This window comes from Coregonus lavaretus (assembly GCF_964263955.1).
Source record: "Coregonus lavaretus genome assembly, chromosome: 37".
Lineage (NCBI taxonomy): Eukaryota > Metazoa > Chordata > Actinopteri > Salmoniformes > Salmonidae > Coregonus > Coregonus lavaretus.
The window spans coordinates 6,723,395-6,795,483 of NC_140024.1; the positions used below are offsets into that span (position 1 = coordinate 6,723,395).

Here is a 72,089-nt window from a genome sequence, read left to right on the forward strand (position 1 = left end):
GGTGTGACGCCTCAGAGGCTGGTATTACCATAGCGATGTGTTCCACTCCAGACATCTGTCTCCTGGTGTTTGGACTGGACCTGTCTGTAGTGTATTGTAGTGTGGGTCCCTGTGAGGGTCATGGAACACAGCAGCAGGGTGTGGCTGTGGGAGTGTGGGTGGCGGGAATCTCCACTGCCGTCACTCTCTCAGTCTCTCCACTCAGCGAAGCCAAACCATTAGCTTTACCCATCATCACTCATCGTTGCGTTTTATGATGTGCTTAATTCAATGTTCTGCTTTTATATCGCTCTGTTTAGAACATCGGACGGCCTAAACTTTTCTAACTTTTCTGAAAATCCCTTACTACCGCTCAATCCTCACAATGTTGTTAATGATAGTCCCCTGCCTCCTCTTCTGTAGACTCTGGGCCAGCCATGCATGGTTATCTGCCTTTATAGCTCCAAGCCAAGAAAAGCACAAAGGAAAAAAATTCCCTGGCAAAAGTGAAGAGATTAACCTCTTCCTCATTTCTCCATCCCGTAGGAAAGCGAGTGGCCCCTCCTCCCAGGGCCAGGCATGCAGACTCACACGTCCAGAATAGAGCAGAGCATGAATGAAGTGCCTCGCACCTACTTCCTGTTCACCATGATGCAAAAACCCTCTGACCAATCAATTCCGTCACTCCTCTCATCCTGTGTCCGTCATGTAACACAGACCACTCTAAACATTGAGCCCACCTGTCAATCAAAATGTAATGTTCTGTATCATTTGAGTTCTCAGCGAGCCCATGTACATGAAATCATCACATTCATAACACCGTCCATAAACTGTGATCTCTGTAAACCCCACAGAGGGAAAGATAGCAATAGATAGCAAGCAAGGCAGGCAGGGAAGGAAATAAATGACAAGATAAAAGTGCATTTTGGGATCGAGGAATACATAGAGGACAGTCATTCTCACAGTGTGAGCGAGATTGGAGGAAGTTTTGATAGAGAGAGAAGAGGAAAGGTTTTACTGCTCAGGGACACGTCCTCTTCTGACTTTTTGACGCTGGTCCAAATTTCCTCACTTGGTAAAGCAAGTGGAAATAAATCACAGATAACAAAGGAGAGAGGGGGGTGTGGGGTGTGGGGGGTGGGGGGGGGGGGTGTGATAGTAACCTGAAACGTCCCTTTTTCAGGACCCTGTCTTTCAAAGATAATTAGTACAAATCCAAATAACTTCACAGATCTTTATTGTAAAGGGTTTAAACACTGTTTTCCATGCCTGTTCAATTAACCATAAACAATTAATGAACATGCACCTGTGGAACGGTCGTTAAGACACTAACAGCTTACAGACGGAAGGCAATTAAGGTCACATTTATGAAAACTTAGGACACTAAAGACGCCTTTCTACTGACTCTGAAAAACACCAAAAGAAAGATGCCCAGGGTCCCTGCTCATCTGCGTGAACATGCCTTAGGCATGCTGCAAGGAGGCATGAGGACTGCAGATGTGGCCAGGGCAATAAATTGCAATGTCCGTACTGTGAGACGCCTAAGACAGCGCTACAGGGTGACAGGACGGACAGCTGATCTTCCTTGCAGTGGCAGACCACGTGAAACAACACATGCACAGGATCGGTACATCCGAACATCACACCTGCGGGACAGGTACAGGATGGCAACAACAACTGCCCGAGTTACACCAGGAACGCACAATCCCTCCATCAGTGCTCAGACTGTCCGCAATAGGCTGAGAGAGGCTGGACTGAGGGCTTGTAGGCCTGTTGTAAGGCAGGTCCTCACCAGACATCACCGGCAAACCCACCGTCGCTGGACCAGACAGGACTGGCAAAAAGTGCTCTTCACTGACAAGTCATGGTTTTGTCTCACCAGGGGTGATGGTCGGATTTGCGGTTATTGTCGAAGGAATGAGCGTTACACCGAGGCCTGTACTCTGGAGCGGGATCGATTTGGAGGTGGAGGGTCCGTCATGGTCTGAGGCGGTGTGTCACAGCATCATCGGACTGAGCTTGTTGTCATTGCAGGCAATCTCAACGCTGTGTGTTACAGGGAAGACATCCTCCTCCCTCATGTGACCCTCCAGCATGACAATGCCACCAGCCATACTGCTCGTTCCATGCGTGATTTCCTGCAAGACAGGAATGTCAGTGTTCTGCCATGGCCAGCAAAGAGCCCGGATCTCAATCCCATAGAGCACGTCTGGGACCTGTTGGATCGGAGGGTGAGGGCTAGGGCCATTCCCCCCAGAAATGTCTGGGAACTTGCAGGTGCCTTGGTGGAAGAGTGGGGTAACATCTCACAGCAAGAACTGGCAAATCTGATGCAGTCCACGAGGAGGAGATGCACTGCAGTACTTAATGCAGCTGGTGGTCACACCAGATACTGACTGTTACTTTTGATTTTGACCCCCCCTTTGTTCAGGGACACATTATTCAATTTCTGTTAGTCACATGTCTGTGGAACTTGTTCAGTTTATGTCTCAGTTGTTGAATCTTGTTATGTTCATACAAATATTTACACATGTTAAGTTTGCTGAAAATAAACGCAGTTGACAGTGAGAGGACGTTTCTTTTTTTGCTGAGTTTATAAGAGATGTTCTGTACTGTAAAATCAGACACTAAAATACACAAACCTTACTGTGTAGAAAGTTCCCCTCTCACTTTTCTTTGAAGGTACTTCTATTAATGCAAAGACTGTGGACCTGCTGAAATGAGTACCTGGTCATGAGAGGATCATCCTTTGTAGAAGTTCTGACTTTCATGAAAGGCATGGTGCTGCATTGTTGAGTCCCCTTGAGTCACCCAACCCTTTCTGTAAATAGGTACAGTGAAGGAAAAAAGTATTTGATCCCCTGCTGATTTTGTACGTTTGCCCACTGACACAGAGATGATCAGTCTATAATTTTAATGGTAGGTTTATTTGAACAGTGAGAGACAGAATAACAACAACAAAAATCCAGAAAAACGCATGTCAAAAATGTTATAAATTGATTTTGCATTTTAATGAGGGAAATAAGTATTTGACCCTTCTGCAAAACATGACTTAGTACTTGGTGGCAAAACCCTTGTTGGCAATCACAGAGGTCAGACCTTTCTTGTAGTTGGGTACCAGGTTTGCACACATCTCAGGAGGGATTTTGTCCCACTCCTCTTTGCAGATCTTCTCCAAGTCATTAAGGTTTCGAGGCTGACGTTTGGCAACTCGAACCTTCAGCTCCCTCCACAGATTTTCTATGGGATTAAGGTCTGGAGACTGGCTAGGCCACTCCAGGACCTTAATTTGCCTCTTCTTGAGCCACTCCTTTGTTGCCTTGGCCGTGTGTTTTGGGTCATTGTCATGCTGGAATACCCATTCACGACCCATTTTCAATGCCCTGGCTGAGGGAAGGAGGATCTCACCCAAGATTTGACGGTACATGGCCCCGTCCATCGTCCCTTTGATGCGGTGAAGTTGTCCTGTCCGCTTAGCAGAAAAACACCCCCAAAGCATAATGTTTCCACCTCCATGTTTGACGGTGGGGATGGTGTTCTTGGGGTCATAGGCAGCATTCCTCCTCCTCCAAACACAGCGAGTTGAGTTGATGCCAAAGAGCTCGATTTTGGTCTCATCTGACCACAACACTTTCACCCAGTTCTCCTCTGAATCATTCAGATATTCATTGGCAAACTTCAGACGGGCCTGTATATGTGCTTTTTTGAGCAGGGGGACCTTGCAGGTGCTGCAGGATTTCAGTCCTTCACGGCATAGTGTGTTACCAATTGTTTTCTTGGTGACTATGGTCCCAGCTGCCTTGAGATCATTGACAAGATCCTCCCGTGTAGTTCTGGGCTGATTCTCACCATTCTCATGATCGTTGCAACTCCACGAGGTGAGATCTTGCATGGAGCCCCAGTCCGAGGGAGATTGACAGTTCTTTTGTGTTTCTTTCATTTGCGAATAATCGCACCAACTGTTGCTTGGCGATGGTCTTGTAGCCCATTCCAGCCTTGTGTAGGTCTACAATCTTGTCCCTGACATCCTTGGAGAGCTCTTTGGTCTTGGCCATGGTGGAGAGTTTGGAATCTGATTGATTGATTGCTTCTGTGGACAGGTGTCTTTTATACAGGTAACAAGCTGAGATTAGGAGCACTCCCTTTAAGAGTGTGCTCCTAATCTCAGCTCGTTACCTGTATAAAAGACACCTGGGAGCCAGAAATCTTTCTGATTGAGAGGGGTTAAAATACTTATTTCCCTCATTAAAATGCAAATCAATTCATAACATTTTTGACATGCGTTCTTTTCTGGATTTTTTTGTTGTTATTCTGTCTCTCACTGTTCAAATAAACCTACCATTAAAATTATAGACTGATCATGTCTTTGTCAGTGGGCAAACATACAAAATCAGCAGGGGATCAAATACTTTTTTCCCTCACTGTACATGGTCATAAGGGGATCAGCCTTTGTAAGAGTTCTCACTTTCATGAAAGGCATGGTGCTGCATTGTTAAGTCCCCTTGAGTCCCCCAACCCTTTTTGTACGATAGCCTATTGTCCTCTAAATCTTATTATCCTTTATTACTAGACTAGGTTTCTGTGCCCCTCTCCTCCAATGTCCCTGTCGTCCACATCCCCCTCTTTCTCCCTCTCCCTCTCTCCGTCTCTCCTCTGGCACGTGTTGGACGTCTGAGCGCATCGTGATGAATGCCAATGGGTTCCCACACCGCGGAAGTGGAGTGGAGGAGAGTAGGGGGAGGAGGGGGGAGGGAGGAGGGAGGAGGGGGGAGGGAGGAGGGAGGAGGGAGGAGGGAGGAGGGAGGAGGGTGGGTGGTCCGTGAGACCTACAGGCCCAGGCTCCATTAGGCTGATGGGTTTTTTATTAAATTAGCCTGTAGGGCTCTTTCTCTCTCTCTCTCTCGCTCTCTCTCTCGCTCTCTCTCTGGATGCTCACTCAGTCCCAGGCCGTCTCTCTCTGCTGTGAGAGAGTCCCACTCAATCACATTAGGGCCCTTATCTCATTTGCAGAGGGAGCCAGAGGGAGTTATAATATAAATAATATAATAATAATATAATATGCCATTTAGCAGACGCTTTTATCCAAAGCGACTTACAGTCATGCGTGCATACATTTTTTTTTTTTTTTTTTTTGTGTATGGGTGGTCCCGGGGATCGAACCCACTACCTTGGCGTTACAAGCGCCGTGCTCTACCAGCTGAGCTACAGAGGACCACATTATGATCCTCTATCGGCAGGAAAAGACAAGGCCTTATAAATAGAGAGGCAGCACACAGGACAGGAGATGGGAGTGGAGCAGAGTGGGGGCGGGAGGGGGGCTGAAAGCGGAGGGGGGGCTAGTATTTGTCGCTACGTTAGGGAGTGACAGCGTGTTACACAGTCACCCACCGCCAGCAGGAATTAGTAAATTGGCCATGTCCTTTTACGCTGTACTGTTGTCAGCAGGTGTGTGTTTATATGTTTGAGGAGTAAAGACAGATGAAAAGGAGCAAAGGAGCACTTAGAGGCTCGTCTTCTCTGTGGAGCCAGGCACACACAACACAACAGAGCTGGGAGGGGGGTTCACTATTAGTTCATTTACAGGTACCCAAGACGCGTGCTTAAAAAGGGATATCCAGCCAGGATAATGGAAATAATGATCACTTTGGAAATAAACAAGGGGGTTAGTGACCTTGCGAGCAAGAGAAAGAGAGAGAGAGAGAGAGAGAGAGAGAGAGAGAGACGGGGGGGGGGGGGGGGCAGGAGAGAGACGTAGCAGAGACAAGACAGTTTGTCCCTGGAATGTATCATTATCAGCGCGGTGCGGGTGTATGATTCATAGTGACGCCCTACGTAGCACACTGACTGCACCTCACAGGCTGAGTGGGCGACACTGACCAGTTAGACTCACAGGCTGAGTGGGCGACACTGACCAGTTAGACTCACAGGCTGAGTGGGCGACACTGACCAGTTAGACTCACAGGCTGAGTGGGCGACACTGACCAGTTAGACTCACAGGCTGAGTGGGCGACACTGACCAGTTAGACTCACAGGCTGAGTGGGCGACACTGACCAGTTAGACTCACAGGCTGAGTGGGCGACACTGACCAGTTAGACTCACAGGCTGAGTGGGCGACACTGACCAGTTAGACTCACAGGCTGAGTGGGCGACACTGACCAGTTAGACTCACAGGCTGAGTGGGCGACACTGACCAGTTAGACTCACAGGCTGAGTGGGCGACACTGAGCAGTTAGACTCACAGGCTGAGTGGGCGACACTGACCAGTTAGACTCACAGGCTGAGTGGGCGACACTGACCAGTTAGACTCACAGGCTGAGTGGGCGACACTGAGCAGTTAGACTCACAGGCTGAGTGGGCGACACTGAGCAATTTGACAGAAACAACCGGGGACGACGAGGGACAATGCTAATAATGACAGTCCTGCTTACACACAGACAGACTAATGCTGGTGTGGCGTCACCTTACGCTGGGGGGCACATCTGAGAGGATGCATTCCAGGGTAGGGATAGAGGGTGACACAGTGGAATTTCTTTCCTTTTAGTGGTTCAGGTCATTGAGTCCAAAGGAGTTCTAAATGGGCCAAACACGTGTCGTAATGTCCAAATTACCATTCAATTGAGTTTAGAATCATACATTAGGTTCCATTCAACAAGGATTTAACCTGCAGACTGTAACAAACCTGGAATCCTAACTAGTATGCCTCACTGCTACCTATAGTACTGTCACCAGATACTGTATTGTTCACTCATAAAGTATCTTCTCTCACATGTTGCCCACATGCTCACACACTCCAGCACAGAATCTATCCTCTCTAAATCACGGCACCAGCGAGATTAAATCGGGGCATAAAGTGGTTACGTTCAGTGACATCATTGCTTGCCTCATTCACAGTTTTGTTCATGTGTACTCTTTTTTACCATCAGTCTAATTTATGTGAAAAATACTTTTAAGAGCTTTCCTTCCCTAATCTAATTCCCACATTTTTTTTAAATCTTTCTGTGTTAAAGGAATCCAATCTGTACACAACGGTGGAGCCAGGAGCCTGTCCCCCTCAGGGTCACCCTGTCCCCTGGTGCTGAGTGCACTGGAGCGTAAACACAGCTGGGGACATACAGGGAACCAGGAACCGCACTGTGTAAATAGCAGGGGAGCAGGACAGACAGACGCACGGCTCAGGGGTAATAATCAAACTCCAGGTGGGACTCTCCTCCCTTCTCCTCCCTCCAGGTCCTGCTGTCTTTTTATGGCAGAATTAGTGATAGAGATCTCTGAGTACTGGCTTCACTTTGAAGGCCATATCAGAAACAGCTTTAACATTAAGTATCAAACCCCATTACATTGGCCATGACCTCATATGTCTAACTGTGGAGTGGAGTTGCTCGCTGGGAAACCCTTTACTGCCTAGAGGTCATGGGTGAAATGTGATCACATCAAAAGCAAAGGTTTTCCCACGCATTTCTTTGAGGCTGATTTCGGTAGGATGGTAACAGATTGATTGATCTAAAAATTACAAAAGTGCATGTTGTGTCATAGTTCGAGGGTTATTGCAACATTTATTACTGGTCATTTTGGGCTATCCTGGCCCTTTGATGACAAACATTCTCGGCAAAGTTGGCTCTCTGGATGGACATGGGTGTGGGTCTTTACTGGATATTAGCTCTGTAAGAACATTGAACCACCCTAAGGTGTGAGAAAGAGGAGAAAGAGTGATGTGACTAAGTATATTACAAAAAGCCTTTCACGGCCCACCTCTAGAATATAACCCACCCCTTTCTATGGCGCTGAACCCACTGCACGTACACAGTTTAAACGGAAACAGGAAGTGATATCACCTGAATCTCTTCCTACAGGAAATGTGTATCTCTCAATTGGGACATACCCCCTCCTCTCTCTCTCTCCCTTTTTGATATCCTTCTTCAGAGCATGAAAGAAGTGTCCATTCTTTAACAGACAGGAAGTTCATTGTTCCAGGTGCCCTTGGTGTACAGTAGTTCTGTCTCCCTGCCAACCCCAGGCCTAGACCAACCATCCAGGCAACGCCACTGTTTACTGCAGCCTGCCAGCAGTAGCCTCATGGCGGAGGGGGAAAAGAGAACTCATGTGCCTACACCCTCACTCTTAACTTTTATAGTCTAAAACATATCATTATGATTTTTTATGCATCTGCTATGAAAAGTACACTGAACAAAAATATAAACGCAACATGCAACAAATGTCAAAGATTTTACTGAGTTACAGTGTCACGCCCTGGCTCTGGGGACTCTAGTATGTTGAGCCAGGGTGTGAGTTTTAATTTGTTTGTCATTCTAGTTTAGAATTTCTATGTTGGCCAGTGTGGTTCTCAATCAGAGGCAACGTGTATCAGCTGTTGCTTGTTGTCTCTGATTGAGAACCATACTTAAGCAGCCAGTTTTCCCACAGTGTTTGTGGGATCTTGTTCCTGTTAGGTTTGTGGTTTGCACCTTTGGACGTCACGTATCGTTTTGTTATTTTGTTCGTGTATCACTAAATAAAGCATGTTCGCAAAAAACGCTGCGCATTGGTCCTCTGTTCCTGACGATCGTGACATACAGTCATGTAAGGAAATCAGTCAATTTAAATAAATTCATTAGGCCCTAATCTATAGATTTCACATGACTGAGAATCAGTGGCGGTCGGTAACGTTGAGGGAGGATTATTATTTTTTTTAATGAGCATGGCGTTATTTCTATTACAGCATATTGGACGACTGTCATTCATATTCCATTTGCCCAGCTCAATGTAACATTGATAGGTTTAGGCTAGTACATAATACTAACATTTTCCCTGTACCCATCATGAGGTTGCTACAACCTAGCCTATGAATGAAAGTTTACAACGTAGGTGCACAGGTCGAGAGAATTTTGAGTAATCAAGGTGACAGACAGTGATACATTCAATACTGCCTTGCACACTCTTGCCTGCATCTACCTGATCTATGGTGTAATCATTAGTCCAACAGTCGCAAATGATTCAAATTCTGGTATGTTTATCCCCGTTTCGTTCCGTTTGCTTCCGTTTAAGAAACTTTTTTAAACAGAATCGGTGGAATTAATAAACTCCTGATCACACGCAAACACAGTTCACTTTCATAGCAGCCACATTGTCTATATAATTCCTTCTTGTAACTATCTACGTACTCTCCTCCTCTCACCTTTTCGCTTCGCTTGTGGACTTCAGTACACAACACATCAGCTGTCTGAAGCCAAACCTTTATATCATGACCGCTAACCGCTACACACAGCCTATATCGTTGTCAAATCATAGTTAACATAGCTAGCTACTAGAACTAATGTGTTAGTAAACCCGCTACAATCATGCAGTACAGTGTACAGTCAGAAAGCAGTTTAGCAGTTACATCAGCGGCCCCCAGTGGCAATAAATTAACAAAACAAAAGTTTACCTTGACTTGGAAGAATTCCAGTGTTGGATAGCCATAGCCAGTTAGCTCTGTTTGAGCCGGGTGTTTGAGTAAGCTAAACTTGCTATCTACATTCGCTAGCTAAGTGAAAGATTAAAAGAAATACAACCAAATATAGCTAGCTCTCTCTCTCTCTCTGTTGCTTCGCCATAATTTTGGAAGAAATTCATTTGTTCAAAACTGTTCAACTACTGTCGTTCTCTCTTTGAGTCAACTACTCACCATATTTTATGCACTGCAGTGCTAGTTAGCTGTAGCTTATGCTTTCAATACTAGATGAATTCTCTGATCCTTTGATTGGGTGGACAACATGTCAGTTCATGCTGGAAGAGCTATGATAGGTTGGAGGACGTCCTCCGGAAGTTGTTATAATTACTGTGTAAGTCTATGGAAGGGGGTGAGAACCATGAGCCTCTTAGGTTTTGTATTGAAGTCAATGTACGCAGAGGAGGACAGAAGCTAGCTGACCTTAGGCTACACCATGGTGCTACCCTACAGAGTGCTGCTGAGGCTACTGTAGACCTTCATTGCAAAACATTGTGTAATCAATTATTTGGTGTTGTGAATATATTTAGTATAGTTTTAATCTAAAAAGGATAACTTTTTTTATGTTTCACTATTTTTATTTTTATGAAATTTACTGAGGAGGATGGTCCTCCCCTTCCTCCTCTGAGGAGCCTCCAATGCTGGGAATACAGATTATGCATCTGTTGGTCACAGATACCTTAAAAAAAAGGTAGCGGCATGGATCAGAAAACCAGTCAGTATCTGTTGTGACCACTATTTGCCTCATGCAGCGCGACACATCTCCTTCACATGGAGTTGATCCAGTTGAAGATTGTGGCCTGTGGAATGATGTCCCACTCCTCTTCAATGGCTGTGCGAAGTTGCTGGATATTGGCGGGAATGGAACACTCTGTCGTACACTTCGATCCAGAGCATCCCAAACATGCTCAATGGGTGGTGTCATGTCTGGTGAGTATGCAGGCCATGGAAGAACTGGGACATTTTCAGCTTCCAGGAATTGTGTACACATTGTGACATGGGGCCGTGCATTATCATGCTGAAACATGAGGTGCTGGTGGCGGATGAATGGTACGGCAATGGGCCTCAGGATCTAGTCACGGTATCTATGTGCATTCAAATTGCCTTCAATAAAATGCAATTATATTCGTTGCCCATAGCTTATACCTGCCCATACCATAACCCCACCGCCACCATAGGGCACTCTGGTCACAATGTTGACATCAGCAAACCGCTCGCCCACACAACACCACACTGTCTGCCATCTGCCCGGTACAGTTGAAACCGGGATTCATCCATGAAGCGCACACTTCTCCAGAGTGTCAGTGGCCATCGAAGGTGAGCATTTGCCAACTGAAGTCGGTGACGACGCCGAACTGCAGTTAGGTCAATACCCTGGTGAGGACGACGAGCACACAGATGAGCTTCCCTGAGATGGAACTTCTTCAGTTGTGCAAACCCACAGTTTCATCAGCTGTCTGGGTGGCTGGTCTCAGACGATCCCACAGGTAAAAAATCAGAATGTGGAGGTCCTGGGCTGGCGTGGTTACACGTGGTCTGCTGGTGTGAGGCCGGTTGGACGTACTGCCTAATTCACTAAAACAACGTTGCTTATGGTAGAGAAATTAATATTAAATGATCTGGCAACAGCTCTGGTGGACATTCCTGCAGTCATTTTACATTTACATTTTAGTCATTTAGCAGACGCTCTTAACCAGAGCGACTTACAGTTAGTGAACACATATATATATTTTTTTATACTGGCCCCCCGTGGGAATCGAACCCACAACCCTGGCGTTGCAAACACCATGCTCTATCAACTGAGCTACATCCCTGCCGGCCATTCCCTCCCCTACCCTGGACGACACTGGGCCAATTGTGCGCCGCCCATGAGTCTCCTGGTCGCGGCCGGCTGCGACAGAGCCTGGATTCGAACCAGGATCTCTAGTGGCACAGCCTTAGACCACTGCGCCACTCAGGAGTTCCAATTACATGCTCCCTCAAAACCGGAGACATCTGTGGCATTGTGTTGTGACAAAACTGCACATTTTAGAGTGGCCTTTTATTGTCCCCAGCAAAAGGTGCACCTGTCTAATGATCATGCTTTTCAAACAGCTTTTTGAAATGCCACACCTGTCAGGTGGATGGATTATCTTGTCAGAGGAGAAATGCACACTGACATAGATGTAAACAAATTTGTGCACAACATTTGAGATAGATACTTTTCTTGTGTGTATGGAACATTTCTGGGATCTTTTATTTCAGCTCATGAAACATGGGACCAACACTTTACATGTTGCATTTACATTTTTGTTCAGTATATGTACAGGTGGACAACAGATTTCCAAAGGCCAAGGCTGACCAACCAGCATCAGTGAGGGATTGACTGTGACAATAGAGAGCTTCTCACAGCCAAGCATTTGACCTTGCTCCATCATCTACTGAATCATAATGGATAGGCATGACCTTTGACCCAATGAATTATACACATTGGAATTATACATGGTGATTTGTGTCTTTGTGCATCTATAACGACACAGGATGAGACCCAGATGCAGAAACAGGAGACAGATGGTTAGAGTCTCTGATATTTATTAAAATACAAGGGGCAGGCAAGAGGCAGGTCGAGGACAGGCAGAAGTTCGTAAACCAGGTCTGAGTCCGAAAGGTACAGGGCGGCAGGCGGGCTCAGTGTCAGGGCAGGCTGAATGGTATGGCAGGTGGGCTCAGTGTCAGGGCAGGCTGAATGGTATGGCAGGCGGGCTCAGTGTCAGGGCAGGCAGAAAAGGTTGGAACGAGGAGGACTAGAAAACAGGGACTTGGAAAAACCAGGCGTACGGAACAGCACGCTGGTAGGCTTGACGAGACAAGGCGAACTGGCAACAGGCAGACAGAAAACACCGGTATAAATACACAGGGGATAATGGGAACAAATGGGAGACACCTGGTGTGGGGTGGAGACAAGCACAAGACAGGTGAAACCGATCAGGATGTGACAGCATCAGTGCCAAGTAAATCATTTAGCTGAAATGACTTTGCAGAGAAAATGTATCATAGGGAGAAAACGGCAGGTTTTATAACTTTATAAATGAGAGAATTTGTGGATACGAGCTGAGCATATTGTTTCATTTACGCATTATCTGAACTCATAAGGACTGTGGTATGAACTGTTGATCCCTGAACTGCAATGATGAGTTGCTTGGCATTGGGTGACATATGTATAGGGAGGCAGGTAGCTTAGTGGGTAAGAGCATTGTGCCAGTAACCGAAAGGTCGCTGGTTCTAATCCCCGAGCCGACTAGGTGAAAAATCTGTCGATGTGCCCTTGAGCAAGGCACTTAACCCTAATTGCTCCTGTAAGTCGCTCTGGATAAGAGCATCTGCTAAATGACAAAAAAAAAAAAAAAAATATGAGTTGGAACATCATTAGGGAAAGTCTTTTTGCGTGTATCAAACGTAGGATTTTAGTCACTTCTATATAAAATCATAACTGTCATAAAGACCAACCTGGATTCCAGCAGACCAAATGCACAATGCACACTGAAAGGTCAATGAGAGCTCATACGCTCAGGAGGCACATTTCAGCATATGGCCCTACCAGTCAAACAGCGTGATATAAAAGCCCATAGGAAATTCATCCCCATCATCTCTAATTGGATCATTGAGACTGACTGATGTCATGCTCGTGCCGTGGCACTCAGATGACTTTATTTACAAACAGGCCCCAGGGACTGGAGACGTGTGGTCACACAATGAGACTGTGTCGACCCCCAGCACCCCTCCCTCCATTTGTACTTTCATCAATCACGTCTGGTGCTCTTTGGCCTGGTGCTGTCTGAGAGGGACAAGCATGGTCATTGTGGTGTGGTGATGGAATCCCCCGACCTCCTTATAGAGACAAACTCTGGTGAATTCCACTGATTTGAACCCCACTTTAATCCCTCCCAACCAATCCTCCCACCCAAAAAATGACTAGCTTGCTAAGTCAGCGACCCCCTCATAGCAGACAGACAGGACTCACCACATTCACTCCCCTTTCCACTGAGGTGGATTAAAGCTCCAATCAACACACAAACCGGGCTTAGAGTTGGATTTTGTAGGTGGTGGAACCATCCTTACATTTGATTGCTGTTCCATAATCATGTTATTTTTACCATGCCGACTCCCATTCTCATTTAGATCTATTTAATTATGTTCCCCTGCAAATAACCACCTACACAAGCAAACACACTGTGCCAGTCTGAGGCTACTCTGTTGTTTTCAGTGGTTAAGCTATCAGTGTTGAATTACTATGCCACATACTGTGCAATATGTATTCAGCCTAGTTTGTACAGTCAGATCACATACGAGAGCATTACATCAGTTCAACTGCAGTCCCTCTCCCTATGTCATTGGAGAGGGTCAGTGTGACGCCAGTGAAATCCAGATGCAGTCAGAGCCCCGCTAGTCTAGTGACAGATATATTGTCAAAGGACCCCGTCTACTTATTGATCAGTATCGGGAAATGCCCATTACTTTGAAACATAAGGTCACAAACAATAATGGGGGTTCACTGGGCAATGACTGCCACTACTGCATTGATCAATACCCATCAAAGCACAAGAGGAGCTATCACTATTACATACAGATCTATTAATTACACTAGATGAAGGGAGAATGTTGGCCTCAACTTGACCTTTATATGAACTCTACTGATTCTCTACTGGCAATACAGATAGCAGCTTATATAAATGAATTTTCCTCAGCGTAGGCCCCCTAACAGGCGTAATTGCTGAACTCATTTGTATACTGGAGACAACAACAGATTTTAGCCACTGCAATCAAATGCTGTAACGCTATAATTTACATAATTGGGGATTTGAAAAATGATATGAATGTCTTTTGCTTCTCATCGTCTCCTCCAGATTGTTGGATCTAAGGAAGGGAGGTTGAGAATATTTGCAGGAAGCATAAGCCATGCTGGGTAAGGGGAGATTGGGAGGGGAGGAAGAGAGGTGGCCAAGGAGGAAAGAGAAGACAGCTCACTGATGACAGAGAGGAACATCAGAACTTTTCATTTCAGCCATAGACTGTGTGTTACCCAGAGCTCTTCCGTTCCGGGAAACGTAATGCCCAATCATCAGTGTATTGTGGTCGAATTATGATGAGGTTGAGTTTGATGAGTATGATGGAGTTCAGTTTAGTCAGCATCCTCTCCTCCGTTTCCACTATAACCAGATGTGTGCTGTTGCGTAGTGTGTGTGCCTGTGTTCCAGTGAGCCCTCGCTTCTGACATTACCGGCCTCCCCCCACTCTGCCCCTGGTCTCCGTGGTTCACTGACTCATTTCCTGCTTACAAGGATTAGAGAAATTAAGTGAAATAATTTCCCTTCCTGGGTTTGCCATGATGAACTCTGACGATGCATGGGCACAGCTCTCAAGAAAGGTACAGTTGGCTGGGATATGGTGTAGCTCTATGTGTATGGTGTAGCACCACTGCCATGGGACCTGTTGGTGCCATGGAATGGTGTCATTATTTGCTGTGCTGGTCCTTTGAGGTCATTTCCTGGTGCCTAGTCTTCTAGCACGGTCCTGTTTTGGTCCTGTATTCACCTCAACTTTCCCCATGAGCCCCTTGCCCCTCAATGTGGTGGATGACATCATAGGTTACAGTAATAACCTGCCCAAAACACTTACCACACTGGCTGCGCCGGCGACACCAAACAATGGAGCCGAGAGCCCAGACCGGCTGGGGGAAAAGTCCTGCTGCAATTATGAGATTGGGGGTGACCTAGCTCTTTCAGGTTTTCCCCTTTCACAGCACATAAAAGTGCAGTACAGGTCAATACCTTGCTCTCTTTGGCAGATGTAAATGACCTCATGCGTTATAGACCACTATCGGGATCACTGGCCAGCCAATCATTAGAGACCTTGCCCGGTAGATGTAGGAGACAGAGGCTTAGAGACAGGAAGACTCTTTTATCCACATACTGTAGGCCCACAGTCATGTACCCTTTCAACCACATCTCTATCCCCAAGTTCCCACAGTCATTCAATGTACTCTACCCTCGGATGTTAGCAGGACTGGATAAATAGGGAGAATGGTTCTGTAAAGAAGACGTTTTCCCATGCAGCAAATTTATATTTGATACTGCATTGGTGTATTTATATACAGTAACCGTGCATGTGTTCATATTAACTGAATTAATTTAACAGACCATGTGATATTAGGACTGAGAGAAAACGTTCTGGCCCAGCTCCCACAATGCACTGTGCCAGTCGTGTTGGCTGACTTTCTGGTGGACTCACATTAAGTGGGAGTTTGAACTTGATGGAGCCAGCAGTCAGTGGGACTGAAGCACTCCCCCACCCAGAAAGGAGCCAGCAGCCAGTGCTAAATTATACCAAATTACCCAGGGTTAACAAGGCATCTAATGGAGGGGTTACTGTAGTCTATTCCTCCTCCATATGTCCCTACCGTGTGTGTTTATCAGTATACCTATACGTGTGTACTTGTTTGTGCGTGCCTGTCCTCACTGTCTCCCCAAGGTTTTTGAAAGTATCCTATGCTGGGAGTATCGCATTGTCTGGCTCTGCTGGTTCAGCGCACGCTTGACAGTTTTATATGAGAACACAGTGCAGACAGGGATGCTGGCGGCAGGGTGGGGTGGATGGGGGTGTCTGATTGTCTGGCTTTAACAGGCGGATATGAGGAACGAGTGAGTGTCTGATCATTGCTCTGTGTATCTGTGGAGCTTTAGAGCGATGCTGGCTGGCGGGGGGGTAGTGTGTCTTTATTAAAAGCTCTATGTCTGCTGCCGCAGGTTAAGGTTATGGCAGATGTGGCCAATTCCTTTGGCTCAGAGAGGCAGATCTGCCGGAGGTGAGGGTTTGGGGCTGATTATAGAGGCATGGATGATGTGAGAGTGCTGCATCTACATCTTTGTGAATATAAAGCAGCAGACAGACAGACACGGGGTGACCTGGAGGTCAGGCGGGTTTAGAAGACACACAGACGGACCAGGGGCTCTGGCAGAGTATCAGCCTCACTCCCACCCTATCTTAACTCTGAACCAACGACACAGATAACAGATAATCTAAGAGAGGGGAACAATTGTTAAAGCCAGCAGAGTCGGGTTACATTTTTACATCAAACATGATGGACGGAGGCTATTATGAAGAGCTTTTTGATGTGAGCACCTGTTGACATATCTCTGGGATGAATGACTGACCAGACATTCAGAAAAAAAGGGGGTAAAGGGGTATCTCTGTCTGTCTTGCAACCTGACCCTGGTCTTAAAATGGGTGTGTGGTCATCCTGGGAGAGGCACAGTGACGAAGACCAGGTCTGGTGAGTGTGTGTGTGCGTGTGTGTGTGTGTGTGTGTGTGCGTGTGTGTGTGTGTGTAGGGGGCTCCAGAGCAGTTGGGTGGTCAGGTGACAGTCTGGGACTGTGGGTGGCACCAGATGACTTAAAGACACAGAGGCAGAGTCAACTTCCAGCTGGAGTTATGATTGCATGAGGTCATAGTAACAAGTTACACCTTCAGTGAGTACATTTACATGCACACTAATAATTCAATATTAAACTGATTATAGCAGTTGGCATTATTCATTTAAACACCTTAGTCTGCTTATCTTAACCGGCGTACGGCATACGGTCATAAAGTACGTATACGCCGATTAAAACACCTGGTTTTCTGAGCAATCTTTTGAATTATTAGGATGCCTTAATCAGAGTTATAGCGGTGTATTTGATCTGCGAATGTGCTAGCACGAGCAGCGCAAGCTTCTTTCTTTTGCGCAAGTGAAGTGAGTTCGGAAAAACGTAAAGTATTCATCTTAAAAATAGTTTTCACATACAAATAGGCTTCACAAAAATAACATGGTTGCTGTGGTAGAACGTTTATTTTGATTGCCTATTTTCAGCATGAATCAAAGTCCCATCAGATGCGTCCATGTAAACAGGATTATTAGCAAAATCGTTCTTCTTGCAAAGCATGTTAGCGTTTAAATCAAACTATTATATTAATCTGACTATTCACAATAATCGTATTATTGTGTGCATGTAAATATACTCAGTTTAGCACATCCATGTATCATTGTGTGGGAACTGTAATGTAGAACTGTCAGATGAGACAAACAAGGGAAAAACAAGGCAGGACACATTCAAACACAAACTCTAGTAGGACATACTCTGACCTACTGTATGGGACAGTTGTTTATACATGTTGATTCCCAGATTAAGTGCAACAATTCATTTATATTTGTGGATTACTTTTATTATTTTATTTTACATGTTTACATGCGGTTGAGCATTTACATACTCAGTTTATTCAGAGTCCATTTGTCCCTGTGTATGCCCAGCTTGTATATCAGTCCTTTAAAGGGGCAATCTGTGATCGCTAGAGCCATTTTGGGACTTTTAAATGTATGATAGATACCCATTGATTCTTGAAGAATATAACTTATAAATTCCTCATCAGCTAAGATCAACTTTTTGGAAATGTCTGCTCTACCCAGTATTACAACCAAATAATTGCAGCCTTACCGCAAAAATGGAAGAGGAAAGTGGAAGGGGGAGAAAGTAAGGAACTTGTCTGTCGGCCTTGCATTAAAGAACATAATTGGTTAAGGAAAACTGTGATAAATAAAAAAGTATATCAGTTTAATTTAAGGACCAAAGGATTGACAGCCGTCCCATATAGATTGCAAAATAGTTGGGAAGAGATTTTTGACGTACCGATCCCATGGCATAGTGTTTATGAACTGATACACAAAACGACACCGGATTCAAAAATTAGAATCTTTCAATTTAAATTATTATATACAATTCTTGCTACCAATAGAATGTTATTTATATGGGGGATACAATCTTCCCAGCTCTGCAGATTTTGCTGCGAAGAGACAGAATCATTAGATCATTTGGTGGTCCTCTGTAGCTCAATTGGTAGAGCATGGCGCTTGTAACGCCAGGGTAGTGGGTTCGATCCCCGGGACCACCCATACGTAAAAATGTATGCGCACATGACTGTAAGTCGCTTTGGATAAAAGCGTCTGCTAAATGGCATATTATTATTATTATTTGTTTTGGTACTGTCCATTTGTAGCTTGTTTTTGGACACAGGTCCAGGAATGGCTAAAGGATTGCAATATTTACCTGGAGCTAACCTTGCAGATAGCATTACTGGGTGAACTGAAAAGTCATAGTCAATCGATCAATAATATAATAATACTTTTAGCAAAAATGTTTATTTTTAATTCACAATCTGTAGAAACAATGAGAATAGAAAGGTTCAGGATTTTTGTAAAACATCACAGTACAGTTGAAATATATATGGCAAATAGAAATACTATATGGATGGTGTTAAGAGATAGATGGGAGGTGTTGAATGGAGCTGAAGGATGGGCTAATAACAACTAACAACAAAATAATAACAAGATAACTAATAATGTAGGCACGCTGTGTCCATAATAAGTATATAGGTTGTAGGTTGGGAGCTTTTGGGAAAGAGCACAGTTAGAAAGATATGGCATATAGAAGCAAACCGGATGGACATCATGAAAATGATCGGAGAGGTTGAGAGTAGAAGAAGTTCAGGAGAAAAAAACAAACAAAATATAATTGTTGTAAAATTGACTGTGTCCATAAAATGTAGATAGTAAGTATAAGCTGGAAGTAGAGGCCTAAGCATTGTTGTTCACTAATTTACCCCAAGTAGGGAAAGGATGGCGGGGTTGAAAAGTAATAAAGGGAAGTATATATATAAAAAACATGGGGGATTGGAAGTGATGCAGACAATTACATTGATAGAAGTTACAATCTATCTGCAATATTAAGCTGATCTACCCCCAATAGAAGAAAAAAAAAAAAAAAAAAGATCAACTTTTCTATCCCATCAGAACTCAAAATATAAGCTTATTTTACTACAATATTTGTAAACAATGTAAATGTAAACAAACACTGTATAGCCTGAAACATTGTTAAAACAATCATTTGTATCTCTTTAATGGTCAGTCCTTGCATCCATAGCTCTGTTTATGAATTTGAAAGTGATTACATTTCTCCAGCCCCATTCCTCAGCTGTTTACCAAAAACAGTGGCGGGGAATCTGCTTTGTTTGAACTGCAGATTACCCTTTTAACTCAGAGACAGTCTCCTGACGGGATCTCCTGAGCGTTTCCTAGAACTTGTCTTAGAAAGCCTTTGTAAGGAATCCATGGCTTGTCCCCTGGACTATGACATAGAGCAGAGAGACAGAGGGGTGCCTGGGAGTGCCCATTCCAAAGGCATGATCCATATCCCTGTTCCAGTGTGAGGGAAAGTCCACCAACACACAGATATAAGGGATGTGGGGGGTCTCTGTGTGGTCCAGTCCATGGGGCCAGAGCTCCTAACACCTTTAGGTTGTCAGACGTTAGTACCAGGGCTTCTGCCATATCTGACACTGAACAGAGCACCAGTCATACTGCCAAAGTAGAGCTCCTGTATCTATATGTCTGCCCTCACTGTCATGGGGACAGATAAGTTAGATAGTCCTATTAGGGCAGAAAGAGACTCAGCGTGCCCTCAGAGAGCCCCCCCCAGCAGGGCATGTCCAGTACACACAGCCAGAACATGTTTGTGTGTCCCTGATATTTCAAGGAAACATGCCTGGCCCAAACTAGCCTGTAATTAGCAGAGAATGCAGGCCAAAGAGCCGGTGTGTTGTCTCTGTAAAGTTTTTTACATCTCCTCCTAGCTCAAAAGGTGCATGACAAGAGTTCAGAGTGGATAGAATACCTAGGTCTATAATGAAGGGAGGTAGCTATCTGTCTGCATTCCAGAGTGGCACACAACAACACATACACATACCATGCCAGCCCACAAGGCAGGGGAATCAGACAGGAGAGTGACGGGCAGAGGGGTGCCAAAGATGGCACCATGCTCTCCCAGAGGAATGTCATTTAACTGTCCTCGAGCACGCATTCTCTCTTTCTCTCTCTCTCTCTCTCTCTCTCACTCAAATGGACTCTGAATAAACTGAGTATGTAAATGCTCAACCGCATGTAAACATGTAAAATAAAATAATAAAAGTAATCCACAAATATAAATGAATTGTTGCACTTAATCTGGGAATCAACATGTATAAACAACTGTCCCGTACAGTAGATCAGAGTATGTCCTACTAGAGTTTGTGTTTGAATGTATCCTGCCACACCACCATTCCCTTGAGGTTCTCAGTACCACTGTGCTGAAGTAGATAAAGCAGTTCAATGAACTTAATCAGTCTTCCACTCTTCTCTCCTCCCTTCCAATGTAGGCATATAGGGGAGATATGGGGCAACTCTGTCATTTGTCTGGTTTATCTGGCCTTCAGAAGTCCTTTCATCCGACCTCCCTCTCTCTCCCTCTGATCCCCTCTGTCTCTCTGCTAAGATAGTGCTCTTTGAGGAGTGATGCTGCTAGTGATACTCTGACTCCTCCTTTCTTGTGGGGAACAGACTTGGATACATGTTTATACACAGCCAATCCATCCTGCTAATTGTATATGATGCCAGTCAATAGAGATTATGGCCAGTCAATAACAATTATACACTGCCTTAGTTATTCTACGTTCTGTCCATATCACACTTTCCGTAGATGGAATCCCCGCTCACTCAGACAAAGTAACTGTCCTACCCTCCAAATACAGATATCATGGCACAGTCAGAGCACAATGAAACTATTCAATCAACAAGTGCCCTGGAATGGAATGGGGGCAGGAATGCATGTTGAGGCGAGAACTGGACCAGACTCTCTCACCCTGCAAAGGCTCCTTTATACTGGAACGGCCATGTGAAAAAAAGATGACTTCTCATTAAAACCAAGGAGAGGAAGGGAGGGGAAGAGTGACAATGCAAGCATCTGCATGACATAAAAGAAATGACAGGCTTTTGAGGAAAAGAGGGATAGTCTCTATGTTACTCTTCCTCCTTCTCTCTATCTGTGTTACGTCTCCTTTACAATACATTTGACAGTGTCCCATCTGGATCAGATCTGAGGGGACGGGATTCCTCTGAGGGTGCATGGTGTCTCTCTCAGCTGCAGACCTTTACTGCCTTACTGCTGACTTAAATGGCACCATTTAAAAGAGCCAGCTGGGTGAAGGCAGGGACATGTTTGTCCAATACTGTCCTGGGTCACAGAATGATCAGGTTCCCTTGATGTGTGTGTGTGTGTGTGAATCTGTGCGTGTGTGTGTGTGAGTGTGTTTATGTGTGTGTGCGTGCATGCATGCGTTTGTATTTCAAATGCTGACTGAAAGATTCTAAATCAAAAGAACAATGAACCAACAGATGAATGGAGGCACTCTCCTAGATGGAGCTTCTCTCCCTGCTTTCAGCCTGAATCTGATCTAAGTCATCTGGGGGGCTCTAAAGTAACAGATGAGATGCAATGTTGAGGGAGGTAGTGAAGGAGCATGACAGAAAAACAAACGACGGGGAGAGATAGGGAGGAAAACTGAGGAGGTAAAGAGAGAAGTAGATGCTGACATGAAATGAGAGCGTGGCAGGCATTGAAAAGCCCCTGACAGGGCTGAAACTACAATTGCCTTCATTGCTGTGAGCGTGCAACCATTATAAACAAAGCCCAGGACGCGAGTCTCCATTTGGCATGTGCATCTCTCTCTCTGCTTTATACGAGGCCCTCTGCACCCTACCTCATCTGGGTGGAAAACATGACTCCATCTCCAGAGCACCACCTTCTCAGGGCTCCCCCCTCCTGGGTGACCCACAAACACAGCCTCTCTCTGGGCAGTGTGAGATCCAGATGCTGCCTGGCTGCCCTGGTGGGGGTCTCCGGGGCTGGTGCCCAAGCAGCTGTAGCAGGATCACCAGACATCATGGGCAGGGAATGTCTGACTAATCTCCTCTCCAGGCACTGAACAGAGAGTGTGCTGCTGAGTCTGTTGAATGACTGTATAAACACACAGGTCTAGGACTACACTCACACATGGAGAGAACGAAACACACAGCTATCGAAGTTATCTGCTTACACAAATAGGATGTTGTCTGTTGTTTTCTGCTTCATCTCAGAGCGAGAGAGAGAGAGAGAGAGAGAGAGAGAGAGAGAGAGAGAGAGAAAGAGAGAGAGAGAGAGAGAGAGAGAGCTATAGAGGGATCAGTTGCCTAGATTAACTACAAAACAAATTGATTATTTTTACCACAAATGTCCATTTTACTAAATCCAATGGTATTCTGTTGCTCAGCTATTGTTTTGACGGGTCACCAAGCAATCTTCACAAGACTGAACGCACCATTACTTCCCTGGCCCAGTCACATGCATATCGTGATAGCGTCTTTATGGAGTGGTGGCCATGTGTTTGCCACCAGATGACGTCAGCAGTACGATTCCCTCATGATGCTCTCCTCTTTAACCCAATCACACCATGTTATAGCCTTTCCTCCTCATTACCGTCATGGGTTAAGCATCAGTCAGACCACGGTCTGGTTGTGCTCACTCACTCAGGGGTCTAACCCACACCTGTTCTATATACAGGCTTACTGGGGGGTCACACACATGCGTGCACAATAACTGAACACACACACGCACACAGTGTTACAGGTTCCATTATCAGAGGGTGTATGTTTAATAGATGCTAGGTCTGTTGCCCTCCGTGTTCCAGGCTGATCCCTGGGGCAGGGTTGTGAGGCTTGTGTTTAATGTGACATGGGGTTCTGAGGGGGAAGACTTACCACCTCTCTCCTAAACGTAGACCTCAGATTACACAGGGTTGTACAGGGTTTTACTAGACAGAGGAGAGGGGGCCCGCATCATATAACACACATATCAGGTCTACCACTTATTTCCTCATTTTGAGCCCTTTGTACTTTAAACTGTGTAAACACTACATTACTCTGACAGATTACAAAGTTCGTGCGGCCCTCCAATTAATCTGGTATATTGTGGTAATGTTAGGGAAACACAATTTGTGTAATATGAAACATGCTACAGTCGCTATCTGTGAACTTCCAATACAGTTGTGATGTCCCTGTCTCTCTTGAGTCCTCCATACTCAAATGTCACAACAGCTGGGGGGTTATGGGAACTAGAGTTAGAACTCAGGGTCCACAGGACCCTGTTGCCGTGGCAACAAGGACAGAACTTTCTCTCAGGAAAAAGAGTGACCTGGATGGATCATGTGACCCTAACGGAGCCACTTCCTCTGACCCTGGACTGTATACTAACACGCAAGCGTGGGGAACAATACTACTCTGATGAGGAACACGCTACAACTGTACTGAGGATCACTGGTGACCACCATGACTATAGTCAACATCCATCATCCTCCCTTGAACCCTTCTAGTCTCCTTCTCTCCTGTGCGTGCCGGCCTGCATGCATGCCTGCGTGTGTGGTTGAGCCAGGGGGACTTGAGTAAGCATGGCGCTGAGGTGGGTGTTTTTGCTGCGGGCCATGCCAGCAGAAACAGAGCTGGTGCCCCACTGAGACTCAGACTGTTTACAAGGTAACAATCACCTCTCTGCCCTAAAGCAGGTGGAGTCTAATCATGAGCAACCATGGACCAGATGTTACAGCTTGCAAAGCCACGATGCCTAAAAAGCCAAGAGGGACACACATTTCGGTACAGTACATTAAACAAAGTGAATTTCCATAGATTTACCCATTTCATCACGTAATCTAGACATAAGCAAATAGGACTCCAAAGAAAGTGTATTGAGCTTTCATTTAGGCCCCAAGATGATAGCAACCCATCTAATGTCTGCATATGTGCACTCTGTTTGCTCAACTCTTTCATACACTCCACATGCATGTGTAGTTTATGAGTAATGGGTGGGTCCTGCTATGAATTGAGACATTACTCCCTTCACTTTGTTTTTGCCAAGTGCCCAAACATATTATGCTATACCAGATGTTCTGTACATTACACAATTACCTCACTTTTTAACACTAAAAGGGTCGGTCCCTTCCATGGACATTGAATAGCCCTGCAGGTTGACCCTTTTTAAAGAGGTAATCTGGGATTCAAACAATAAAAAAGCGTTCTCAACGCCACTTTGTTTGGTAAACAGCTGAATAATGGGGCAAAAGAAATGTAACCACTCTCAAATTCATAGACGCAAGGACTCTCACATATGGATGCAAGGACTGACCATTCATGACATTAAAATTATAGTTTTAACCATGTTTTGAAGCTATACAGTGTTTGTCTAAAATTACATTGTTTACAAACAATGGAGTAAAAAGCATATATTTTGGGTTCTGATGGGGTAAGACCGTTGCTCATGGGGCATTTCTAAGTTGTATTCTTAAAGAATCAATGGCTATGTATAAATCATTTAAACGTTTTTTTTTTTAATGGATGTACCAATCCCAGATTGCCCATTTAATGAATTGAATTGAATTAATCAATTAATTAAATCGGATGTCAACCAGATGTCATCAAACAGGCACCAACAAAACTCTCCAATCCATTCATATGGAACAATATCACCACAAACTCTCTCTCTCTCACACACACACATAATAATGACTTACTATCTAATAATTATGACTTAGTATCTCATTATTTTGACTTACATATCTCATAAATATGAATTACTATCTCATAACTCGTAGGAACGGGCTTCCATACGGTTAGACAAAGACATACATGAAGAAATAGAAAGTGTGGTTAAGGGGAGGGACAGGGTAAGGATTTACCATTTGCAACTCTTTTCAGAATATTAGGTATGACTGTACTGTTTGTATATATGGTAGGTACAGTAGTAGAGTAACAGGTGGGTATGTGCAGTATGTAGGCCTAACAGGTGGGTATGTAAGGTTAATAACAGGGTTTGTTCCTAGCTGTGGTTAGGTATTGCTGGTAATAATTAGTCCACTGCTCAGGGGAGCAGCCAGTATAAGTGAGCTAATTTAATGTACTCAATTCTAGGTAGAGGTCGGGAAATGATTAGAGCTCAGCAGGTTCAAAACCCTGACAAGGCCTACGAGGAATGCATTAGTGGAGCCGTCGCAAAACGGTTACATATTTTGGCCTAATGCTATAGACCTCTTGGTACCTCTTGTACCATATATACAAACAGCCTATGGTTTGTTATCTTGCGCTGTCGTGTGTAATTACCTATTTATTCATAAAAACATAATTCCACTTTGACATTATGGGGTATTGTGTGTAGGCTAGTGACAAAATCATCTACATTTGATCCATTTTAAATTCAGGCTATAAGACAACAAAATGTGGAAAAACCCAAGGGGTGTGAATACTTTCTGAAGGCACTATAAATATTTGAATATAGATATCTAAGTGAATAGGATTGTGAATCTGCAGTATATTCTCTGTGTCATGATTTGGATATAGGTTACTACTGTATAGAAGGGCACCTGCTCTGACCAAACTACTGTACTTGCTTCCTCTCATCTCTGTAGTATTTAGGCTGTTGCTGCCAAATCTCTCTCCCAGTCTCCCATGGTCCATGGTTCCTGAGAAAGCAAAAGTGTGGCCCTGCCTGGGCCCTGGCCACGGACTGTGATCTCAGATCAGGGAGAGTTTGGAGAGGGGGTGGGACCATTGTCAGGATATAGTTTGTTTGTTTACTGAAGTCCTCATTTGGGAATCTTACATTATGGTGGACAAAATAAATCATGGTCCCACAGCTTCTGATTTGGTGAAGTGCCAAGCATCAAAACACAAAGTTGCATCATGAATAGGTCATTGGGATCGTTCATAAAATGCAGTATTCCTTTAGACTAGCAGAGACTTCTTTGTTTTAGAGCATTTTATTGTGTACATGTCCAGCATGGATTGTTAACACACTCAACAGGAGGTGAACACACAACACAAATGTATAAAATCTTCACTTTCTACAGAAAAAAAAAATGGAAAAAAAATACGGAATGTTATTAAAAGTAGAAAAAAAATCATACGAACTTCAAAGAAATATTCGGATAAAAACAAAGTAAATTAAACAATGCAAATTATTATTACAAATAATCATGATAATAATACAGAAAAATGTACTCTTTTTTTTTCATCCAATCAATGTTAATAGGCATGGTGAGGTTTTAAAAAACGAACTCACTGAAGCATTACCTGGGTAGTAACTTTCACACAACACTGCTGTAAGGGTTTTTAAACATTTGTGAGATGTAACGCTGCGCTGCCATAGCCTGGTAGGCAGTTGCCTGATTTTCCCAGTATCTGGGAGGAGCAGTCTACTGTAAGTCAGTTGAGAGTTAATGCCATGTGGTTTCAGTTGTTCAGGCTCAGCTGAGTGAGTAAGGTAATATGCACTCTGGGATAGGGATGCACACCCACTGAGTGTGCCTGGAGTTGAGACATCGAGACTCAATCGAAGCGCATCGATCATCTTCCCACCAACCTCTGGATCTGACAAACATCAGCCAGAGGATGGAGACATCAAAAGCAAGGATAAAACTGAACCCCTTTCTCTTGACATGTCTTCCATGTCATCTTTCTAACATATCTCTCTTTCTCTATTCAAAGATCAGTTTGGCATCCTGTGTAGTTGTTGTTTGTAATGAATTACAAAACAATTTTCTCAAGCTAGTGGTTAACCGTGAGACGTGATATGAAGCAACTGTACAGGATGCCTGTGAAATGCTCTGGCCACAAACAACAACTAACGGAATATATAGAATGAGCTGCTGTGTTCCTCTCTGTCTTGGATATAAAACATCAGACCGCCTTGGTTGCTCTGCTCCCCACCTGGCCATGACAGAGCTGCGGGGAGGGACAGAGTGGGATTGTGGGAGGAAGGACGCTTCCGGTTCCTGGCCTAGGGCTCAGCCTGCCTTCCTGCTAGGCCGGAGCAATGACAGCATGGAGGACAATGCTGCACTTTGTGGGAGAGCCCATTGTTACAGTCCCCCTGGGGCCAAGGCTGAGCCTAGACGGGCTGCAGACCAGACCAGAAGAGTAGAGTGGTGTTCAACAGACAGAGAGCGAGAGGAAGTCGTTATACTGTAAGGCTAGATTAAAGCTATTACAGGAGACTACAGAGTAATAGCACTCGAAAAACTCACACATATACATACTCACACAAAACACATACACACAGTGTTGATACCTCAATCATTCTCTGACATAATTTTTCATAACTGTATTTTTCAACACTGTATTTTTCATAACTGTATTTTTCATTGCTGTATTTTTCATTCCTGTAGTGTTCCAAAACAATTCTCATGAAAAACAAAATAAAAAAGGAAAACAAAACAAAGCAGTCTTGGACTCAATCCCAGAGTGCTCTTATAAAGGCTCTAGTTTACTTCAAGCAGGCATTTCCTTTGTGAAATTTCCCACATTTCCGTTGCATCTGCTCGAGCTAGTTCTTAGGCAGGCATCGTTGGGGACGACAGTGGATATTCGGGGAGAAGTCTCAGACACACCGAGAAACATTTGGAAAATAAATCCCCACTAAGAGATAGACATACTAGAAACACAAACAGCCACATAGGCTACAAAGGTCTGGGCCACGCAGTGATAATCTACTCCATACAGACACACAGATACTAGCTACACCAGATAAAGAGAGAGCGAGTAAGGCATGGACTGTGTTTCAGACAATGAGTGAGCATTTTCTGAGTATGTCCAGATGCCTTCTAGGGCTGCTGATGGTGAGTTCTCCATTGATTTGGACAGGATGGGTGGGTGGATTGGGACAGGTGGGGGAGGCAGGGGGGAGGAGAGCGAGGGAAGGCTTTTACCTCTGATTAACTCCCCTCTCAACCTTGCAGCACAATGAGGGGGCAATGGGACGGAGGCGGTCTCCTAGCAACCCCATCGAGCAGGATCCATCACTGACCCACGCAGGACGTCTCATGACTGTGATTCCTCTCCGCTGTCAATAATATTTATAATAGCCCTTTTAACTGGCCTTCCCCCATCTCAATGGTATTATGGAAGCATCTCACGCATCCTCTGTGCACCTACCCCACCCCCGTCAATGCCTCAGACAGACATATTCATCACAACTACTGTTTGACAGATGGTAAACAGTGAAACCTGTCAGGTATCTGTGTATAAAATGACTTATCTCTACTTTACAGCAAATCCTTTCTCAGTATCTTTAGAGAGCTGCTATTGAATCTACCAGACGGATGCATACTGTACATGGGCCTTAGCGGTCAAGAGAACAACATATAAGAATACATACCAATTAGAGTGAGAAGTCTAATACACTGCATGCTACTATTTCCCTTTGGTATCAGAGAATAGACTCCACAGTTCCTTCTCTGGAGCTAGTGAATGTGGGTCATATGACACATTGCCAATACGAGTCCTTACAGGAACAGCACACCAGTGAGCTCCTCTCCCTCACTCCCCCTACTGCCCTACTCAGCTGTAGGAACGGGACCTCTGGTCTCTCACTGAGCCTGCCCTGCATCCCAACCCCCTCCAACAATCACCAACATCTGGGTAACACAATCCAGGAACAGACTGTAAGCCTTCCCAAATACATAACAGATAAGGTTTCTGTCTTTAAACCCTCTATTTTTGAACTCCCCTAGTAGATCTCTAGCCCTCTAGCCTCTCTAACCCGTTCTTGTTCCCCTTCTCCCTCTCTGGTAAAGTCTGTCTCTCTGTTTGGACCTCTCAGAAAATGAAAAAAAAAAGCCTGCTTTGGTACAGAGAAGGCTTAAGACTCGAGGCTGGGGGGTTAACAATATTTTAAAACACCTGCTGTTTTTAAATGAGAGGATTAGTTGACATTTTCTGAGTATGTTCAGAGGAGTAACTCTCCAGAACAAGCTCAGCGAGAGAGAGAGAGGCCCGCCAATCTATTTAAATCTAGGGGAGTAGGGTATTACAGAGAGAGGGCTCATTGTGTGGTGCATTACTTGAATTATATTTATTAATACATTTCAGTGGAGGCTGAAGTATCGTTCGTTCCAAGTATTTCTCAGATGAAAAGTGTTAGTCAATCTCTTACTCAATGGGCACAGATGTTATTTCAACCTCTAGTTTTGAGTTTTACATTTTGGTTGAGTTAGTCATCTAACTTCAATTCAACATGAAATCAACAAAACATTTCAGCATGTCATTCCCAGCTAGCACATAATGTTCTGAGAACCATATGTTTCTTAGAGCTTGGTGAGAGCTTGGTTGTCCTATGGTTATTTTGCATACAACCTTCCCACAATGTTCTGGGAATGGTGCAGGATACCCAGCTAGCACATAACGTTCTGAGAACCATATGTTTCTTAGGTTGGAATTTCAGAACTTCAGCATAACGCTTCCTATAGGTTTCTTCCCAGCATAACGTTTCCTATAGGTTTCATCATGGTTCTATTTAAAGTAATGTTCTCAGAACGTTCAGAGAACGTTAAGAAACAACATTCTTCTGTGGGAATTTCTGTACTTCAGCATAACGTTTTCTGCAGGTTTCCTCATGGTTCTATTTAAAGTCATGTTTGTTCTATTTAAAGTCATGTCTGTTTGAATAGACAAAAATTAACATCTTTGTATGAACAAAAAAAAACATGGCATGCTAGCTCTATCCTGGTGGCGCAGTGGACTAATTCCATGGATAGAGAACAGAAGATCATAAGTTCCTAAGTAGATTCATTTCCATGTGTCCAATCTGTGCTTGGAGTTCAAAACAGTTAACCTAAGCTAGCAGTGTTATTAAAAGTCTTATTGAAACATGTTCTCAGAACGTTATTTAATTACCTTCAAATAACCTTTTATTTCCATTCTCAGAACATTAATAAAACCTCCCAGGAAAACTTTCAGGGAACCATCGTAAAACGTTCTCACAACCTCCCTGCAACCTAAAAATGAAAGTTCGCAGAACAGGCGAAATGTTAATGTTTTCAGAACGTTTAAAAAACGTTCAGTTTTACCGGTCAGGAAACGTATGGCTTCGTTCCCAGAACCAATGGATAACCTAAAATGTATGTTCCCACAACTTCTAAGGAACCAAATGTGCTAGCTGGGTTGTATTTAGGTTAAAGGTTTGGTTGAAAAATGAGATTCCCTTACGTTGATGACTTTTTGCAAATCCAATCAGTTTTCCACGTTGATTCAACATCATCACATTGAAATGACATGGAAACAATGTTGATTCAATCCGTTTTTGCCCAGTGGATATTCTTTCAATACCCCCTGTCTCTCTCCTACCTCAACTTCAACTACTCCCCCAAGTCCCACACAGAGTCATTTCACAGTGAATTGCCTTTGTCTTAAAAAAATAGGAAAGAAGCACCTTTCTTTTCCAACCCTTCCCTATCATAACAACTCAAACTCTCATCGCCATGGTTTAACAGGACCGACACAAGGTTAGAAATGAAAAAGCCACCATGGGACCATGTTTGGTTGAATAAGCCAAACATTTGTGAAAGTTGTCTATAAAGTATGGACAACATTTCCAATATCATCCATGGTGCCCTTGAACTAAAAACAGATGAGAAAACCAAAAGCTCAGTTATTGGCTGTTCAACATGGAAGGTGTAGTAATAAAAGGCATTGGGTGAGTTACAGTTCAGAAGTGACACTGTTTACGCTGTTCTCTCTCCTGTTGATACCTGACCTGCAGTAGGCCTGCTTCAGCTGAAGGAGTCCTGAGTGAGGGAGGTGGGAGGGAGGGAGAAGGAGTGGGAAAGGGAGGGGGGGCTCTCTGCTTTTCACAGAATCAAACCTCCTTCACTCTCTTCATTCTGTGCTGCAGTCTCTCTCTATCGCTCTGTTTTGTCTCTGTTTTTGTTCTCCAAAGGTTAATCCAAGAACCAGATGGAAGTTATCTCAGAGAAACCCTCTGTAACGGGGCGGAGAGAGAGAAAATAATGCAGACACTTCCTGGTTTAGAAAACAAACACAGAATATGAACCAAACAAAAACAAAAAACTATGTGCAAACTTTCTGAAATAAACAGACTACAGTCAACTCATTGGGTAGAGCACCATGGGAGGGGGAGGAGTTAGGAGTATGTGTTTATGTTTGCTGTGTGTGTGTGTGTGTGCGTGTGTGTGTATATTTGAATCCGTGTATGTATGTATTTGCACGTATGTCTATACTATCATGTTTTGGATGAGAATATATAAGAACGAGGGTAGGGTTCAGGTTGGGGGGGGGGTTATTAAGTGGGTCAGAGGTCACACCCAGTCCTGCATGGAGCGTTTGCAGTGGACCAGCAGTTTGGGAGCTCCTTTCCTCTTCAGTGTGTTGATGATGGCGTAGGTCAGTCCCAGGATGCACAGCACCAGGATCAGGGGTACTGTCACCATGATGATGTTCATAGCGCGCGTCTCACTCTCGTCGATCTTCAGCACCACGTCCACCTCGTTGGTCTCCTCGTCTCTCTCGTCCTTATAGTCTACATCGTTGGTGTGGTCCCGCTCCTTGTCCTTCTCCTTGTCCTTGTCTTTGTCCCGGCCGGCGTCAGGGTTGAAGGGCGGGCGATCCACGTCGGGGACCTTTCGGCCTGCGTCGGTGTCCCTGTCTCTATCTGGGTCCAGGTCCACACTGCAGCCCATGAAGTCCCTCAGGATGGATTTAGGGTAGCCCGGCTCACTCTTCATCCGGTGGTTGTCAAACTTCCAGTATTTGGATCCCTTGTAGAAGTATGTATAAGCTGGGAGGGGAAGACAGAGGGAGGATGTTTGGTACAAAATACACTGTTATGATAATCAAATACTTATCCATGGCATTGAGTGAGACAGTAAATACAGTACAGTTTTGGGGGGGAAAAGACAGCAAAAAAAGCTTGTTGTCTTTTTCTTTCGTCCTTTCAAGATGATGTCACTTCTTTCCCTACTCAGCTCATATTCCCTACACTAAGCTCCCCCTCTCTCTCCTTCCCTCTCTCCCCCTCTCCCTCTCTCTCTGATTGACCAGACCCACCCTTCTCCTTTGTTCAGTGTTTATTACTGCCATTTTCCTGGCCACCCTCTCGCCTCTCTCACCTCCATCATCGCTGAGGAAAGCCCCCTTGGGAGAGGACGGGACCGCAGAGCCCCACACACTGATTGGCTTGGGGTAGTCCTTGTCGACTGCACGGGACTGTTCGTTAAAGCGCCAGTACCTAGAGATGAGAGGAGGGAGAGAATAACAGTATGTTAAACCACTATACAGCACTTACGTTAAATCAGGCATTCATGTAGAACTCAGGGTGTATGTGCCTTCTAAGCCAAAGCAGTCAGCACAAAAGAGTTGATGCCACATCCTTACACGCCAAGAGATTATGTCATCGTAATCGTGTAAAAACATATTCCATAGCCAAAACAATAGAAGACAATTCACAGTAGTGAAGACATGATCGAAACTCCATCTATCAACATGAAAAAGGGCAACAGTCATGAAATGCACAGATATCAGGGAGAGTCCCTTCCTTACCAGTCTCCTTTGAAAAAGTATGTGAAACCTGATGGTTCCCACCAGATGGCTGTGTCTATCCTGTCATAGGGGATGTCCCTGCCATAGTCCGTCAGCTCCTGGGGGTAACCAGGCTCCAGGTTGGCCTCCCTGAACAACCAGTACTTATTCCCTACAGGTGGAGGAGAGGAGGGTTGAGGAGAGGAGAGGAGGAGGAGGACAGTGATGTAGGAGGGGTGGGGGAACATATACATCGAGGAGATGAGAGAAAGGGGAGGACAGATATTGGGTGGGACATAATAATTCAGGAGGGACGGAGGGAGAGAAGGAGGGAGGGAGAAAGGGATTCATGGTTAATGGTCCTTTGTGGAGCAATGCATATGGACTTTCCCTTTCCAACAACTACCACTCATAAACCTGGATATCGCTATGGAAACTGTTAACCCGCCATTACATTACAGTCTTGTTTATTTGCTGGCTAGCATGCACCAATAATGGACATTATAGAGAGAGCAATAGAGTTTATGCACAGCTTTGGTTAGATATAATGCATTTGAAGTGGTTAGAGTGGAAATGTCGAGGACATGGTGAGTCGTTTTGTATTGTTTTACAGTATGTTAGACACAAAGGCACCACCAACATGCTTTCTATTCTCCTGGCCCAGTTCTCATTGAAAAGAAAACCTTTGCAGTCAGCATCTGGAGACAAACGGCTGATGCAACTCTCTCACTCACATCTGCCAGATGTTGCAGGCCAACTTTTTGGTCCCTTAGTTTCTTTCCTATGGCTGTCATCCAAATTTCAGAAGGTCTTGCCAAATGACATCATTTGCCCTGAAGACTTTCTCTAGGGAGAGCCAGCTGTTTTAAAGAGCGACAGCTCAAATGTATCCCCAAAAAGCGGTTTCACTATCTCCATCTGTCTTTCACTGTTTCTGGTTACAAAATTCATAGAGCAAAGAGATGCCAGCGGGATCTACAATAACCTCTACAGACAAATCATATTGTGTAGGCTCTCCTAAGGATATTATTACATTTGTGGTTTAACAATTGAGGAGGAGGTGGGGGGAAATCAATAGAAAGCCGCAATGAGGTCTGGGAGAAAACCTTACAGCAGCAAAATAACTTTTTATGTCAACCTAATGAGGGAAAATGATCGAAATGAAAGTTAAAACCTAAAGTGTTTGGGGGTATGGGACGGTTTCTGTGGCAACGGTGCAGGGAGGAAAGAGGTAGTTGTGACCGAATGAGGAGTCTGCAGAGGATTACAGCTCGAGCCAACGAGCATTCACTGCCACCAAGGAGATCTCATGTCTAGCCCAATCCGATTGCATTTCAGCACAAAACTCTAGGGATCTCCAGTCCTCCCATTTTAACTTGACGATGTCATTATCTTTTCCATTTAGACAGAAACATAATCTCTTCTATCAATTCAAAGACCGTTTGTCCGTAATATACTATCCGGGGTTACAATACATTTGGGGCTCCATGCTAAAGTGAATGTGGAGATCAAGGAACACTTAATGTCTGCAAAAATAAGTGTTAATGTGAAATTAGCAATGTTTACTCACTGTAATGAAATTGTAATGTGGAAAATACTAACAGCTTTATGTTTAGTCTCCAAGGCACACTAGCATAAAAAGAAAATACACACAGAGGACAGAAACAATGTCTGTGAATCCATTTTGGTATCAGCAACAATGCTTCATTATAGTGTAACCAAAGCGTTCAGTTGTTTTGTGATTGCTGCTACTTCAGCACATTAACAAACACTGTTCCAGTCCTCTGAGTTGGACTATTTCTCTTCTGTTTAACCCTCATTTAAAAAACAACAATGACTGACTGTGTGTGTGTGCGCGTGTGTGTGCGTGTGTTCGTGTGTATGCCTGCGCGCCTGCTTGTAGTCTTACGTGCACATATGGTAAAATTATTAGGAGAGTACAAATACCTTTAAAGAAGACGAATTTCCCATCGTGTCTCTCGTAGGCTGCATCGATGTCTCCAGGTAGTCCCCTCCAGAAGTGACCAATGGGCATAGGGTAGTTGTCCAGGACCCTGTTCCTCCGCACCCGCCAGAACCACCGACCCTGTCAGAAAAGAGCAGGGAGAGCTGTTAGAGGGCACATCCACTGGAGCTCTAATGCTCAGCATGACCTCCAACCTCTGACCCTGCCTGTGACATGGCTCTCTGGAGCTCCAGACATAGCTGGGGGTTGCTGCCTGCACACCAGATATGGACGCAAGACTGTGTATCAGCAGTTAAGTACCATCATGCAATCCATAAATTGCAGAGTCATATGGGAGAGAGGAACAGAGTGTCAAACATGATGGGCCATGTGCCTGATAGTTCTTAAACATCCCCTCTCTATCAGTCTGTTTAGCATATTGCCTGGAGGAGGAAGTCTTCACAGCCACGTTCAACAGTTTGGATCAATCAATGGGAGAAATACTTCAATAACATACGCATACTCTCTCTCTCTCTGTCTCTGTCTCTCTCTCTCTCTCTCTCTCGCACTCTCTCTCTCTTTCTCTCAGTGTGTCCTCAGTAAGTCCCTAGTCTCATGGTGCGGTGCGTGTCCGAGCTTGACCTTCACATTCCCTCCATCTCGTTGGCTCAGGCCCAGACCTTGAGATTACTTCAGACCTGTCTAATATATAAACCAGACCCAGGAACGCAGCCAAGGGCCTCTAAATTGAAACCGTCTGTTCTAACACCCAGCCCCCCTCCTCTACATCCACTAACCCCCCTACCCTTCTCCACGCCACACACTCCCCCCTTTCATTTCACCGCCATGGCACACTCTGCAGTGCCTAAAAAAGAGGGTAGGGTCCCGTCTATAGAAACAGAGAAAATAGGGCACATTAAGTTCCATTTAAAAGGTGAGGGAAACAGCTGTTAGTCCGTAATCTCTCTGTCACCTGACTATAACACAGGCTCTGTTCCAGCAGTGTTTGGGGTTCAGGAGAAGCCTGCTGCTGGGTGGTCGGGCTCCCAAGCGCATCCGAATGCCTGCACTACATGACAAGCCTACCAGAACAGACAATGAAATAACTAAGGCAATGCTAGAAGGCTATTAATACCCACAACCACAGCGCTGAGCATATCGCATGTCCAATTACTGTAGGAACTGGTTTGGGCATGCTGCATGTTGCATGAGGAGCGTTTTACGAGTTGGACTTATATAAAGTAGTTAAACTGTTATGTTTGTTTTAAGTCAGCACAAAACATGTCTGAAACGGTACAAGAAGGAAATCGCCCTCTCAGTGTAGGCCTAAGAGTGCTTTCCAAAAACTACCTCACGGATCTGCAAGCTCATTCATTAGTGGTAAGTTAATAGCATTGGCTGTCAGCATTAATGGTAAAAGCTAAGAGTTGCATCTTCCTGGCAGCAGCGCTTGTCTTTGTCCTTCAAGCGAGGAGCGCAGCCTGTTAGTGAACAGAACATAATTTAAAGCAGACCTGCCCTGCATCCAATCTACTCCAATCTTCTGTGAACATGGAGAGGCAGGAAGAGAAGAGGATAACAGAAGTGTAATTACGATTCTGAAAACCCCCACTCCCACTAGTCAAATCTACTGACTGTGGAACCTCACTGGCACACAAGAGAAAAGAGAACTGACCAGATATTCCTTAATATGAACACTACTCAACGTCAGGGACAGTCTGGGCTTGATGGTACCTTTCCTAAGGGCATTAGCAGGAGACGGCTTTGTGAAGCTACAGTCTATCGTAAGCTAATGTATGTGTACTTCAAATAAAGCCTGATGACATATAAATACCCCCTGCTCTCATATCTTCACTCCCCTCCAACTCTATGCTGCCTGTAGTGTACACCTCCTCTGCCCTCTACCACAGAGACAGTTGGACAGAGAGACAGATAACTGAAGTCAAGGCAAATGGCAGTTCTTGGAAAAAAGAGACATCCAACTTATTTAGATACAGCCAAAAGAATGAGAAGTGATAGTGCCGTAGAGGGAACATGGCTCTTTTCAGTGCTTGACTTGGACTGAAATAGGTGCCGGCACTCATTTTAGGTGCCGGTACTGTTTATATTTATATTTAGGTGCAGGATACTTTTGAGCTAATATTCTATAAGAAGTGCAGGAGCTCAAGCAGTAAAACATTTTAGGTACTCAGCTCCGGCGAGCTCCTGCCCAAGTCAAGCACTGGCTCTTTTCATACATAAGAGAGGAGTTGACCACATCAACTGAAGCATAAACAGTGAAATTCTCTCCAGCTGTCAGCAAATGGCTTGACAAATGGTTCAAATGAGAGCCATCTCCGCAGCCCTGTACTGGTTGGTCCAGTAGTTGTTAAGGCACACCTGAGACCTAGAGAGTGCTGCTCCTCTCCTCTTTACTGGGCTCCATGTCATAAAAGAGAGCGGCTCTGGGGTTTTACAGCCTGCTTAGGGCCCAATTGGACTCAGGCCCTGATCCACCTGCCCATAAAGCTCTCCAGATGCTCCTAACCTGGGCATAGCAGCTTTTACTGCACTACTGAGAGACATAGACAGACAGCAGCATGGTTATCACGCCCACTGGCTGCAATATGACCAGCCTTTGATCAAATTACCTACTAGATCAAATCAAATCAAATTTTATTGGTCACATATTTAGCAGATGCTATTGTGGGTGTAGCGAAATATTTGTGTTCCTAGCTCCAACAGTGCAGTAATATTCAACAATACACAACAATACACACAAATCTAAAAAGTAAAATAATGGAATTAAGAACTATAGAAATATTAGGACGAGCAATGTCGGAGTCTGGAGTATAAATATATATATGTGACGGGATGTATAGACAATATGGACAGTATATGGATAGAATATGTAGTATATCTGAAGAATAGTATATGTACAGCAATAGTTGAATATGGGCCTTGACTAGAATACAGTATATACATATGAAGTGGGTAAAACAGTATGTAACCATTATTAAAGTGACCAGTATTCCATGACTATGTACATAGGGCAGCGCCCTCAAGGTGCATGGTAGAGTAACCGGGTGGTAGCCAGTGACAGTATGTAGGTCATGCAGTCATCCAAGAGCATCTGTTCCTAGCAGAAGCCCTGAGACTGAATCAACTCATCTCATATGTGTGGGGGCAGTCTGAGGTCCTCACCTTGAACACAAACATCTCTCCCCTGAGCATGGTGACCGTGTCGAAGTTCCCTTCACAGATGTTGGGGCCGTAGTGGTCCGGGCGGTCAGTCGTGCGGGGCTTATCTGGCCTCCGGGGTGGGGCGTTGGGGGGAGAGTTAGGGGGAGATCTGGGGGGAGTGTTGGGAGGAGAGTTGGGGGGTGAGTTGGGGGGAGAATTGGGTGGAGAGTTGGGGGGTTTGGGTTCTGGCTGGGCTGGCCGGCGAGGAGTGACAGTGGGAAGAGCCTGGGTGGGTGTACCACCTGGCTGACCTGCAGAAATAAAGTGATAAACGCATCAAATAACAGCAGTTATAGGCTACTCTCCACTCAAAAATCCTAAAAGGAAATCAAGGGCTCAGAGATTTGTCCTCCAACTGATCTCATAATTGGGAGCTGTGTCCTGGTTTTGCCCGAGCTAGATAAGTGGATATGTGAATCAGCAGGCTGATTTTCCACTTAGAGCATGCTGTGGGCAGGAGGCATGTAGAGTGGAAACACAGACCAATCAGAGTTGTAATCAAAGCGGTGCCCACTACTCTTATAAATTTATAAAAACCAAAGCTCTTACAGCCAACCTTTTCAGGTCAGTAGTTTTGTTACAGACGGCCAACTCACCATAGATCTGTTGTATTCCTCTGAGGTCATCCTCGGGCAGTTGAAAGTCATCCGTTTCCATCCACTGGTAGAAAGGAGCCATAATGGCCATTGGGTTGTTGGAGTGTTCCAGGCCCAGGGCATGGCCCAGCTCATGTACAGCAACAAGGAACAGATCATTACCTGGAGAGAGAGAGAGAGAGAGAGAGAGAGAGAGAGAGAGAGAGAGAGAGAGAGAGAGAGAGAGAGAGAGAGAGAGAGAGAGAGAGAGAGAGAGAGAGAGAGAGAGAGAGAGAGAGAGAGAGAGAGAGAGAGAGAGAGAGAAGGAGGATAGTCATTATCATACTCAAGGCACTTAAGAAGTATACACCATGTCACGACTAAACCTAAAATAGACAGTGAGTGAGTAAAGTGAGAAAACTGGCCCCGTTTAGCTTAGTTGGTAGAGCATGGCGCTTGCAACGCCAGGGTTGTCTGGTTCGTTTCCCACGGGGGGCCAGTATGTAAATGTATGCACTCACTAACTGTAAGTCGCTCTGGATAAGAGTGTCTGCTAAATGACAAAAATGTAAGTCCCCTTGTGTAACACCACTGAGACCTGAGCAGAGACCTGAGCTGTGGCCACAAGCAGGAAGTGTTAACAGAGTTACTGGGGTCACCCAGGAGGGAATGGCAGACAACGAGCGGAACAGGCCATTCAGGCAGCATCTCACACAACGTATTTATTCATCCTTTCTCTCCACACGCTAACTAACCGTGTGTTGATTAAGGAGCCAGAAAACATCATTAATTCCATGCTACAAAAGGCACTGAAAACATGACAAGCTAGTAGTGAAGCCTTAGGAAACTGAATGAAAGACAGAAATGTACTGTACATAGCTTCCAAAAGAATGGTTGTAAAATGGTTGGCGTGAAATGAAGGACAGCTATATTTGGCAAGTTTAGCTAATAGAGTTGACTTGGAGAGCTCAGGGCTTGGGTTGGGGCTGGAGCTTTGGTTGGAGCTGGGGCTGGGGTTGGAGCTGGGGCTAGGGTGGGACCTGGGGTTGGAGCTGGGGATGGGGTTGGAGCTGGGGCTAGGGAGGGACCTGGGGCTGGAGCTGGGGATGGGGTTGGAGCTAGGGCTAGGGTGGGACCTGGGGTTGGAGCTGGGGATGGGGTTGGAGCTGGGGCTAGGGTGGGACCTGGGGCTGGAGCTGGGGTTGGAGCTGGGGGTGGACCTGGGGTTGAGGTTGGAGATGGGGATGGGTTGGAGCTGTGGATTGGGTTGGAGGTGGGGGTTGGGGGGAAGTCAAGGGGTTTTCCCATTTTGACCCTGGTTATTGATCCCCAGAGCTGGCCAAGTGAGGAATATAGTTACGTCATTCTAACTGAGACTACATGGTGGTGGGGCAGTGGTCTATGTTGTGGTCCTCTGTAGCTCAGCTGGTAGAGCACGGCGCTTGTAACGCCAAGGTAGTGGGTTCGATCCCCGGGACCACCCATACACAAAAAAATGTATGCACGCATGACTGTAAGTCGCTTTGGATAAAAGCGTCTGCTAAATGGCATATTATTATTATTATATTATTATGTTCAGACAGTAAGCTCCTCCCATTGAGGTTATGAAGTCAATGCACAAAAATGTGCTTGTTCAGGGTTTTTAATGGTGTTAATGGTGCTCTCAGTAGATAAAGTGGTCGGTCTAATGTCTTCTGATAAGCATCAAGACACACACTCCTCATACCCCAATCAAAGCCTGCCGTTGTCCCAGACAGACTGACAGTGATGCATTGTCACAGCAACAGAGAACACATCTATGACACAGTGACTGCCACTTCAACCACCCTCCACAAAGAACATCCTGTGGACACTCACAAAAAAAGTATATGGAAATTGCCTTGAATTTAATTGACCTATCCTATAGGTTCGCCTTTGAAGTTGGTTCCAAGTTATGGCCTGGTACTTTCCCAGTGAATGACAAATTATTCCATTCCAGTTTTAATTGAACTTTGACCTGATCTGTGGGCCATCTTGTCTGAAATGAATGCTGAGGGTGGTTGGTGAGATGTCTGTAGGGATCGCTCTATTATACTGACAGACAGCATCGTGTGGAACTACATTATGTCATGGCTTCTGTCATCTGAGGAAGTTGAGATGTTCAGGATTCCTCTTTTTGTCAGCTGCATGCTCCCATCCCCTCCCATCCCCTTCCAACTTCTCCTCCAACCACAATCTGTGACTTAGCAGGCTATCAGCACATCCATGTGACTCTAAAAATATACCACAGGATACAGAGAAAGAAAGGGAGAGAGAGAGAGAGAGGAGAGAGAGAGAGAGAGAGAGAGAGAGAGAGAGAGAGAGAGAGAGAGAGAGAGAGAGAGAGAGAGAGAGAGAGAGAGAGAGAGAGAGAGAGAGAGAGAGATGGGAAGAAAGAAGGCTCTGTAAGGTAACCCTGACAACAATGTGGCTCACAGACTTCAAACGTCTCGGGAGAAGAGCCAACTTATCTCTCTTCCTCCTCACTAAAATGAACACAGCAGCACATATCCCCATCTAAGAGCCTAATGAATAGACATGCAGCTTTGTTAGATATCAGTGTGTAATAACCACAACACTTGACAAGCATGTTTAAGCTTAGCCAACAATGTCCTTAATGTGCCACGAGCACTTAGTTGACCTTTACTTTTAGAATTTTCGTGGTTTAAAAGACCGTTAAAAGTAATGTGTCAGAGAGTTTTAAAGACCCAGGCTACATGAGGATACAACAGTGTTAAAGAAAGGGTCAACTCAAAAACCGATCTCCCACTGTGGAATTACCTCAAAACCCTCACTGTGGCATTTAGACTTCTCTGTGATCTGTCCAGTAACACCTCCTACTCTCTCGACCTCACCAAGCATAGCCAATCATCTCTCTCTGCTCTGACTGGCTCAGGAAATGACAACGTTCACCTCCACAAGGCAGGGAAAACTCTCAGTCACTCACCAAGACCCTCTGGGCAACACCAGTTTGGTTAATGATTGAAAGGATGAAAAGAATACCACCATTCCTTAAAACACGGCTTTGAGAGCCGGTGGGAGTTGTAAGAGCTGTATGATGTCATCCATCTAACTTTGAAGTTTAATGGAGGTAATGGAGGAGTAAAACTCAACAAATGTTCAACAAATGAGTGATGATGTGGTTTGTCATGCCAACTATGGTAAACAAGGGGAAGGTAGGGAAAGGCCAGCTAAAGTAGGTGAGGAGAGCGGAAAGCAGGGACGTTGCATTTAATGAATAAGAATGTATAAGATGTAATGGTTCTGGTGTAGAGCTAAAGAGACTGGTATCCATCCACATCCATCACCTACCTTGCAAGTTCCCATTGCCGATGGTCCATGGCTCATCAGAATCAAAGTGAGTATCACCGCCCATACCAGGACCAGGGAAGTAGGCGTGGGCAAGGAACCCGCCCTCGCCATCAAAGGGTGAGCTGTCTCCATGGAAACCCGAGGCAAAGAAGATCATGATGTCAGGCTCCTTCCTCCGGCCATATTTGATCTCCTGGTAGGGGATCTCATCGAAGGTCAGCGGGGTCACCTTCTGCCACACCTTGAAGGCCCTCCGGATGGCCTCATACGAGTTGTACTCCCCAATCTTTGGTGTGTAGTTCTGTATACTGCAAGGGAAGAGGAGGAATCCAAATGAAAACTCATTTGGAATTTGGTTATAGATGAAGATTGACCAAGATTAAGTAAATTATGTTATTTACCTGTAGGTGAGGTGGCTCTTGTTCCATTTGTGGCCAGTGAGTGCATAACGTTTCCGCCGAACGTTGGTCTTAATCTGACCCCCAAACTTGTCTGGGACTCCGCAGCGCGGCCTCCGCATGGCTCTAGGAGAGGATACCAGGGTTACACTCCCCACTCCTCTACACAGTGTCACACTGGGGTTTTATGAGATACACTGCCCATGATACCAGCCCAGGTGCTGTACCATAGAAAAGTGAATGCGTTTTATGTGCAGTAACTGATCTGTGGGTTCAAGATAGGCCACCCCTAAAGATAGGAAGACATTGCTCCCTGTTGGGGATTTGATATCTACATCCCAGACCAGACCAGGCCACCTCACACTCCTATGAACTTATCACTCCAAGGCTCAAATCCTTCCGTCTCCCTCATACTGTACAAATCCATTACAAACTAGGAAATGAATCCATTGACATGATTGGACACATAGGCATCAGAGAGAGAGAGGTCTGGTTCAGGAGAATAGCATTAGGATGGCAGTAATGGGAGCAATGACAGAGCACAATAGGGAAGGAAGTGTGACATACGTCACCGTGCCTTGGTCCATCGCGCCGGTGACCTCCAGGCCGTAGAAACGCTGCATGTCGCTGACTGCATTTGAAAGGATGTGAGCTGACCGCATGGTGGACATCTGTCTGCTGGCCTGAGGTAGGTAGCCATACATCCGCAGCCATGACTGAGAGAGAGAGAGAGAGAGAGAGAGAGAGAGAGAGAGAGAGAGAGAGAGAGAGAGAGAGAGAGAGAGAGAGAGAGAGAGAGGGACAGAGAGAGAAGGACAGAGAGAGAGAGAGAAGGACAGATAGAGAGAGAGAGAGAAAGAGAGAGGAGAGAGGAGAGAGGGACAGAGAGAGAGAAACTTAACACCATACAGAGTGTACACTTCTAAGGCTGCGTTTACACATGCAGCCCAATTCTCAATTTTTCCACTAATTGGTCTTTTGACCAACGACATCAGATCTTTTCACGTCAGATCTTTTTCAGAGCTGATCTGAGTAGTCAAAAGACCAATTAGTGAAAAGAAGATCAGAATTGGGCTGCCTGTGTAAACACAGCTTAAAAGGCATACAGAACAGCGTAACTGCCGTGTGGGGGAGGAAGACATGAAGGGAGAAACCAGATACAATCACAGACTTCAGATTGACCGTTCCACCTGTTAAAGGGATATTTAATACCACCAGAGGCTGTGCCAGAGCGTCACGGCGGATAGAGCTACAGATGGAGACACTCAACAGGGTGGCCACGCAACTCTATCAGCTAAACCATTGTGAAAGAGAGAGATCAGGAACTAACCAGTCACACCAAAATGACCACACCTCAACCCTCAGCTGATGGGATATGCCTGGGAGGCGGAGGAGAAGGTGAGGCAGGGGTTCGCTTTTCTCTGAAGCCCACGCTACTGTATAGGAAGCTACTGATCTTTAATTATGTAATTAGCGCTAATTACATAAGAAGTCCCCCACACACATACTGTAATAAACACAATTAACCCTATACTGTGGTTGCTGAATTACCGGCCTGCCTGCTGTAACCAATGTGGAGGCAATAACAGGGCTAGTGATTGAGAGCAGGGTTAACACAGTGGGTTAACTTTATGCATCTCTGAGTTTGATTACACACAGCTGTGCAGAGACACCATTTTGTTGACAGCAGTTTGTGTCCGAGAGATGATCAATCCCAGCGTATGAACCAGTAAGGCAAAAGCAATAAGTCAATATTTTCACTGAAGAAAAAAGACACGGAAAACACGTGGCATACATTTCCTGATCTTCTGAAGAGCCATTTAACATCCAGTGAGATGTTTTATCTCTCTGCCTTGAATCATTCTGCTCCACTTCCATCTGTTGGACAATCTTTAGAAGCCACATGGAGGGAGATGTGAATGGCCACACTTTAAATGTCACTCCTCTGATATTTGTAAGACTGCCTTGTGTGACTGAGTGTGTGAAGCGGCCACATGATTTACACAAGAATAGTAAGACGCTCTAACCCTGTTACACAAGCAACCATGGACCTCTTGAGAAACTCTTAAAGACACACCTCCTCCCAGAGCAGTAAATGAGTGATTTACCAGGGGGGGGATTAGAAGTGGACCTATCCCTACCATACAGGCACCGGACTAAGCAGAGAGGTGGGGGAGGAGTGCTATAATGCCCACTTCTCTTCTATCTAAGGACCAGGCCTGGGTTGCTGTTCCTGGTTGCATGGGGCTCCCTCTGGTTTCTGGCCGGCATGATCTCCGCCTTCCAACCCCCATGCTCACAGAAGACACAGGCCTTTGTGGTCCCCTCCCTCTGCTGTGGAGCAGGACTGAATAGCCGGCCCTGTTTCTGGGCACAGGCTGAATGTAAACCCCTCTTTCTCCAGGGCACCAACTGGAGCCCCCAGATCCCATGCTGCTGCTACTTCTGGAAACACGGCTGACAAGAGAGCGCCTTCCAGACAGCTGAAACACTGCTCTGTCTCTCTCTCTGCTCTTTCTCTCCAGCCTCTCATACTCTCTTCCTCTTCCCTCTCTCTCTCTGATATCAACTTCCTCTCTCTTTCCTGTCACATTCTCAACCCCCTACTGGCTGGCTCCCTCTTTTTGCTTCCCTCATTCTATATTTGTGGTCTCTCTCTTTCATACAAATTCAGGCAGATCCTTTCCCTATATTTTCATTGGATATGGGTGGAAGCAGAGAATGGCTGGTTTACAGCTGGTTTAGGTGGGACCCACCTTATCTTCCAGATAAGGGCCCGTTCAAACAATCTGAGTCCGGGATTCTGGAGAGTGTAGGAGGTGAAGGGGTGTGTTCATACAAGACGGAAAATATATTATCCCAGCTTGTAAAAGACACAACAACCAGGTTTCTTTTCTCTCTGGCATCGTTTGGGATGGTATTTATTGAAGGGCGTTGGAACAAGAGAAATAGGCTACACCACGTTATAGATATATGAAAGCACCCTTTTAAAAAGTAAAGTGCTTCAATCTGTACCCTACCCTTTAAGAATCATCTGTAATGAATACAAAGCAAGGCTATGGTTCCAGGGGGGAGTGAAGCACAGGACTTCTTTTAGTCCAATCAGCTACCCTGTCAGCAGCTCCTTCAATAAGACCTTGAGCCTACCTGCCAAAACGAAGGCCTCCTGGATCCAGCAATTCACGAGGAATTGTAAAACGAGCATCACTCAGTGTATGTGGTTGTGTGTGTGTGCGCGTGTGAGTGTCTGCGTCCCGCACAATGTCAGCCAAGACACTAACAAATGGAGAATGCTTTTATTCCCTGCACTTGGTAGTCTGCCATCTTTTGGTCCTAACCTCCAGCAGAGAGAGAATAAAAATGAAGGAGAGAGAGACAGGAGGAGGAAATAAAAAACACACACAGGCACTGTCCTACTCTGTAAGCGAGTGTCTTGTGAGAGAGAGAAACAGAGATAGAGATGGAAACAGAGAGAGAGCGAGAGAGAGAGAGAGAGAGAGAGAGAGAGAGAGAGAGAGAGAGAGAGAGAGAAACAGAGATCGAGAGAGAGAGATCCGGAGGGAAGAGAGTCACCATTAGAGGTTCATGGCATTTCCCGTTCTCATCGCTACTCATTACCTCTCGCCATGGCGATGAAAGCTCGCTGTGCCCATGGCGACGGGTAACCTCAGGGGAACACAAAGGAACTGGTTGGAATACAGAGAGAAGGCATGCTGCACGGACAAGCAGAAATAGAGTGAGGCCGGCTCTGCCAACGTTAAGGGTTAAACTGGGGATAAAGATAGGGTTTCAGGAAGCAATACAGTCGGCCTCCTGTGTTCTGTAGACTTAATAAACCCTAGCCCCTCCCACTTCTCCACCTCTTCTTTATGCTGGTCTCTCTTTCTCCCTCTCTCTCCCTCTTTTCACTCTGAAACAGTCCTCTCCAGACAAGAGCTCTCATTGTTGCTCCTCAGCTGCCTGGGAGTCCTGCAGGCCTAAATGTCTCTCCTCTGTTTGTGTCCCATTTGGAAAACAGCTGTCACACTTAACCATCACATGCAGCACAGCTGAGCAAGCCGCCTAGTTCACTCTCTTTCTCTCCCTCTCTCTATCATTTATCACTCTCCCTCACTCCCACTTCATCTCTGTTCATCAGACAGTGTAGGAGTCCAGTCTCCTTTGATAGGTCAAGCTGTAGGTGCAGGGAGGAAGGGAGCTGATGACCATAACATCAGTGAGAATGTTCAGTAAATGCAAAAGGGAGAATCCATTCAAGATCTCAGCTGAGCTCATATGCATACTATTCATGCATGCTGATTGATCACTTTATATTGAATTGAATGGAGAGAGAATATCAGATACAGGTTAAGTGGAACAGTTTAGTGAAAACACACAAAAAGCGTGACATTTTCAGGTGAACACCAACCCACACCTTGAGGACAGACGTTGGCAGATAGGCGTTAACTAACAGGCTGTCTGTTCTCGTCAGTCTCCACCCCACCCCAGATGTTTAAAACAATCCCTCAGTCAACAGATCTCCTTGACTACACTTAAAGACCCCATTACCACCTAAACACTACAATGCTAATACTCTGCCAGGATGTGGCATGTTGGGACAAGAAAGGCCCCAAGGTCTTTTTGTCTCGTAAACAATGGCTGCCAGGTCAGCAGTAACTACCTGTGTATGAGCCTCATTCCTCATCATAATCCTTCAGTCTAGTCAGTCACAAATCTGCCTTACTCAGAGTGCACTCAACCAAAACACAAACATAAACACAACTTAGATAAGAATGCAGAGGCACGCAGTGGCCGACCCATCACTGATGTGATCAGTATTGACTAACTGACTGATGACAATATTGATTTTCCTCAGCACAGTGTTTCAATCTAAGAGTCTGTACTACATTCATTAGTGGATGATTTATTATGTGACAAGAATGTTTTATACACCTTTATGGGATTTTCTTACATTTACAATGTCTCTCCTAAATATGCCATATTATAGTATTATAAATATATTATTACGTTATAATATTGGTACTATAACATGTTATAACAGTGTATCTCCTTTTCTCACATCAGTTGTATGTTCTACTGATAGCCAGACCAACAATGAGAGGCTGTGGACCACTGTGGTCTCACCACACACAGCCTAACACCCCAGAGACTAACCCAGTCCCACGCTGCACCATCACAACACGGCCACACTGCTCTGGTGGCAGCCAAATCATTTCCTGTGAGAACACCATCGGCATGGTTACTAGGGCTTTGAGAGTCTAGTGCCACATAAAATCACATACAAATATATATATATATTTGGCAGTGGTAAGACCAGGGTGAAAGTTGGGACAATAAAAAGACCTCATCTGGCCTGTATGAAAAAAAAGAACAACTGTGTTTCCCATCCATGATAATGCAGGAGAATAACTCCTGATCTCTCACAGCACAGGAACCTTCCAGCTAGCATAAAGGTGCTACGGTATATCTGTTAAATCTGCCACAAGCCCCACAGGTGTGAGAAATGTGTATACACATGTGTTGGCAAAGGATCCAGGCTGATTGTGCGTAGTTCAGACTGCCTCACATGGCTACGTTTTAATACTATGATTTCAAAGTGGCTTAACATTTTTTGATAGTCACAACACAACAACCAACCTCAACTGCAGTGGCCTGTGAGAGAAAAAGAAACAGTGTGTGCATAACTGACCCCTTCATTAAGCCTTGACCTGACAGGAGAGGCTAAGCACTAAAGTCAACACAGCTTGGTTAAGTGGGTGCAGCTGGGACAAAGTCCACAAAAACACAGACCTATACAATAACAAAGGAGAAAAGGTATTACAAACTTTCGATTCTGCTCTGCTGGATTGAAACTGGCCCTCCACATTCAGTTGGTGTGTTGTAAAGGAAAACTAGAGGGGCGTATTCTTCTCTACACATTTGTAGGGACATTGTATTCCCTATGGGACACATGTTTAATGCTAAGCTCATTAGCCTACATCTCAGCTCACTCTCACCTATCTGGAGCAGGTTGGGAATCAGCACTGCCTGCTGCAGAAGACAGGAAGAGTGATGGTCTGGAAACGAACTGCGAAAGCATTTGCCTATTCCCCCCACATTTAATCATTCCGTTGATGAATATGTCCAAAGCAGGGGGCAACTAGTGAGATGAGCACGGCTCAGTCAGTGATGCAGATATCTTTTCAGGTGCTGTTGTAGTATTTCAAGAAAGCAAAACAACCCTACCTGTAGGAAGGTAAAGTGGTGAACCAATAATATGGATATGTGCTTACAGAATGTGGTAATGAAAGTGGGATTACTTAATCTGACCCAGAGATCCTTTAAGAACAGCAGCTTTCCACATATGGTGCTGACTGCAAGAGTGTGTCAGTGTGTCAGTGAATGAGTAAGATTTGTGTAGTTTGGCTAGCGGCATGGCCTTTTTGGGGAGAAGTTCCAGCCCAGGAGGACCCTGTTGGCGGCGCACAAGGGATAGTCCTGTTATTGTGGAACAGCTAGTTATGAGCAGGATATGCAGCTTGGGGTGCTGGATCGAGTTCCTCAGACCGAATGAGCTGGGTCATTAAGTTCAAAATGTGTGTGTAAAAGTGCCCAATTTGCACTCATGAATGCCTTACGAATAAGATACATTTATAGTAGTGATCTGACTTTTTGTTTCAGGACTGGAACAGACTTGACCTAACAAATATTTTGGTGTTCTTGCAGGGTATCCAAAATTATTAAGAATACCTGTCCCCAGCACACAGAATTGTTATTTTGTGCCATCAGATGAGCGCAAGGTTGTCAAGGTTATGCGCAACCATATCTATTGAAAGATGGGCAGTCAAATTGCAATATCAGCTAAAGTTAACAGGGATTTGGTGAGAGGTTTTTTATAACTTGTGTGTTTTGCAGAATATTATGATACATTAAAACTAGTTTTTGTATAAACACTACAGCATTGTTGTAACACAGGGAACTTTCTGAACATTGACATTTTCAGTGAAGATGTTCCAATTACCTCTGCATTAAAAGCTTCATCCTCTCCTCCGTGTGTCCCGAGACAGGTGACCCAAAGCACGAGGAGAGAGGGAACTAAAGTCCGTCTCCAGAGTAACCAAATCCAGTTTTTCCATGAGGATGCCATAGCCTACTCGTGGCTTGCCAAAACCCCGGACAAGGAAATGGATACCTTGTCCAAGTGTCCACTGGGTACAAAGACGCGCTTCAAGTTGTTAAGAATAATTTATGTTGGTCACCTTCCAAGGAGTCTCTCAAAAATACTGTAAATTTTAAGAGGAAAAAATATTACATTTGCTATGGCGAGGACATCAATAAGGACAGTGACATTCATCAACTCCGTCAGTATCGCTTCCAGAAAACAAGGTTCATTCGAGTATCCAGAGGTGTTGCAGCTGTTTAAAAGGTTGTCCTTTTGATTGCCACACTACATGTCCTCTCCACAGCTCTGTTTGAATAGACCACAATCCCAGGAGGGGGATCAGAGAAGTCTTGCACTGTTGCCAGGATTTCTAAAACGCTTAGGTAGCCTATTATTGCTTGCGGGCGTGTCCCAATTTTACTCACAATTCCATATCAGGATGTGCCGATAAAAAGTAATTTCCTAACAACCAGCTTTATGGTAATTGGCGTGTTGGTGTCACTGCACCAGAAGCCAGCTCACAAAGCACGCATAGTGACTTTAATCTTAATATGTCAAGTAATTTACTGAACTGCTGTGTGTAACATGCTTAATGTTGACAGAACAAACACATTGCAAATGAGCCCAATAGCAACGGAAGACGGTTGAAGGTTAAATAACGGGTCCAAGTTTGTTGACAATTATTTACAGACCACGACAAAGAAGTTGAAGTCGGCTGCAGCTGTCCAACACTCGTGCAAATCTAGCGCGGTGTCTCCGTAAGCCTGTTTTGAATCACGGCGCCTTCTGTAAAGATTTCATATGATCGTTCTCCGCCCGTTAAAATCTAGATTTTTCTTCCAGTTTTCCTGGACTCTGTCCACCCTGTTCCGTTACTCTCCCGGGTCGATTTAAGTGTGTTTTATGGAGCGGGGCAGCTCGAAGCTGGACTGGCTGCTTCACCAGTGACTATGTACCTTGTGCGTCGCGATCAAAGTCGCTCCTCCAGCTATCAAATCAGTAAGGAGAGCGGATGTAGCCCCCCACCACATTAGCGGATGTAGCCCTCCACCCCCTTCGAAACTATTGAGCGTGTATAGGCTACAAATTAGTATTTTGATGGCATTTACGTTTTCAGAGGTTTCACACAGCGTTCTATTAATATTGTTATTGGCTGAATTCATTCAGCTTCATAGTTGGAAATAACAAAATGCCTAGCCCTCAGGGGCGGTGTGTTCAATAGGGCGATATGGGCGACGCACTGCCAAACGGGAAAAGGAAGGGATTTTTTTTCTAATCAATTATATCAAGGCAACAGTAGTTATCAGTGTTGTAATCTAGACGTCTGATCTGCCACAGTGCCACTAAATGTCCAATCAGGCTAAAGTCGTGCTTCAAATGGCCCCCCCCCCTTTTGGGGCGATTTCAGTCAGGTTGAAAATCGCCCAGAAGTCTGTCATAGACTCCCATGTAAAATCTATTTTTTTCAAATATCAGAGCTTTCAATACAATCTCTATGGGTTTCTGAGGGCTTGCACTTACGCGCTTTCGTCATACGTAACATAACCATGAACGTAACTAAGAAAAGAGCGGGTAGCCTCGTCAATCAATTCACTACTACTATCAAAATGGCTAGGCTTCAGTGCAACTCGATTGTGTCTTTGAAAGAAGTTCCTTTTTGTCGGCGAACAAATGAAGATAAATTGTCAACGAAACAATTAGGACCTCCCAGACCAAATTTAATAATTCAACAGGTTTCTACTAAAGGGGGGAAGTCCTACACCCGAGGATTTTCCAAAAATTGGTACGAACGAAAAACCTGGCTAGCAGGCTGCGATGTAGCTAATGCAGTCTTCTGCTACCCCCTGCTTCCTCTTTCACCCTGAAGGCGGCACGGCAGACAGCACCGCTTGGACAGCGACTGGTGTGTAACGGACATGCACCATCTTTCAGGAAAGATTAAGAAACATGAGCTGTCAAAGACCCACATGGATAGCTGTTTGAGATTGTCTGCTTTGGGGAGAGTGAACATTCCCACTCAACTGGATGAGGGATACAGGCTAGCTGTCCGCCGCCACAACGATGAGGTTAGTGTTGATAATCACAAGTTTACTGGAGAACTGAAACTGACAAGGCTGACAAGATAGGACCCTTTTGTCCATTGTTATTGGATAGGAACAGAACTTATAACCAGCTCCTGACCTAAATAGATCTTAGCACAACATTTTACTCAACATATCATATTCCATATTCACTATAACAAATATATTTACTACGACATTAGCAAGAACCGCCACATCCTCAGCCGGCTAATCCAGTGTGTGAAGTTTTGCGGAGTGTTTGAGTTAGCTTTGCGAGGCAAAGATGAAACTGAGGGCTCCACCAACCCTGGTAAGCCAACACTTTTGAGATCAGTCAATAAATGCTTCTGGTATTGACTTATATGCTGCCCCTGTCTTCATGTTGTTGCTGGACATATCTTTTTTAAAATGTGTGTAGGTCACCTAAATCATCAGAAAAATTGCCCCCCCGGAGAATTTTTTCAGGAGCCGCCACTGCTAGCCCTGAAAATGATTATACTGTAGGCCTACTGCCTGGTAGCCCTAAAACTTCAATTAACCACCCTAGGCTAATTGCCCATGGGCAGATTAGTCATGGTGAACGAGATAACGTCTTAGTAGGCCTATTTTATGATGTTGTGTCCCTTTATCATTAAATATCTTATTCATTGATCGTCTATCTGTCACACCCTGGCTCTGGGACTCATTATGTTGAGCCAGGGTGTGTGCATTCTATGTGTTCATGTTCTATGTTGGGTGTCTAGGTTGTCGATGTCTATGTTTGTATTGAGTGACTCCCAATCGGAGGTAACGAGTGTCAGCTGTCGGCTCGTTATCTCTGATTGGGAGCCATATTTAAACTGTGTGTCTTCACCTTGTGTTTGTGGGTTTTTGTTCCGTGACGGTATGTTTAACCGTGGACTTCATGAATCGTGTTTTGTTTTGGTTTTCGTGCTTTAATTAAATAAAGTCATGTTTATTTCACACGCTGTGCCTTGGTCTACTACTCCTTACCCAGACGATCGTGACAGAAAAACCCACCAACACAGGACCAAGCAGCGTGTCCAGGAACAGGCAACCTGGACGTGGGAGCAGCGTCGGAGGGTCGAGTGGCAACCCCAAGAAATTTTTAGGGGGGGGCACACGGCATGGACGACGGGGCTGACGGAGGCAAAGATGGGGCGAATCCAGGAGGCCACCAGGCCAGGGGTACACCGCCCTGTACGTCCTGTGCGGATGCCTCACACAGAGTGTGTGAGGGTAGGCATTCAGCCAGGACGGGTGGTGGCCGCTGTTCACTCCAGGCCTCCTATCCGTCTCCACAGCCCGGTTCGGCCTGTTCCTGCCACCCGCACCAAACCTACGGTGCGCGTCGCCAGCCCGGTCCGGCCTGTTCCTGCCACCCGCACCAAGTCTACGGTGCGCGTCGCCAGCCCGGTCCGGCCTGTTCCTGCCACCCGCACCAAGTCTACGGTGCGCGTCGCCAGCCCGACCCGGCCTGTTCCTGCCACCCGCACCAAGTCTACGGTGCGCGTCGCCAGCCCGGTCTGGCCTGTTCCTGCCACCCGCACCAAGTCTACGGTGCGCGTCGCCAGCCCGACCCGGCCTGTTCCTGCCACTCGCACCAAACCTACGGTGCGCGTCGCCAGCCCGGTCCGGCCTGTTCCTGCCACTCGCACCAAACCTACGGTGCGCGTCGCCAGCCCGGTCCGGCCTGTTCCTGCCACCCGCACCAAGTCTACGGTGCGCGTCGCCAGCCCGGTCCGGCCTGTTCCTGCCACCCGCACCAAGTCTACGGTGCGCGTCGCCAGCCCGGTCCGGCCTGTTCCTGCCACTCGCACAAAGCCAGGGGTGCGAGAAGTCAGCCTGGTAAGGCCCGTTCCTCCTCCACGCACAAAGCCAGGGGTGCGAGTCGTCAGCCTGGTAAGGCCCGTTCCTCCTCCACGCACAAAGCCCGGGGTGCGAGTCGTCAGCCTGGTAAGGCCCGTTCCTCCTCCACGCACCAAGCCTACGGGGTGCGTCGTCAGCCCTGTCCGGCTCGTTCCTGCTCTCCGCACCAAGTCTGTGGTGCGCGTCGCCAGCCCATTCCGGTCCATTCCTGTTCCACGCACCAAGCCAGGGGCGCGTGTCGTCAGTCCGGCTCCGGCCAGCGGGGCTAGACAGGACCAGGGGTACTATGGGGGGTGTATCGGAGGGTGGTGGTCAAGGCCGGAGCCAGAACCGCCACCGAGGAGGTATGCCCGCCCAGCCCTCCCCTGTTTGGGGTTTTTGAGGCGCGGTCGCAGTCCGGGGTACTGTCACACCCTGGCTCTGGGACTCATTATGTTGAGCCAGGGTGTGTGCATTCTATGTGTTCATGTTCTATGTTGGGTGTCTAGGTTGTCGATGTCTATGTTTGTATTGAGTGACTCCCAATCGGAGGTAACGAGTGTCAGCTGTCGGCTCGTTATCTCTGATTGGGAGCCATATTTAAACTGTGTGTCTTCACCTTGTGTTTGTGGGTTTTTGTTCCGTGACGGTATGTTTAACCGTGGACTTCATGAATCGTGTTTTGTTTTGGTTTTCGTGCTTTAATTAAATAAAGTCATGTTTATTTCACACGCTGCGCCTTGGTCTACTACTCCTTACCCAGACGATCGTGACACTATCCCTCAATAGAATGCCCCAGGAGGGGACTAGCAGCAGCCAGGCAGAGCATTCATGGTTGTCAACAACGAGCCAGTTGCAGAGGAAATGTGTGCGAACAGCTGGACAGAGACAGGTGAGTGTATAGCAGCCCTCTCATTAGTTCTGTCACATTCAGCCAACTCCTTTGACTAACCTATGTCCTGTCCTGACTCCTGCCTAATGGCAGCTGGGGACAGACATGTCTGTAGAGTCAATGGAGCAGTCCTCTCCAAAGGAAGGGGATCCACACCTCAGTAAGCAGCCCGATACCTCCTCTCCATGAGTAAGGTTGCTTTACAACAAAGGAGGCACATTCTAATCAGGTGAACAGCTTTTGCATTTCGTTATCAAGTGTGATAAAAGGGGGGAATTTTGCCTCCCCGTACTATCAATCACTTGTCACCTTCTTATCTGTCTATCATCTATTTTACGTGACTGCCTCTGGCTGGTTATATCCTCACCTGCCTAATAACAGGAAGTTCACCTTTATTGGATATTGCCTCAGCCTCACCACATAGTACACAGGCAAAGTGTCATCTGATGCACAGGATGTAGCTCATTAGCTGTAAAACAGCAACATTTTCTCTCAGCCTCATTGCAAAATGTGTAGAATATCATGAGGTTAACTATAAAACAGCATATTTTTCTCTCTATCCCATGGCAATATGTGTAGAATTGCTGAAAATTAGCTTAAAAAATTCGACATTCTCTCAACATTGCAAAATGTGTAAAATAGCATGAGAGTAGCTATGAAACTGAACATTTTTCAATTTACCCCATGGCAAAATGTGTAGAATTGTAGGAAGTTAGCTGTTTTCCCCCCCAAAAAACTCCTACCTTGCAGGGGCCCCGCGAAACTGCGGTATGCCACTGATGTAGCTACATATGTTATTGCTTTAAAAAAAGATTAACTAGAAAAAAGGCATGCAAATGTTATTTGGGGAGAGATCTCAAGTAGGCTAGTCATTTTAAACATGAGCAGAGCATGGACCTCTGCATGTGCACCACCACCTGAGAATGTTTGGCCTCCCGTCCCATGGGTCCATCCAGCCACTAAACATGCTGATTGATAAAGCAGAGTGGACTAAGTGACAAAACAAAGATGTGGCTGGAATGTATTTAGAATGAATGGGCACAGCTTTGCCCTGGGTATGTACAGTGGGGGAAAAAAGTATTTAGTCAGCCACCAATTGTGCAAGTTCTCCCACTTAAAAAGATGAGAGAGGCCTGTAATTTTCATCATAGGTACACGTCAACTATGACAGACAAAATGAGGAAAAAAATTTCAGAAAATCACATTGTAGGATTTTTAATGAATTTATTTGCAAATTATGGTGGAAAATAAGTATTTGGTCAATAACAAAAGTTTCTCAATACTTTGTTAAATACCCTTTGTTGGCAATGACACAGGTCAAACGTTTTCTGTAAGTCTTCACAAGGTTTTCACACACTGTTGCTGGTATTTTGGCCCATTCCTCCATGCAGATCTCCTCTAGAGCAGTGATGTTTTGGGGCTGTCGCTGGGCAACACAGACTTTCAACTCCTTCCAAAGATTTTCTATGGGGTTGAGATCTGGAGACTGGCTCGGCCACTCCAGGACCTTGAAATGCTTCTTAAGAAGCCACTCCTTCGTTGCCCGGGCGGTGTGTTTGGGATCATTGTCATGCTGAAAGACCCAGCCACGTTTCATATTCAATGCCCTTGCTGATGGAAGGAGGTTTTCACTCAAAATCTCACGATACATGGCCCCATTCATTCTTTCCTTTACACGGATCAGTCGTCCTGGTCCCTTTGCAGAAAAACAGCCCCAAAGCATGATGTTTCCACCCCCATGCTTCACAGTAGGTATGGTGTTCTTTGGATGCAACTCAGCATTCTTTGTCCTCCAAACACGACGAGTTGAGTTTTTACCAAAAAGTTATATTTTGGTTTCACCTGACCATATGACATTCTCCCAATCCTCTTCTGGATCATCCAAATGCACTCTAGCAAACTTCAGACGGGCCTGGACATGTACTGGCTTAAGCAGGGGGACACGTCTGGCACTGCAGGATTTGAGTCCCTGGCGGCGTAGTGTGTTACTGATGGTAGGCTTTGTTACTTTGGTCCCAGCTCTCTGCAGGTCATTCACTAGGTTCCTTCCGTGTGGTTCTGGGATTTTTGCTCACCGTTCTTGTGATCATTTTGACCCCACGGGGTGAGATCTTGCGTGGAGCCCCAAATCGAGGGAGATTATCAGTGGTCTTGTATGTCTTCCATTTCCTAATAATTGCTCCCACAGTTGATTTCTTCAAACCAAGCTGCTTACCTATTGCAGATTCAGTCTTCCCAGCCTGTTGCAGGTCTACAATTGTGTTTCTGGTGTCCTTTGACAGCTATTTGGTCTTGGCCATAGTGGAGTTTGGAGTGTGACTGTTTGAGGTTGTGGACAGTTGTCTTTTATACTGATAACAAGTTCAAACAGGTGCCATTAATACAGGTAACGAGTGGAGGACAGAGAGCCTCTTAAAGAAGAAGTTACAGGTCTGTGAGAGCCAGAAATCTTGCTTGTTTGTAGGTGACCAAATACTTATTTTCCACCATAATTTGCAAATAAATTCATTAAAAATCCTACAATGTGATTTTCTGGATTTCTTTTTCTCAATTTGTCTGTCATAGTTGACGTGTACCTATGATGAAAATTACAGGCCTCTCTCATCTTTTTAAGTGGGAGAACTTGCACAATTGGTGGCTGACTAAATACTTTTTTTCCCCCACTGTATGGCTACTGGGTAGGACTAGGACCTGTGTTTCTGTCACTAATAGGGCCCGTATTTATCAAGCCTCTCAGGAGTGCTGATACCGTGCTCTCACCACTGGTGTCCCCCAGGGCTCAGTTCTAGGCCCTCTCCTATTCTCGCTATACACCAAGTCACTTGGCTCTGTCATATCCTCACATGGCCTCTCCTATCATTGCTACGCAGACGACACAGAACTAATCTTCTCCTTTCCCCCTTCTGATAACCAGGTGGCGAATCGCATCTCTGCATGTCTGGCAGACATATCAGTGTGGATGACGGATCACCACCTCAAGCTGAACCCCGGCAAGACGGAGCTGCTCTTCCTCCCGGGGAAGGACTGCCCGTTCCATGATCTCGCCATCACGGTTGACAACTCTGTTGTGTCCTCCTCCCAGAGTGCAAAAAGCCTTGGCGTGACCCTGGACAACACCCTGTCGTTCTCCGCTAACATCAAGGCGGTGACCCGATCCTGTAGGTTCATGCTCTACAACACTCGGAGAGTACGACCCTGCCTTACACAGGAAGCGGCACAGGTCCTAATCTGACTCCACACCACATCTACATCAGCCCATGACAGAATAACACACCTTGATGGAGTCAGCAGGAGCAGCGGCGGCACCCAAGTCGCTGGAGGAACGGATCAGCGATCAGGACACCATGATCCGGAAACTTGGGGCCGCCATGACCGAGGTGTCTAACACTCTGCGCCGTTTGGTCACCGGAGAGGTGCCCACACCTCCGCACACCTTACCATCACCATCGGCCAGTCCTCCTCTCCCAGCACCGGAACCCAGTGGTATTCGGCCCTCGCTCCCGAGGGCATATGATGGTACCGCAGCCGGGTGTCAGGGGTTCCTCCTGCAGGTGGAACTCTACCTTGCCACCATACACCCGGCGCCCTCGGGATACGAGGGCGTCTCCGCCCTCATCTCCTGTCTCTCCGGCAAGGCGTTGGAGTGGGCCAACGCCGAATGGAGGGGAATAGACGCCGCCACCATCACCTACTCGGAGTTCTCCCGCCGCTTCAGGGCAGTGTTCGACCATCCACCTGAGGGGAAGGCGGCGGGGGAGCGTCTGTTCCACCTCCGACAGGGGAAGAGGAGTGCACAGGATTTCGCCCTGGAGTTCCGGACTCTAGCGGCAGATGCGGGGTGGAATGAGAGGGCCCTCATCGACCACTATCGATGCAGCCTACGTGAGGACGTTCGTCGTGAGCTGGCCTGCAGGGACACCAACCTATCTTTCGACCAGTTGGTGGACATGTCCATCCATCTCGACACCCTGAATGGGGGTCGTCCATTCCATCCTCCAGCGCCTCCGAGCCGATTCCTATGGAGCTCGGGGGTGCTGGCGCTAGAGAGAGGAGGAGAGAGAACCCGAGGGGGGCCGTCCCCTGCACCAACTGTGGCCGTGGAGGCTAGGTGCTGGGGAGGGTCTCCTGGGAGAAGGGACAACAGGTCACGCACTGGGGAGTCATTTCAGGTGAGTAGGCGCCCCACTTACCCAGAGCTCTCTGTTGTTCACCTATGTATACCTGTGAGATTTCCACAGGTGGCACCTCATTCCCAGCATAAGGCGCTAGTAGATTCAGGCGCAGCTGGGAATTTTGTGGATCGTAAATTTTGTTCTAGGTTAGGAATTCCCCTCCGGCCGGTGGAAGTCCCCTTCCCTGTCCATGCCCTAGACAGCCGGCCGCTGGGGTCGGGGTTGATTAGAGAAGTCACAGCACCACTTAAGATGACTACGCAGGGGGGTCATGAGGAGACCATTCAGTTATATCTGATCGACTCTCCTGCGTATCCCGTGGTGCTGGGGCTTCCCTGGTTAATCGCCCATGATCCTACGATATCGTGGCCACAGAGAGCTCTTATGGAGTGGTCTGCCCAGTGTGTAGGGAGATGTCTAGGTGTTTCCGTAGGGGCGACCTCGGTGGAGAGTCCAAACATGCCCGCAATGCACATTCCCCCTGAGTATGAGGATTTGGCATTCGTGTTCTGTAAATCAAGGGCGACGCAGTTGCCCCCTCATAGACAGGGGGACTGTGCGATAAACCTCCAGGCAGGAGCAGCGCTTCCGCGGAGCCATGTGTATCCTCTGTCTCAAGAGGAGAAAAGGGCTATGGAGACTTACATAGCCGAATCTCTGAGACAAGGTTACATACGGCCCTCCACTTCCCCTGCGTCCTCGAGCTTCTTTTTTGTGAAGAAAAAGGATGGAGGGTTGCGCCCGTGCATTGATTACCGTAGTCTCAATCAGATCACTGTGAAATACAGTTATCCACTCCCTCTGATTGCGACTATGACGGAATCATTGCACGGAGCGCGTTTCATCACAAAACTGGACCTCAGGAGCGCGTACAACTTGGTGCGCATTAGGGAGGGCGATGAATGGAAGACAGCATTTAGTACCACCTCGGGTCATTACGAGTATCTCGTCATGCCATACGGGTTGATGAATGCTCCTTCAGTCTTCCAATCCTTCGTGGATGAGATCTTCCGGGACATGCAGGGACAGGGTGTGGTCGTGTACATTGATGACATTCTTGTGTACTCTTCTACCCGAGCCGAGCATGTAGCTCTGGTGCGCCGAGTGTTGAGGAGGCTGTTGGAGCACGACCTGTATGTCAAGGCAGAGAAATGTCTGTTTTTCCAGGAGTCGGTCTCCTTTTTGGGTTATCAGTTGTCCGCGTCAGGGGTAAAGATGGAGGTTGACCGTGTGTCAGCCGTGCGTAATTGGCAAACCCCAACCACGGTTAAAGAGGTGCAGCAGTTTTTGGGTTTTGCCAATTACTACCGGAGGTTTATCCGGGGTTTTGGACAGGTGGCAGCTCCCATAGCGTCTCTTTTGAAGGAGGGTCCGGTGCGGTTGCAGTGGTCAGCTGAGGCGGACCGGGCTTTTGGGAGACTGAAGGACCTGTTTACTTCGGCTCCGGTCCTGGCGCATCCGGATCCCGCTTTACCGTTTCAGGTAGAGGTGGACGCGTCAGAGGCCGGTATTGGGGCCATACTATCACAACGGTCCGGCACGCCACCTAAACTCCGCCCCTGTGCTTTTTACTCTAAGAAGCTCAGCCCGGCGGAGCGAAATTATGACGTAGGGGACAGGGAGCTGTTAGCCGTGGTACTGTAAGCAAGAAGACAGTGTTAGGTCTGCATGACAAGGTCAACTTCTCCATGGCTCTACTTGTAAAAAATTGTAGACCTCCACAAGTCTGGTTCATCCTTGGGAGCAATTTCCAAACGCCTGAATGGACCACGTTCATCTGTACAAACAATAGTACGCAAGTAAAAACACCATGGGACCACGCAGCCGTCATACCGCTCAGGAAGGAGACGCGTTCTGTCTCCTAGAGATGAACATACTTTGGTGCAAAAAGTGCAAATCAATCCCAGAACAACAACAAAGGACCTTGTGAAGATGCTGGAGGAAACTGGTACAAAAGTATCTATATCCACAGTAAAACAAGTCCTATATCGACATAACCTGAAAGGCTGCTCAGCAAGGAAGAAGCCACTGCTCTAAAACCGCCATAAAAAAGCCAGACTACGGTTTGCAACTGCACATGGGTACAATAATGACCATAGTTATGTTTGGAGGAAAAAGGGGGATCTTGCAAGCCGAAGAACACCATCCCGACCGTGAAGTATGGGGGTGGCAGCATCATGCTGTGGGGGTGCTTTGCTGCAGGAGGGACTGGTGCACTTCACAAAATAGATGGCATCATGAGGAAGTAAAATTATGTGGATATATTGAAGCAACATCTCAAGACATTAGTCAGGAAGTTTAAGCTTGGTCGCAAATGGGTCTTCCAAATGGACAATGACCGCAAGCATACATCCAAAGTTGTGGTAAAATGGCTTAAGGACAACAAAGTCAAGGTATTGGAGTGACCATCACAAGCCCTGACCTCAAATTTGTGGGCAGAACTGAAAAAGCGTGTGCGAGTAAGGAGGCCTACAAACTGACTCAGTTACACCAGCTCTGTCAGGAGGAATGGGCCAAAATTCACCCAACTTATTGTGGGAAGCTTGTGGAAGGCTGAAATATGAGGACCGCCCATAGAGGTTAAGAGGTCTCTCTCTCTCTCTCTCTCTCTCTCTCTCTCTCTCTCTCTCTCTCTCTCTCTCTCTCACTCACTCACTCACTCACTCACTCACTCACTCACTCACTCACTCACTCACTCACTCTCTCACTCTCTCTCTCCCCTAACTAGGTGTTACCTCTCTAATGATGTGATGAAGCTGGTGACCACGGTGGGTCTGTTTGGCCTGGTGTTTGTGTTTAACCTCGGCATGCTGGCTGTGACTGTGAGGCGCCTCCTGTCTCTGCACACTGAGCAGATGTCAGGGGAGAAGGGTCGGGCCAGGAGGGACACCTGCACCGTGCTCGGTATCACCTGTCTGTTGGGCATCACCTGGGGCATCACCTTCTTCTCCTTCGGCCAGCTTACCACGCCTGGCCTCTACCTTTTCTGTGTCCTCAACTCTCTACAAGGTAAGAGTCATTATCATGACTCTTATTTATAGACGCAGGTCAAACTGACTGTGTTTATTATTCAGTAGTAACCTAATGATACTTCATTTTGATACAAAAAGTTACTTTACTGCCATTGTGTGTATGCAATCAGTGTGCTATGTAGGTGAAGTGCTAAACAGTATGTTGTTTCCAATCCTTGCCTTAGGAACATTAACGTCATAACAACTGTGCAGTAATGCAAGAATGACCAATACGTCAACATGCAGGATAATCTCCTCTATCTTCACATTGACTTTCTCTATGCACTTTTGCTTTCAGTGGAGACTTTATTTTTATTTATTTATTGGACTGAAACAATATACATAAATTTACATTTCTGTAAATGTGCCAAATTTTGCTGGCTAGTTTTCATCTGTAGTCTGGGCAGATAGATAACATAATTTAGCGTCACAACATTCCACATATTTCTTATTTATTTCAAATCCCTAGATGGATCTTAAAGAGCATGTGGCATTGATATGAGCCAGAAACAGTTATTCTAGTGTCAAAATTGACTATAAAGTGTAAATAGAATAATTTTGGTAATGAAGTCAGTCTCGTCTAAAACGGAGTTTGGAACATCTGTGTTTCCCAACGGGTAAATGAAGGGTGGGTTTTGATTTGAAGATGTCCATTTGCCCACTAACATTGGGTGAACAGCTGCAGTGATTGCTCTCTATCCAGTAGCATAGACAGTGAGACAGACTTGTCCAGCAGCTCTGACATGTTTTTACTTCAGAAATACTTCACCAAACACCTTAGTTACAGTTGAAGTTGGAAGTTTACTTACACTTAAGTTGGAACATTAAAACTCGTTTTTCAACCACTCCACAAATGTCTTGTTAACAAACTATAGTTTTGTCAAGTCGGTTAGGACATCTACTTTGTGCATGACAGAAGTAATTTTTCCAACAATTGTTTACAGACAGATTATTTCACTTATAATTCACTGTATCACAACTCCAGTGGGTCAGAATTTTACATACACTAAGTTGACTGCTTGGAAAATTCCAGAAAATGATGTCATGGCTTTAGAAGCTTCTGATAGGCTAATTGACATCATTTGAGTCAATTGGAGGTTTACCTGTGGATGTATTTCAAGGCCTACCTTCAAACTCAGTGCCTGTTTGCTTGACATCATGGGAAAATCCAAAGAAATCAGCCAAGACCTCAGAAATAAAATGGTAGACCTCCACCAGTCTGGTTCATCCTTGGGAGCAATTTCCAAATGCCTGAAGATACCACGTTCATCTGTACAAACAATAGTACGCAAGTATAAACACCATGGGACCACGCAGCCATCATACCGTTCAGGAAGGAGACGCGTTCTGTCTCCTAGAGATGAACGTACTTTGGTGCGAAAAGTGCAAATCAATCCCAGAACAACAGCAAAGGACCTTGTGAAGATGCTGGAGGAAACAGGTACACAAGTATCTATATCCACAGTAAAACGAGTCCTATATCGACATAACCTGAAAGGCCGCTCAGCAAGGAAGAAGCCACTGCTCCAAAACCGCCATAGAAAGCCAAACGACGGTTTGCAACTGCACATGGGGACAAAGATCGTTCTTTTTGGAGAAATGTCCTCTGGTCTGATGAAACAGAAATATAACTGTTTGGCCATAATGTCCATCGTTATGTTTGGAGGAAAAAGGGGGTGCTTGCAAGCCGAAGAACACCATCCCAAACGTCAAGCACGGGGGTGGCAGCATCGTGCTGTGTGGGTGGTTTGCTGCAGCAGGGACTGGTGCACTTCACAACATAGATGGCATCATGAGGAAGGAAAATTATGTGGATATATTGAAGGAACATCTCAAGACATCAGTCAGGAAGTTAAAGCTTGGTCACAAATGGGTCTTCCAAATGGACAATGACCCCAAGCATACTTCCAAAGTTGTGGCAAAATGGCTTAAGGACAACAAAGTCAAGGTATTGGAGTGGCCATCACAAAGCCCTGACCTCAATCCTATAGAAAAGCGTGTGCGAGCAAGGAGGCCTACAAACCTGACTCAGTTACACCAGCTCTGTCAGGAGGTATAGGCCAAAATTCACCCAACTTATTGTGGGAAGCTTGTGGAAGGCTACCTGAAACGTTTGACCCAAGTTAAACAATTTAAAGGCAATGCTACCAAATACTAATTGAGTGTATGTAAACTTCTGACCCACTGGGAATGTGATGAAATAAATAAAAGCTGAAATAAATCATTCTCTCTAATATTATTCTGACATTTCACATTCTTAAAATAAAGTGGTGATCCTAACTGACCTAAGACAGGGAATTTTTACTAGGATTAAATGTCAGGAATTGTGAAAAACTGAGTTTAAATTTATTTGGCTAAGGTGTATGTAAACCTCCGACTTCAACTGTAGATGTAAAATTGTCAACTACAACATCCTCGGCAAAAGCGTCAAAATTAATGACAGATTTCTTGAGTTATCTTAGATTCATTCTGGGGATTTTGAGGAAGTGAAATAGGCTTCTGCGTCTATAGTGTCTCATGGGGGACAAACATCATAACCAAATGTGGAATCGGTCAGGAAACACCTCCAAGGCTAAAATCTAGTTTTTTAAATGAGCAACAGAGAAACACATGTGCCAATCGCCGTGTTCAGTGGCTTTTTAAAATAATAGAAGCAAGAAGTGAAAAATAATAGTAAGAAAAAAGTAGAATAGGCCTAATTGTGAAACATTTAATATAATAAATACAAGCACATTGTACAAACAACCAAATAGTACAAACAGCAACAGAAAAGGTTCATACCCTGCTGTTCCTTGAACCACTTTTTTACTTTTTGTGTGAACTCACCAACACTAGCAACACATTTGAAGCCTTCTGGAAGTTGGATAAGTATTGATATTTGGAATATATTGTGTGGGTTATAAGAGGTCGACGGAATACTATAATGAAGTTCTGTCTCGAAGAGTAATATGTGTCATCTTCTTTTGTAGGTTTTTTCATCTTCCTCTGGTTTTGTGTGTTCAAATGGAAGGCTGAAGACAGCCAACCTGGCAGTGACGATCACTGTACCAAGACCTGATCTGCCTTCGGACACAAGTCTGTTGTCAACCAATCCAGAACTGTTGTTATCAATGTTCATTTCAAACTTTATTGAGATGTTTTATTTTGAGAATACTATCCCTAAAATTGCATAATCTTAACACAACTGTAGACCTTCGAAAATGTCTACAAACCACCCACGTGTGTTGTACCAATAAAATAGCATGTCATATTGTTCTTTATTCTTTTTGTGATTGTTTAGTTATGGAATGAAGGAAGGTGTTTTCAGAACTGTTTTCATGTGTGGTTTGTTCAATTATAAATCATGTGAGCCAACAGGATCTGATGTAATGCTACAGTGAGGGAAAAAAAGTATTTGATCCCCTGCTGATTTTGTACGTTTTCCCACTGACAAAGACATGATCAGTCTATACTTTTAATGGTAGGTTTATTTGAACAGTGAGAGACAGAATAACAACAACAAAATCCAGAAAAACGCATGTCACAAATGTTATAAATTGATTTGCATTTTAATGAGGGAAATAAGTATTTGACCCCTCTGCAAAACATGACTTAGTACTTGGTGGCAAAACCCTTGTTGGCAATCACAGAGGTTAGACGTTTCTTGTAGTTGGCCACCAGGTTTGCACACATCTCAGGAGGGATTTTGTTCCACTCCTCTTTGCAGATCTTCTCCAAGTCATTAAGGTTTCGAGGCTGACGTTTGGCAACTCGAACCTTCAGCTCCCTCCACAGATTATCTATGGGATTAAGGTCTGGAGACTGGCTAGGCCACTCCAGGACCTTAATGTGCTTCTTCTTGAGCCACTCCTTTGTTGCCTTGGCCATGTGTTTTGGGTCATTATCATGCTGGAATACCCATCCACGACCCATTTTCAATGCCCTGGCTGAGGGAAGGAGTTCTCACCCAAAATTTGACGGTACATGGCCCCGTCCATCGTCCCTTTGATGCGGTGAAGTTGTCCTGTCCCCTTAGCAGAAAAACACCCCCAAAGCATAATGTTTCCACCTCCATGTTTGACGGTGGGGATGGTGTTCTTGGGGTCTTAGGCAGCATTCCTCCTCCAAACACGCGAGTTGAGTTGATGCCAAAGAGCTCGATTTTGGTCTCATCTGACCACAACACTTTCACCTAGTTCTCCTCTGAATCATTCAGATGTTCATTGGCAAACTTCAGACGGTCCTGTATATGTGCTTTCTTGAGCAGGGTGACCTTGCGGGCGCTGCAGGATTTCAGTCCTTCACGGCGTAGTGTGTTACCAATTGTTTTCTTGGTGACTATGGTCCCAGCTGCCTTGAGATCATTGACAAGAACCTCCCGTGTAGTTCTGGGCTGATTCCTCACCGTTCTCATGATCATTGCAACTCCACGAGGTGAAATCTTGCATGGAGCCCCAGGCCGAGGGAGATTGACAGTTATTTTGTGTTTCTTCCATTTGCGAATAATCGCACCAACTGTTGTCACCTTCTCACCAAGCTGCTTGGCGATGGTCTTGTAGCCCATTCCAGCCTTGTGTAGGTCTACAATCTTGTCCCTGACATCCTTGGAGAGCTCTTTGGTCTTGGCCATGGTGGAGAGTTTGGAATCTGATTGATTGATTGCTTCTGTGGACAGGTGTCTTTTATACAGGTAACAAGCTGAGATTAGAAGCACTCCCTTCAAGAGTGTGCTCCTAATCTCAGCTCGATACCTGTATAAAAGACACCTGGGAGCCAGAAATCTTTCTGATTGAGAGGGGATCAAATACTTATTTCCCTCATTAAAATTCAAATCAATTTATAACATTTTTGACATGCGTTTTTCTGGATTGTTTTGTTGTTATTCTGTCTCTCACTGTTCAAATAAACCTACCATTAAAATTATAGACTGATCATTTTTTTGCCAGTGGGCAAACGTACAAAATCAGCAGGGGATCAAATACTTTTTTCCCTCACTGTATGAGATCCTATCCCTCACTAGTTGATAAACCTGCAACAGAAAATGAATATGTTGACGTACGTTGAACTGGAGCCTATTCATTGATGCTCCTCTGGAGCATGCTGAAGTTCAAACTAGATTTGCATAAAACAAATGCAATGCCACCAGGTTCCTCTAAAGGTAAGATAAAGATATTAACATTTTGCGGCCATAAAATGATATAGGGAGAACACATTTGACTATGAACAAACATGAAAAAAGCAGCTCCAAACATTAGACGATAAGTTTGTTAAAGCCACAGTTGGATATGTAAATGTTGTGGGAGTTTACTGTGTTCAATGATGTAATTCTCAAAGCACACAAAGGTTTGATGGACTGTTTGCTCACCCCACAAGGACATCACATGTGAGTGAAATCAACTTCTAGCATGTAAGTAACTCTATGTTTGTGTTCATGTGTGAGGAATATGATTCAATCCTATTTGTCATTGTAAAGTTCAGATATTGAGTTGATGATGTTGTGTCATTATCTTACCTGAGTGATTGCAGAATGATATGTCTGGGAATAAGCAGACATCACTGTGTTGATAATCAGAAGGCATGGCTAGGTTTTGTTAGTGCTGACGCATTGTTGAAAACAAACAGAATGTGTTAGGTATACGTTGTACTATTAAGTAGTGTTACCCTAGGTGTCAAGCTGAAATTAAATTGTCAGGCTGCATAGTGTACTGAGTGTAATGTTGAATGAGTGGTAAGGGCTATGACAGTATGTTGAAAACAAGGATTACTTTGTAAAGTATGTTTTTGTCATTCATATTTTGTACTGCGCTACCCTTAAAACAGCCACAATGTTTCTTCTTCATCTACTTCTACTGATATCTGGAACACTGGCTGTGAATTGCTCAAATGCAGGTACTAACACACTAATTATTTCAAACTGTGTTACATTTTAATGCACTGTGGGACCAAATCAGTGGAGGCTGCTGAGGGGAGGACGGCTCATAATAATGTGTGGAACAGAGCTAATGGAATGGCATCAAACACATGGAAACCATGTGTTTGATGTATTTGCTACCATTCCACCTATTCCGATCCAGCCATTACCACGAGCCCGTCCTCCCTGATTAAGGTGCCACCAGCCTCCTGTGGACCAAATATTGTATAAAGTATTGATAGGGAGGACTTAAGTACACTTGTGTTGATATAGGTACAATTGGCATATTATTTTATACTGTTGTAATAATTAGAGTAAAAGCTGTAAATAACCCCATTCATGGTTGTTGCAACTCATAAATTGAATTGCAGGGTATCAACCAAATAATAATAATTTTATAAATGTTAGAGATCTATTGCTATTTCATTTCCACAGATGCTACCTTTTGTTTAAACACCACAACTGGGGAGATTTCGACGACAATAAAGATTCTACAAGAGACTATCACAATCAAAGATAAAGCTAATGATAATTTGAAATGCTATTGGACGTCCAGTGAAAGCTATGTTGAGTGCACCTCAATGAATGTGACCTCAAATAACCTAACTGAGTGTCAGACGGTGCAGATTACTGAAGTGAAGAACTCAACCAACAAGTTAATCTTCAAGATATGTGAGCAAAGCAACGTATTTTTTTATATTCATAATGTAGAAATTCTGGATGAAATGTGAAACTTTAGCTGTGATTCCTCTGTCATTTCATAGGTTTTGTATATTCATTGCAAAATGACAGTAATAATCCCTCCTAAACTGTAATGTTAGTACAAATGCTATTTTTTGTCTCTCAGCTTCATCCACGTGTGAGGTCACCAATTGTACTGTGGAAGCAATCACTGCCCTGATGAGAGGCATACAAGACCATCCCAATGAAGGTCTAAAGGACCTTAGAAGTGTCCTGAACATGCGAAATATGTGTACATACCTGTTTAAAGACAATCCGACCATGGCGATGATGTTTATTAGGTAAGTAACCAGCCAACCGATTTCCATTGACTTCTGACAGAGATGTAACTTTGATAACCTGCCCTGTATCTGTGCTGTATTTGCAGCGCTGAACGGGGCCTCATACACAACATCATGAACATCTCATTCACTGGAAATGATGTGTCCTACAACTTCAGTGATCTGGCTCTGACTGTGTTCAACCTGACCAACCTAACCAGTGCTAATGACAAAATGGTCCAAATAAAAGCCCCAGAGGTAGCGCTGCTGTTATCTGTGTTTGTGTTTGGGCATCTTGTCTCAAATTGAGGTCAGAGAGGTACCCAACCTATAGAACGTGTAAATGCCAAATGTATATGTCCTGAGTAAATATGTGGTCTGTGTATATTTTATGTACATATTGTAATACTCTGACTGCAGAAGGGAACCAGCTAATGAGAATGAGTATAGTGTGTCAGCTAGGTACTTATTTTCTCGCTAATCCATGGCTAAAAATCATTTAGCTCCTCCCTGAGAACAAACCTTACATTCCGGAAATATGGATCCCTATTGATGCACTCCAGAACATCCCAGAGGAAGAGCGTAAAGTGGGCGTGGTCACCTATAAATCACCCAATCAGTTCTTGGTAGGACTTCTCATATTATGCATCTATTCTATTATTCAATTCAATCATTCTTCCAATTCAATGAATTTAAATAAATGAAGAATTGTGTGGTTTGATGGACTAGGCTTTCATGAAATCGTGACCCTCATAATCTTCCATGTCAATATCACCCTCTTCTATCCAGTTTAAAGAGGAACTCATGAGAACCATGGTCATGCGGATAGAGATGGAGGGCGACAGACGACTTGAGAACTTGATCACTCCACTGAAGATGAAGTTCAAGTTGCTTGACCCTAAAATACCAGTAAATTGTCATCATAAGATGTAGGATGTTCCTGTAATTGAGCTCCAAATGTATTTGGACAGTGACACATTTTTGGTTGTTTTGGCTCTGTACTCCAGGACTATGAGTACAGAGCCAATGACTATGAGGTTAAAGTGCAGACTGTCAGCTTTAATTTTAGGGTATTTTCATCCATATCGGGTAAACTGTTTAGAAATTACAGCCCTTTTTGTACATAGTCTCTCCATTTTAGGGGACCAAAGGTATTGGGACTAATTAATTTATGTGTATTAAAGTAGTCAAAAGTTTAGTATTTGGTCCCATTTTCCTAGCACGCAATGATTACATCAAGCTTGTGAATCTACAAACTTGTTGGATGCATTTGTTGTTTGTTTTGGTTGTGTTTCAGATTACTTTGTGCCCAATATAAATTAATGGTAAATAATGTATTGTGTCATTTTGGAGTCACGTTTATTGTAAATAACAATAGAATATGTTTCTAAACACTTTAACACATTAATGTGGATGCTACCATGATTACGGAGAGTCCTGATTGAATCGTGAATAATGATGAGTGAGAAAGTTACAGATGCACAAATATCATTCCCCCAGTAAATGCTAACCTCCCCTGTTATTGTAATGGTGTGAGTTTATCATGTCTTGGGGGTATGATATTTGTACATCTGTAACTTTCTCACTCATCATTATTATTATTATTATAAACGGTTCACCCGATATGGATGAAAATACCCTCAAATTAAAGCGGACAGTCTGCACTTCAACCTCATAGTCATTAAATCCAAAGTGCTGGAGTACAGAGCCAAAACAACAAAACATGTATCACTGTCCCAATACTTTTGGAGCTCACTGTAGTTCATAGTTTATTCTATTATTGCATTTGTGTATCTTACAGTTGCAGTTGTTTTTTTCTACAGGTGAATTACAGCCTGTCATGTAAATATTTCAATGAATATGGTGTGTATATTTCTGTTACAGTATGTAGACCTACAGTAACTATGTTTGCATAAAACTACAGTCCTTCACATACCACAGTCCTTTGCATAACATTTTGTTGTTGTCTCATATGGTAATATAAGCTGTACACATACTGACTGCATTTGTGAATGACTAAAAATGGTACTCTCTTCCAAAAAGGGAACATAGGCCTCCCAGACACTGTCTTTTGGAAAACAGATGGATGTGTTACTAAGATCAACAACAGTGTGGTGGAGTGTATCTGTAACCATGCTACTCCATTTGCCGTGCTACTGGTGATCAATTTATATCAATCTATTTACCTATCCACATCATTCTATCGTAAATGTAATCTGGTGATAGTCGTCATGCTTTATCCATTCTTACCCCCTCCAGGTCGCTGACCTATCTATTGACAGTGTGCACTGGCAGGTCTTGTCTTACATCAGCTATATTGGCTGTGGCTTGTCTGCCTTCTTCACTGCCATATCCCTCCTCACCTACGTCATTACCGCGTATGTGACCCCACCTCACCCAAATGTTGTGTGCCCTCTTTTCCCTTCTTTCTCAATATTCAATTGTATCTCTTCAGTTGTATGTTTTATCCCATGTCTATTTAAGCATTATCCCTGCGTCTGTATATGACTGCACCCATATTAGTCATTTATCCACCCTGTTATATCAGTTGTCTGATATTATTGTACCCTTACTTTAGGAAGTCCAGGGTGGACAAAGCCAACAGCATCCACGTGTCACTGAGCGGGGCTTTGTTCCTGCTCAACACCTCCTTCCTGCTCAACGAGTGGGGGGCCAGTCTGGGCATCGGAGGCGTGTGTATCTTCATTGCGGCGGCCATTCACTACAGCCTCCTCAGCTGTTTCACCTGGATGGCCATTGAAGCTGTCCACCTGTATCTCCTCCTGGTCAAGGTGTTCAACACTTACTACCGACACTACATGGCCAAGCTGTCTGTCATTGGCTGGGGTAAATGAATCAGTTATAAACATGCTCATTCAGGTGCGAGAGACAGTGAAACAAGATATTGCGTACATGCAACCGTGGTCAGAAATTTGAATACACTCATCCTGTGTGTGCACTGTTCAGGAGTCCCTGGTATCATTGTGGGAGTTTCATTGGCAGTCAAGGACATCACACCATTATATGGACCTACAAAAATGACTATGGCAGACACTAACCAAACAAATTCAATGTGAGTAAATGTTATCTTTCTCTTTTTGAATGTTCACTTTATATCAATACAATTTCAGCGGTGGCCTAATGTACAGTTGTATATTTATGTTCCTAATCAATGATCTATTTGGAGATCAATAGGTGAATATTAAGGACAAGGTGATTATGTGTTTGGTAAAGACCAGATGCAGTTTGTCCAATATAATCACTGTTTAATCACTATGTCACTGCATTTTAACCAACACTCTGTCCTCGCCCCAGCTGCTGGATCATGGACATCCCCTTCTTCTACACTATGAACCTGGCCTACTTCATCCTCATCTTTGTCCTTAACTCTGGCATTCTGTTAACGGTGACCTCCCGGATCTGCCAGCTGCAGCGCTATGGCAGTAAGGGCAAGCCTGGGAAGGCAAGCCTGGCCTGGAAGGACATCTGCACCGTCCTGGGTCTGACCTGCCTCCTGGGCATCACCTGGGGCCTGGTCTTCCTCAGCTACGGCTATATCAACCTTCCCATCCTCTACCTGTTCAGCATCTTCAACTCCCTCCAAGGTGACCCAGGGAACATCACGAAAGACAGGGACGGACAGAAAGAGATATTAAAGCTGATGTAGAGGGGTGGAAGGGAAGAGAGTGGAGATAAAATAAGATTATGTACAAAGGGAGAGGAGTCTCAGGTAGAGAAAAGGAGGGCGTGTGATGTTTAGTATTCTCAATCATACTAACTCTAATCAGCCCCATGATCTTGAATAGTTTGAAAGCACCTGTTATTGAGCACCTATGTGGGTGCAGTTTGGGTGATGATCTGTCTGTG

General features: G+C 45.1%; 2 protein-coding genes across 3 annotated transcripts in view; one reads left to right on the forward strand and one right to left on the reverse strand.

The window, feature by feature from the left end:
• Positions 1 to 31,426: 31,426 nt before the first annotated feature.
• LOC311111904 (matrix metalloproteinase-15-like) lies at positions 31,427 to 49,422 on the reverse strand. Its single transcript, XM_084154823.1, has 10 exons — positions 49,208 to 49,422; positions 42,775 to 42,923; positions 42,211 to 42,333; positions 41,810 to 42,117; positions 38,501 to 38,662; positions 37,866 to 38,155; positions 34,685 to 34,823; positions 32,759 to 32,909; positions 32,329 to 32,447; positions 31,427 to 31,997 (listed from the first exon to the last, which is right to left on the reverse strand). Exons 1-10 carry the CDS (start codon positions 49,331 to 49,333, stop codon positions 31,519 to 31,521), a joined length of 2,046 nt encoding a protein of 681 aa, XP_084010949.1. The 5' UTR covers positions 49,334 to 49,422; the 3' UTR covers positions 31,427 to 31,518.
• Positions 49,423 to 66,640: 17,218 nt separating this feature from the next.
• Positions 66,641 to 72,089, forward strand: part of LOC311111162 (adhesion G-protein coupled receptor G5-like) — a 7,036-nt gene continuing 1,587 nt past the window's right edge. The window contains exons 1-13 of one of the 2 annotated variants that reach the window (XM_084153849.1): positions 66,641 to 66,717; positions 67,131 to 67,199; positions 67,657 to 67,893; positions 68,069 to 68,243; positions 68,330 to 68,480; positions 68,726 to 68,848; positions 69,012 to 69,131; positions 70,046 to 70,085; positions 70,266 to 70,381; positions 70,482 to 70,600; positions 70,801 to 71,069; positions 71,190 to 71,295; positions 71,538 to 71,827. In XM_084153849.1, coding sequence (XP_084009975.1) covers positions 67,136 to 67,199; positions 67,657 to 67,893; positions 68,069 to 68,243; positions 68,330 to 68,480; positions 68,726 to 68,848; positions 69,012 to 69,131; positions 70,046 to 70,085; positions 70,266 to 70,381; positions 70,482 to 70,600; positions 70,801 to 71,069; positions 71,190 to 71,295; positions 71,538 to 71,827 — 1,810 coding nt within the window. In that variant the 5' untranslated portion in view covers positions 66,641 to 66,717; positions 67,131 to 67,135. The remainder of the gene's footprint in view (positions 66,718 to 67,130; positions 67,200 to 67,656; positions 67,894 to 68,068; positions 68,244 to 68,329; positions 68,481 to 68,725; positions 68,849 to 69,011; positions 69,132 to 70,045; positions 70,086 to 70,265; positions 70,382 to 70,481; positions 70,601 to 70,800; positions 71,070 to 71,189; positions 71,296 to 71,537; positions 71,828 to 72,089) is intronic. The other variant, XM_084153850.1, reaches the window with a different exon arrangement.

What these genes read in the sequence shown, in the direction of transcription:
- LOC311111904 (XM_084154823.1), bottom strand. Translation starts at nt 49,333, where the DNA reads ATGGCATCCTCATGGAAAAACTGGATTTGGTTACTCTGGAGACGGACT. An exon ending in ATGAAGCTTTTAATGCAGAG is followed by an intron (nt 42,924 to 49,207) that starts GTAATTGGAACA and finishes TCTCTCTCTCAG; the next exon opens with TCATGGCTGCGGATGTATGG. An exon ending in TACTTTTTCAAAGGAGACTG is followed by an intron (nt 32,448 to 32,758) that starts GTAAGGAAGGGA and finishes TCTCATCTCTAG; the next exon opens with GTACTGGCGCTTTAACGAAC.